The following is a 72,089-nucleotide window of genomic DNA, read 5'->3' as shown; positions in this document are numbered from 1 at the left end:
CCAAATGTGATATATTCTAAAAATAATTTAGGATTATAAAGAGCTTGTAATGAATTGTACAAAGAATTCTACAAGAGCAAAAAGATTAATCTAATGCAAGACAACTCAAAGTGGTGAAATAAGAAAAAGCCAAGATGAGGAGCATCATGCAGGCATGTTGAAATATATGGAGCATCTCAAAGAATAATACTTAAAGCTTAAAAAGAATTGTATAACACTTTTAAACTCAAATTCTTTTATTTATAAAAATTCTCCATTATGAGATAAAATTAAAATTTTAGAGGTTAATGTGCATAAGCAAATTGTTCTTAAAAAGAATTCATTTGAAAAAAAAACAAATCTCTTGATAAAGAGTTACATAATGCTAAGAATTTACTTGACAAATTTACTGTAAGGTTTGGATCGACTCCTTGGATCACAGAGGAAGTGAAAGAAGAAGAGAAAGGCTAGAATATGATACTAGAGAATCAAATATCTTTTCTCCAAAAGTGCAATGTAATATATATTCTTCTCCTTCTTTTATTAAATCATCTTCTTATTATATGAGTACTTCTTATATTGATTATAAGACAAATGTTAAGAAATATAATGAGAAGCGTAATGTGAATACTAAGACATATATGAATGGATCTAAGGATAAAATAATATTCCTACTTTTCATCATTGTGGAGTTAACGGATATATTATGTCACATTGTAAGTTTTTGCAAAAATCTAAATATGTTTTTCATTATGGTTGAAAACAAAATAAGTTTGGATTAAGAAAGAAGACCTTTTGGCACTCCTTTGGTGATGCTATTGAGTGATCCCCTAGGTGGGCTATGACTCAGCCTTGAGTGCTTGGAGTTAGGCTAGGTGCGACCCCCCAACTTGGCTTGAGTTGGGTGTTACCTAGCCCACCCCAGCTCAGGCTTGGGCAATTGTGCAGCCCAGCCCAATTGGCGGGTTGGGCTACATGTAGCCCAACCGGAGTTGTAGTGTGGTTGGGCTGGCTATTGTGGATTGTTTGGGTTTTGGGTCTAACCTTGGTGGGTTGGTTGTAGCCCAACCTATTGCTTTGGACTTTGAGTAGACCCAAATAGAATAATTATTTAAACCCTTTTATTTAGTTAATCTTCTCAAACATAAGCCTTAATTAATCATTTTAGATGATGACTTTGTTAGCTAAATTAATTTTAATGAATTAGACTGTGACCTGAAAGTGTCATTACTAATTGCTATTACTAGGTATTAACTCTAAGTGGAGTTTAGCATGGTCGATTATGATTTTGGTAAAGTTAATAATAATAAAGGAGTCAATGATCGGGGTGTATTTGTATTAATTGCTCCTAACAGAGAATCAATACAAATCATAGATAAATAGTTTTAAGCAAGTTGCGCTTAACGAAGTTGAGTAATTAAATATTGCCTATGTGTTCTACTGTAAATTAATAATAATGATATGAACAATAATTTGAGGTAAATATTATAATTACATTTAATAACGCATCAAGCCATGGTATAGTTTTACTAGCTCTACCTATTTATTAAAAGCATGAAATTCTTCAATGGACCTACCCAAGCCTTTACCTAACATTAGTAGGATTATTTAATTAATTAGTGATGAGAATGTGGTGCTCATGTTCTATTGTTTTCATTATTGAGGCGGATTTTGCACTCTACGAGGATGATCCTACTCGTTGTTTGGAAAGCGATATCAGACAAGTGAAACTTCTATAATCTAAGAGTAGTATAGAAAATATAGTGACTTACCTTATGGCACATTGCATTCATATCATGCATGTGCATATGTTTTCTTACTGATAGTAATGCATGTTGTGCATGTTAATTTTATTTTCCTGTTTATCAATATTATATGTATCATGATTTCGACATATTTGTTATGCATGATCATGTGTGATAGCTCATAATATATGATAATAATGTATATTCTATTATACTTATTATGCTGCATAATATCATGCCACTTGTAAACATGCACGATAATAAAGAAGGTGACTTTTATGTCTCAGCAATACTCGACACCTCCTCAACTAAGGTAGGGGCAGGAAATATTATTATATTTAGATATTAGAGCCCATACTTGAGGTTTTAGTCTATTGATCATAGATGATCAAGTAGCCATTCCGTTGAGCAATAGCAAACCCTTTAGGGTATTTAAGTTAGAAAATAAATGGTAGGATGATGTAGACCTAGTAGTACTTGATAACGAAAGGTGACGACGTCTGTGAATGATAGCATATGAATTTTTGCACGGTGGCACGTTGATGTAAAGCCACAGATTTGGTTGGTAGTATTGATATGTGATACTGACCTACGTGATAGGCTTATAATTGATATCCTTAGTCTACGGTGACGAACAATTAGTCATGTTGTTCGCCGGGTAATAAGCGAGCGAGTTACTACTAGGATCTACCCTCCCAAGCCACTAAAAGGGTCGGGAGGGATAGAACAGAACATGGTTACTATAGGTTCCTACAAAAATTAAGACTTTCATTTGGAAGCTGGCCTGAGGTAGTCTCCCTACCAAAGCATTCTCTCCTCTATTGGGCTTTCGACTTATGCTTCTTGCTTGGTCTGCTCGTTAGAGCCAAAGCCAATCTACCATCTATTTGTCCATTGTCGTGTTGCTACAACCCTTTGGAATTTTGTGAGGGACCACTTGTTCGTCGACCTCCGTTTTGGTGATAAATAGTTGGATGGTCCTTTGGCTGAAAGAAAGAGACAGGCTAGGCTGCCAACAAAAAATAAGGCTTGACTACGAACTTGTTTGGCAATCTTATGGTGGCACATATGAAAATATAGAAATCATATAAACTTGAATAATATTTGGGAAGATCTTGCGAAGGTATGTCCGTTCACTAGCTTTAGCAAATGAGTATCATAAACAGTTGTTCGTCGATCAAATGAAAACCACCCCATTTTCAATACCGGCTCATTGGGAGCCTGCCCCCTACGGGATGGGTCAATATAAATGTTGATGGCTTTTTTCTAGACTGGCCAGCTTAAGGAGGAGTGGGGTTCATCATCCGGTTGTCTAATGTTGTGGCCATTCTTACAGGTATAATATGTGGACAGCACAACTTTACCTTGATAGCAGAAGCAGTGGCAATTCAGGAGGCTGTTAGAAATTGAAACTTTGAAATATTGTGATTGAATTAGACTCACTTAGGCTAGTTAGAATACCGAAGGAAAATGAATGGGCACTATGGGTCATTGAGTCTATTATTGAAGACATTAATCACCTAACTAATAATTATCAAAACTGTAAAATTAATCACACTAATAGAGAAGCTAATTGAGCTGCAGATTGGCTCCTTGAGTGCTTCAGATCATTCCCGTAGTAGAACAACCACTCAAATATATGAGTGTAGCTTATCTCACAATAGATGGAAAATATGCCCCATGACAAAAGCTAGTGATTTTGATCTGAAGCTAATGATCTGAAGCACTCAAGGAGCAAAATTGTCCTATTGTCGTTGACACTTCTATGAATTTATTTATACTCATGTAATTGGTAAATTATGTTTTAAAACAAAATTTTATTAAGGAACGTGTCAATATTTTATGTATGAGCATATGCCTAAGTTATAAAAAATTATGAAATATCTACTTAAGAATATTGAAATAGAAGATTAATTTTAATATAAAGAAATATATATATATAGGTGATTTAAAAATTTTAATTGAAGATTTTCAACTTAGGGAAGATGTCAAGTCATTCAATAAAGGCACTACTATTTGAGAGCTCAAGTGTTCTTACGTGTCGGCAAAGTAGAAAACTATACAAGTCGACTTGTTCGAACTCTTGTTCGCTACATCCGATTGACATTGGGGATTTTTCACTGATTGAATTATTTTATGAAATCTTTTTGGAGATCTATTTACCGTATCTCTAAGAGGTATTTAAAGAGATTTTTAATCTAACCCTAGGATAATCTTGGAATGAATATTCTACCTCTAAGTGGTATTTAAGGGGTTTTAATATAACCCTACAAAAAGCAATCTATCATCTCTCTTTAGATAATCTTTTAGAGATTGTTGGAGATAAATTTAATAGTAGTACCTAGGACAATTCAATAGTAGTACTTGAACTCGTTTGAGGCTCCTCTCCTACTGGTCCTAACTGAAGAAGATAGGCCAAATTATACACACAAGATAGCCCCACCATAGACTGCATTGTAGGAATCGATGAAGACCGAATACTATTAAGCCGCACATTTTTATTTCCTTGTTTATATTTCATCCAAATGCTCTGAAAATCAAATGTGACAGGTCCCAAACTCTGTAACCACTGAGCACCAAGGATAATGTTCATTCCTCGCAACGCCAACGGATACAAGTCCGTAATAATGTCATGTCCTTGTACTCATATACTAACCCGGTGACACAAGCTCTCCGCCTTAAGCTTCATGCCGTCTCTAATAGCAACGCCAAATCCCGTGGTCGGTTCGGCATCCAAACCCAATCTCCTCACTAACCTCTCCTCTAGAAAGTTGTGTGTACTCCCCGAATCGATGAGGATGTGTACACAATGCTTTTTAACGAGTCCGTCTACCCGTAATATCCTCGGGGCAGAAGTATCCGAATATGCAAGCATCGATATTTCAACTTGGATATCTTCCTCCACACCCTCCTCAATGACCTTCTCATGGACCTCCTTTGAACATTCTCCATCATCAACAACCTCATCTTCCTCCTCTAGATCATTAATAAGCATCACACTTCCGATCGGTTTAGAACATCGATAATCAAGGGTGAAACGCTCATCACATCAAAAGCAAAGGCCCTTCGCTCTTCGCTCCTCCACCTGGGCAAGTGTGAGAGCTCGAACGGGGGGTCTTGTGCCTCCTCTAACATCGGAAGAAGGTCTCAAAGGTGGTTGTGGTCTTGTGCTCATAGCTGCTGTTTTTGAAACCGCAGAATTTTCAGCCAGCATTCTAAATGCAAACCACCCATCTCGATTGCCCTAATTGGTTTTCGCTGCCACCTTTAGAGCCCTATGCTTTTGTTCCATCCTCACGGCCTTCTCAAAAACCTCCTCAAGAGTAGTAGGACATAGAACACAAACATCCGCTTGTATCTCCTCATATAGCTCTGAAATAAATGCACTCATTAATGACTGTTCGGGCTACGGTGGCTTACAACGACTACTAACTCTTTCAAACTTAGCTTGGTACTCTAATATGGTCGTCCTCTGAACTATCTTGCTTAATGTGGTAGCAAAATCTTTATATATCGTTGTCCCAAATTTGCGTGTAATCCTCTTATAAAAATCAACCCATCTGGTAAATCCACCACCACGAATAACCGATCTATACCAATGCAATGTTGTTCCTTAGAGGTGAAAGCTTTCCATCTAGACTTTTGCATCTTCCATTGTACCTTGACAATCAAAATATTGTTCAACTTGAAACACCCAATCCATTGGATTACAGCCTTAGAATTTTGGAAAGTCCAAGCGTGTGGTTCTCCCCCGAATAGCGTTGTCGGGTTCGCGAAAGATCATTGGTTCAAGTCTTAACCATTGTGCATGTTGATCACCTTCTCTAAATCCTCGAGCACGTCCATCACCATCTCCATAGGGATCAACCTCATCCTCATAGTGCTAATCCTCCTTATCGACAAAGCGCACCGGTGCCGCATGCCTCTTGGGTTCCATCATCGCTAGTCTTGGGTTTTGTAATGGAGATGGGGGATGATGTGAAGGCATAGATAGGAGGGGATCATTGACACTCATATTGCGCACTTGGACCTGTAGGGGTATCGGTTCGATGAGGTCTCACCGCTGGTTCTTCTTGAAACTTTGATCATCGTTTAGGAGATGATGAACCTAATCGGTTCATGACATATTCCTTGAATTCGTTGTGATCCTTTTGCATGTTGTCAACTCTATGCAACAATGTTTGGAACATGCCCCTAAGTTCATCCATATTCGAATAGATGGACGTTGGTTGACTCAGTCCTGCTGTAGTCGCTCCGAAGAAATCGGCCTCACGGATAGCATCTATAGGTCTCTTTGTTGATGTCATCTTTCTTGTTTCAACCATTAATGGAGGTCTGAGATTCGCCTACTCTAATACCAATTTGATGAGCTCTGATACCAAATTGATGAGATCTGGAACCAAAAGATCGGCTATGGAACAATTCCTAATATCTGAATTTATTGCAGGATTCAGTCTGCGCAACTATGGGAAAATATTCGTCAGATATTCTCTAGTAGTTAGACAACTACGAAACTAATTGGGTTGGATCCATAACTTTATGATCTACAACTTTCGTATTTATGCCCTTTGCAGATTTCAACTGTAGTAGGGACGAAAATATGGAATAACATGGGTAATGGTGGTAGTGACGGATAGAGTGGATTTTAGGGTTATGGATGGGTATGGAGATGAAGGTGGATTATGGATGTGATTAAAGGAAGTAGACGAAGGGAACGAAGTGGTGAGATCCCAAAGAAGAGGGGTGACTCGACAGTCGAGGGATATTAGAAGTTAGGAGAAACCTAGCCAACGGTAGAGGTGGAAGGATGGTGAAGAGGGAGGAGGGAGAAGTCTGGAGAGAAGATAGGAGGCAAGAAATTAATAATCCAATAGCATAATGAAATTGGCTGCCATCCACATATTTATAGAGGCTAGCCAACAAGTCCTAAAATAATATGAAATCCTAATTCTAGAGGATTTTCATAGATCGCGTTTGAACGCACTTAAAAAGCTCCATCTTTGGATGTGCGACTGCGATACAGGCGTTCGAACTCGCCCAATCGTCTTCGAACGCACAATATGCATTCTCTGTATTTGTGAACCCGATGCAGGCGTTCACAAGAGCGTTCGAACTCAACCCCTCTTGTGTTTGAATGCGACCTACAGGAATTTTATTTTAATGAAAATAAATACCTAATGCAATAAGAAAAAATCATAACTAAGTGTATCATGCTATGATTTGGAAGTAGAATTAAAGTTCTAAGTTAGATTTACTCCTAGGAAAATAAACGGCTATGATTAATTTATTTCTACTAATATATTATTTTACTCTTACTCCTATGATAAATTCAAGGCTAAAATAATTTCTTAATGCTTGGATGCTTGAATTATTAAACAAAAAAGCTCAACTCCTCTATATATAGAGATCGGGTGCAATGAGTCCTACTCAGATCCCTAAAAGCTAACACAACTCGAACTAAGATTTACCTTATAGCCTTACTTTACTTAATTAGACTTATCTTATGGACTTACATATAACTTAATTGGATTTGCCTTAAAGGCTTACACGACTTAATTGGACTTGCTTTTTGAAACTTATGTGATTTAACTAGACTTGCCATAAAAACTTATATAAGAGATAAACATAAATCAATTAAAATATAAATAGATTCGATCCATCAAACCTAATGTCCTCATGTTATGATCCGACGTAACCTAGTTCGCATCTTATCGATATATTTCAGCTCTAAATATAGAGCAAATCATATTTCAGAGACGGTGCACTCTAATGCATCTGGTTCTATTTTAACTTTTTATTATTTATTAAAATTTTAAATTAACTCTAAATAAATTTAATACTAAACTTATTTTGAAGGCCTCGACAACACCTATCCAATAGTAGTATTTTTATTAAAAATTGATTATCGAAACTAAAAGTACACTAAGTTTAAATAATTTATGAATAAAAATAATATAGATAGAATTAAAAAAGATGTGTATATCTTTAGAGGGTACTTTTATAATTTAAAAATATAACAGTAGTTTGGAGCTGGTCTCCAAAAATCTTTCTAAAGTTCTCAATTTAGAGCTATACCATAGCAAGCTCCAAATTTGGTGCTTGATTTATAGCCCCCTTAAAAGCAAACTAAATTTTCAGTAATCTAATGTATAGAGTTATTGTTTCCTTTTTCTTTAATAAAAATGGTCGCGTGCAAAGCACATGACCAATTATTTTCACCGAGAGGAGCTACTATTTCAACTCAAGAAAATAACCATATTGCTATGACTGAATTGCCCTTCTTCTCCTTCACTCCTCCTGATGGGGGCGATGAGGAAAATGTGGCTTTGACTGCGGTGGAGGGAGGTGGTGAGTCACCACGGTAGGAAAGAGAAGAAGTGCGGGTAAACCGAGACATAGACTCATTTGCGAAGTCCAATGCATGAGCTCTATATATGGTTTAATTAATTAATGTCATCTGAGACAAATTAGTGCAGTTCTAGTGTTGGAAATTAAAAGAGGCTGTGATGACAATTGATGGGGAAGGTGATGGGTTGTGATAAGAGTAATGGTGATGAATATATAATTGGATTGGGTGAGGAGCCGAAGGTAATGAAAGAGGGCTACATGAGGAAGAACGCCTCATGATCCTCCTCTAAACCAAAGGCACATTAGTTAAAATAGGTTTATGCTCCCTAATGTTGGTCTCGAAATTTATATTATGAAGGGAAAAGGATTAGGGTAAACAATGGTAAGATTGCTTTACGATCGGACATCTTTTTATGGAGGAGATTAAGAGGTTTAAGGCCATCTAATGATGTGCCTATCACTAATTAACTTTTATCTTGTTTCTTAATTGAGGGAAGCATGTTTGGATTAGCCTGTCCTAGATTGGAGACAGCATTAAGTTACCTTGAATTCGGACTCCAAATTGTGAGCTCCCATTTTTGATCCTAGATGAGGTAGGTAGATACCAAATTTAAAGGAATTTATATCAAAACCTAGTAGACTTTTTTAAAGCTCTTGGGTATATATATATATATATGTACTTGCATCCTTGGAGTGTTCATGCTTATATATTTATATAACTCCTCTATATGTTGTTGATAGATTAGTCCAATCTTGTGCCTTCTTAAAGTATAAATTCATATGTCCAACAAGAAAGCAACCACAGTCAAATCTTTCAGCATCCTTGCAGCACAAGGACGATCGAAAAGTAACTTTATATCCTTAATGTAAAATGTGGCAGATTCATGTACAAAATCATAGCATACAAAAAGTTGAATTAGGTGAAAAATAATGTCTCTATGAAGTCATGATTTGAATCCAATAATTGCACCATCACCACGTGGTGATGTTCTTTTACACGTACTACGTACCTTCACAAGTGACAGCCGATCCAGTACTGGAATCACGGTAAGCATCAAGATGCATCGTGATCAGGAAAAGTCATGAATTCCAAAGTGAAAGTTTATCTGATCATGCATGGATGGATCTACCCGCATGCCTAAAACTTTCATGTGATGCGAATCCAACTCAGGTTGATGTAACATCTACAAAGAAGAAGAAGAAGAAGAAGAAAAGGAGGAGGAGAAGAAGAAGAAGAGAAGGAGGAGTAGAAGGAGAAGGAGAAGATCGACAGGAGTCCTTGCGCTGTCGCACCGACAAACTAAATGCGGGCACTTTCGGTTGTTTGTCGAGTTCTTGTGAGCAGTACTAATTGATCAGCTAAAGGGAATAGGCACACTAACCTTATCATGGAGGCAATATGTCATGTGGATTCATCTGATCAGTGAATAGTTATACCTGTAAGGTCAGGTGGGCATGCAGCATGTGAGAGGTGGAGCCGTCTGTCTGAGAAAGCCGTCATGGCCAATGCCGGACAACTTGGTGGTCCAGGAAGTGGCCCTTTAATTGTTCTTTTTTTAACTCCATTAGATTTAATTTTTAGGGCTTCCTATGTAACTCTTTTCAATTCTTAATTGATACTAAAATATTCAACTATGGTACATACATATCCAACTTGTAAGAACCTTCACGTATAACCATCCTTATACAGTCAAGACTGCAGACGATCAGCTGATTTTATATACCAGTTTAGCTTTTTCTTTTTTTTTAACGCAAACAGGTGCTGCCATGTAGGAAGAAAGTAGTGTAGCTTTACTCCTGCATGCATGGCTTGCAATGCCACTGTAATGAAAATTTATCAACGTTTAATTATATCTCTCATTGGCCAACTCAACGGGGAATACTGGCATTCAAATAGTTTCGAAAGTTTGGATCTCATTTTGTCATTTCCTTATGATTGACGATCCATTGCACAGGTTGGCTACCGACTGACCGCTGCCTGAAATTTTCTGTCATTTACTTATTATTGGTGCAGATCATGAACGTGAAGCTCTCAGAAAGGGTGGATGCATGCAGGACTTTATGTGGAAATAACCTCCTACCTGTCTTGCCAATTTGATGGTCGGGTTATATTAAAAATTTAATCTATAAATTAAACAGTAAGGCAAGCAGGCTTCATAATATATAAAGAAAGTAGAGTTCGGTGAATAATTTTCTCTTCAAATAACACGCTAAAAATTGTAGTAATTTTCTGATTCCCACCTGATATTACTTTAACTAACAAATAATCTTACTACATATTATAACAGTACGGTGCAAGAGGTACATGGTCCACATATTTTTTCAGGCTGTAGTGTAGAAACAATGAGCTAATGACAAAGATATATACCTCCTCCGATGCTATAAAGAGATCTCACTTTGCTTCCCCCTGGATAGGAGAAAGAAATGCATGAGCCTCTTCATCCCTTTCCACAGCTTTCTTGAACTGTGGTTGCATGTGTTCGCCGGGCGGGGGCGGCGACTGGAGCGACGAAGGCATACCCCCGGCCGGCCGACAATAGTGGCCGTAGATCTGAGTTCAGGATAGCTGTGGGAATGCATGGACAGGCTGTAAGAGAGTAGATGGCTTCATGAGGTCCTTGCCTTTGGTAATTCTCACGGAATATCTCTAGTAATTATTTTTCTTTTGGCACACATCAGCTATATTTTGGTGGTGTTGTGGAGAACTTTTCTTTCTTCTTTATTAAACAAAAGCCAAACAAGGCTCAGTTTTGTTATGAAACCAGAAAGCAAAAATTGCAGATCTCCTTCTCTCTTTTCTGGGTTTTTCTTGCAAAACCTCATCACTTGCTCGTGTGTCATTCACAAGTGGTTTTCATGATTTCTTTTTTAATTTTTTTGACCCAGCTGCTATTCTTGGCAAAACTTATTTGCCCTCTAGTATAGTTTTCAAACTATTTATCAAAATACTATGGCTTCTACAAAGTAAGCCACTGCACATAGATTTGTCTAAATAAGTAGCTTTGAAAGAGAGCAGTATGCATTCTCTCAATATATGTATAGATATTTACTATGAATTTAGAACAGCTTATATTTTAGCCCTTATAGTATTTTGATAAGTAATTTAAAAACTAGAATAAAATGGTCTTTTTTTTTTGTCACCATGTAATTTATCCTTTTTAATAAAAATGCCCTAGCATTATGTGGTCCCTTTGTGCACATAGGAAAAGAAGGGAGAAGAAGAGAATCTTTGTAGAAAGATAAAAGATACAAAGAATTTTATTTATAAAACAACACAAAATTAGATTTTAATTTTCAAACATACTTTTTAATTGAGATCCAATCAAATGATTTGCAAGACAATTTCATTTTATAATCACGTTAGTAAATACGGATCAAAATATATATTATTTACAAACAAGGGCTACTTTGATTTTACAATTAACGTATTTTATGCCTAATACGTACTTTACTTTAAAAATCAATTTTAGTAAGAGGAGCAACATGAATTGATCATAAGTTTGTGCCTTGTACATGTATATTAAGTACATGGATTGTATTGTAAGCGTTTTATAAATTTCGGGTTTCAATTAATATTGATATATGAATTTAGAAAAATCGGATTAAACAAATTGATCTTGAGACATGTAATTAAAGCATATTATTATGTAATATGTAATTGGGCTTATGAGTACTTGTTACAAGTCCATAATGACTAGTCCAATAGGCTTAATATAAATATGCTAGGTCTTCTCCAATCTTTAACCCTAATTTGATTATCTAACTGAGAACCCTAGTTGAAAGGGAGGAGAGAAATACTTATCTAACCTCTGCTATTGGATATCAACCGGATATCAAAGATGAACAATTTCTAAATTTTCTCTGTTTTAGATTTCATATACGTATCAATCCAGATAATATCTTACATGTGGTATCAGATTCTCTGTGTAAAAATTTAGAATTGTTTATGCTCTCATATTTTATCTTCGGCTATATCTCCTACATTGTTTTTGTTCCGATCATAAGGCAAAGAACTGAATTAATAAGTTTTATTTGGTGTTGATCTATTAAAACATAATTCATACAAAAAAATTATGTTTGTAATTACCTTTTGACATTCTCTTATAATACAGCGTAAGATTGTGAATAAGTTCTAAAACTTTTTAAAAAAAATTAGTGTTTCTTTATTTAATTTAGTCACTTTCTGCACCAGTACAATTCTTTGTTTTTTAATTTGGTCGCATTAATCTATTCAGCTTGAGTGTAGATAAGGACGACGAAGGACACTTTTTAGTCCATGGCGATTCAAGACTAAACATTATAATATGGTGTATCATGATTTGATTCACAGTCAAAAAGGAATATTAATATGTTGATTCTCAATACATCACCGTGCATTTTAAAGTAGATTTAATATGCTCACGGAGGATAAGACCATATTACTGTATTGATCTGGATATGGTTTAAAATATAAATTATGAATAACATATTTTATATAACTTATACAATCACATGTTATGTGCAAAAGTTATTTTTTCATGCAAAGTGTTTAAGGGTTAATTTTAAGTGCATTATGTATAGATGATCTAAAAGGTGCATATTGTTTAGTATCTTATTTTTATTTTATTGATTATGTGTATGATGTGATCCGGGCTCGATCGAATTACTTCACTAGAGGAACTAGGTTCTTTAGGTCGAACCTATTTATCATAATTATTTTTCTGTGCATTTGAACGGCTCAACTAGACATTCGAATGCCCAAAATTGAGAGCAAGCCTCATTGACAAGTTTCAACACTTGTCTAAGTTGTTCAAACACATGATATCGACATTAGTTTGATTAGGGTTATTTTGGATGTTTTGTTGAATTAAGCTAGCCTTTAAATATATCGAGAGCGGTCTAGTCTACGGCATAGAAGATTATTAAGTTTCTCTCTCTCTCTCTCTCTCTCTCTCTCTCTCTCTCTCTCTCTCTCTCTCTCTCTCTCTCTCTCTCTCTCTCTCTCTCTCTCTCTCTCTCCTTCAAGCTACAAATGATGCCATTCAGTAGGTAGGACAGTCAATCCTTCTAGTCTTGCAGGGTCAGCCCATTTCTCCTTCTTTTTCCCCTATAATATCCTACCTACTCATAACATCATTACTATTAATCCTTCCATCTCCACCTTCAAATCTCATCGTCCCTTCCGCGGCTACTATGTTACGATTCGACCACATGGGTTAAGTTAGTCGAGTTGATTGAGTCGAGTTAATTTATTTTTTATTGATTCAAAATTATCTCTTATCATGTAAGCCAGTAAGACAAGTTCAATTAGGTAATATAAGTCACTAAGGTAATGTTCAATTACGTCATATAAGCCTCTAAGGCAAGTCCTAGTTTGACTTATATAAGTTTTTAAGGGTAATTCGAGTAGCACTCATTATATCCAACCTCTATGTATAGAGAGGCTAGGCCTCTTTGTATAGGAATCTAGGCATCCAAACATTCAAAATTAATTGAGTTTAAAAAATTTCTTATTATCGCATTTATCATTTTATTTAGCCATTAGATTGTTTTTACCTTTCTAGGAGTAGATCATAGTGGTAGAACTCCAAAGCTTTCAAAATCTAGCCGCCACATTCCCTCAGCAGCCACTCTACTTATAACAGTCCACCACCACCTTTGGTCATCCGTCACCCTCCGATGACTCCCACGACGTTAGATATTTATAGTTCTATCCCGTTCTGACCTTGTTCCACTCTTTTATTTATATTTTTTCATTTCGACCTTCGATTTAGGTAAACCTAGAGCCATTAGAACCCAAACTCACAATTCTACCACCATTTAGATTTAATAATTTTATTACTTCAAAATTAATCCACATCTAGTTTGTAATATTAGTATAAAAGCCACCGTTCCTCAGATGTTGGTGAACATGCGGTCCAAGATAAATTTGAGGGAATCGCTGCCATGGAAGACCAAGAACACATCTCTAGACCGATTAGGTTTTATCCAATAGCATCACTATCATCGGCCTCACCCTAGCTTTCCACCGGCGGCTATCCAACTACTCCTCCCCCCCCCCCCCCCCCCCCCAACTCCCACAACTCCCACCCCCACCATGGGACCCTGCACTCAAGCCAGGCCATGGGCATCCATAGTAAAAGGTTGAAAGAGCGTCATCAACAACCCTCTTTTGTTGCAGCAAAACTGTGGGCCCGTGGCTACGGGTTTGGCATTCCAACGACCACGACACCTCAAACCAACTGTCATCCAATGGTGGCCATCGCAGCTACCAAAGATTGCTGCATGGCCGAACTTGACAACCACAATCATCAAAAAATTTCCCAAGCCACGTCGAGGGCGCTTCTCTAGGTATCACCGCCGCTACGGCTCCATGGCAGTGAGACTATGACCACCAATTGTACCCACTAGAGGCCGAGGGACTTGCCAATTACGTGCCATGCTCGTTGCTGCTGCAACCGGAGCCCGAACTTGGTTTTCATCTTCTTCCACCGCAAGGACCCACTAGACACTGACTACCACCGGCTAGCAACCTTGCTTAGTCACCACTGGTGCCCATACAACTCATAATGATGTCCCTAGGCCGAAAACTATTTTCAGCCCTAGGGTTAGATTTTTGTCTATTAAGTGAAAGAGATAAAGTGCACATGTAACAACCTATTCGTAAAAAAAAAATTATTATAAAATAGATCTTATCTATACTTATATCTTATTTATAATTATTTAGCTTTTATTTTATAATTATATATTTAGAATACTTTTAAATAAAAAGAAACAAACCTTTCTCCTTATGTTATAACTAGCATTTTATGATAATAGTATATTTATAGTGTTTGAATCATATCTATAATATAAATCTAATTATGTAATCAAAAATAAAAAGAAGTGTTTCTAAATCTAATAAACCTTTATATTTTACTTAAATTAATTATAATTAGATAAACGACTAACTTTATGCTACTTAAATATTTTTAAATCTCGAGCCTCTTATTTGAGACCCGTAGATCCTATCGATGAGTTGATGTTTGATTAATGGATGTGAGGGATACGTGGTTCGGGTCTTCTGATCAGATGTGAATAGTCTCATCCCATATACGTCTTTCTCACATTAGGATTTATTATATAATTATATATATGCATGTTTTGGCCTCCAGCATGATTATATGCCCTTATCTAGAGATGATTTTAATTGAGTATATTTTATCATGCATTTGATTAGACTATTTGGGATATGAGTATGCTGATGACATATAGAGATAATTGGAGATAATTAAACTGTTATGATTTTATGTCGAGATGATTTCTATTATGAGTATGCATGTGATAGACTAGTAGGGATATGTATATTTTAGATATATGGCTAAAGACTGCATTGCATTATTTTCCTCTTAACTTCCTTACCACCTAACTTCCTGATATGCATGACTTGTTATAATACTGATATATGTACGTGATCCGTCATATAGAAGGAAATGCATAAATCTCATTAATAGGAAAGTTAATAGAAAAAGCATGTGGGTACCCAAGTAGATGCTAGGGTTAAGGGTGCCTGTTGATGATGATGGTCACTGATATGCGATATCTCGTGGCCCATGTCCGAGGTCAGTTGAGTCCGTGCGCATAGACAATTGGACACTTGCCGTTCGCCAAGGCATGTGTGTGGCGAGTTACCCTCTTGTGATTTCTATTAACTAGTGGGGTACCCGATTTGGATGGATTTTGATATACTCTTAGCGTATGGCAGGGTATGATTATGACTAAAATACCCTTAGTGTATGGTAAGATATGCCTTGAGCCTACGGGCAGAATATTGAGATTAGATACTAAGTGTTGACTATGTATAGTGGTCTAGTATAACAATATACAGAGATGGCATTGATTATTGAGATGTTGAGAAATGCATATGATTTCATTATCATCAGACTAATTATCAAGTGGTTAATATACATCATATATGGTTACATTTAATATTATAGCATGGTCATGGTCGGCATGCATCATGTGTTATATTTAAGAGAGAGTTATGATGATAGTATGACATGGAGATTTGTTTATTCCTTGTCGAGGATTATATACTTTTATCAGTTATGACATGTTATCTACTTTTCATCTATGTATTATTGCGAACACATTTATATACTCATTCATGACATGATACTCTTTCTGATTCATATTATCCAGTACATGATTTACTCTCTGTTTGGTATCACTGATTCGAGGTAAGGTTTATTCACTGAGCCTCTTGCTTATAACTCTCTTTATTTCTTTTCTAACCCTCTCAAATATGTAGTATGTGATAGCGACTTAAAATATCCCAAGAAGATATTTTAGATTGATAAGGTGAGCTATAGGTGCGAGATGGTATAGATGATAGTTTATATAGAAATTGAGTTGTATTATTGTTTGTTATATTTGTACTTTATTATATCATACGATGATTTGTATACTACATGTCAAATTATAGTGTACTCATGTATCAGTTGTTTAGTTATATCTTGATGGTTTGTCGTGGCCTGTGTGGGTCTTGCCAGATTATGTAGTGGACTAGTGTATATTATTATGGATTTAGATATTCATATGTTAATAAGTTCATTTAGTTGATAATATGATTTATTTGGTGTTGGATTATATGAGCATGGATATATTAGTAGGTATTATTTGATGATGTCATGATTATATGTGCATAGGAGTGTATCTGTGCTTGACGGGCCCTGCCCGTCCTGTTGTGTGAGCCGCACGTGTCGTGTGGGCGAGTGGGTGTGCACGTGCCCATGCCGAGCGGGGGCGTTACAGCACATATCTCGAGGCATGCTAAATTTTAATGATTTGGCTCGACCACCTCGCGTTAACTAGTTTGAGACTTATATGTATGACCCTAAGCCTGAGTACAAGCATAAGGACAACTAGTGGAACGATCTGATGGACTCGAATTAGCCAATTAAACCAAACCTGCATGTAGACCTATAGGCCCACGAGCACGACATGAGCCAAAAGTACTAACTTATGTATTAGTGACCTTGAGGACAAGGTGTTAGAAGCATGGTGGATTATTACAATCTGAACACGTTGGTTAACTAGTCAAGTCGGTTGAGTCGAGTTAATTTATTTTTTAGGAAAATTTGCATATAATATCTTGCCTTTTAACGAAATTTGCATTTACATTATATATTTTTACTATTTACAAATCAAGCCTTATGATTTAACGAATAAGTGTAGAAAATACCCTACCGTTTGATCTGTTAGTTAAATTTAACCAAACCACAACTATACTAATAAGATTACAAAAATACCCTTAATCCAACCTAACTAAACCTAACCCAAATTTACTAACCAACTAAATCGAACTCAAACCAACTACCAACTAAACTCAACCCAACCCTTCTCCACCATCTGATCTAAACCCAATCTTCCTCCCTCCTCATCATCCCCACCTAACACTCCTCTCTCCTCTCTCCTCCCTCCTCCCGTGTCATTCTCTCATCCCTCCCCTTTCCTCCTCCCTCCTCATCATCTCCACCTAACACTCCTCTCTCCCACACTCAAGGACCACATAATATCAACTAGGTGTTTGAATGCACCAAAAAATGGTGTTCTTGGATTGCAACATCATGACGCTATTTGAACACCTGAGCCTAAGACTAGGTATTCCTCTAAAAATAGCTATGATAAATAGGTTTGACTCAATGAACCCTATGCCCGCTATGATGTGATCTAATCGAGTTCAAATCATATAATTCCACCATGCTACCGCTTAATCTTTTTCCTCAAAGTGGAGATGTTGTGGCCGTGGCAACTCTAGTGTGTCCTTCATTGTTCAGAATGGCTTAGGCAGCCTACCATATTCTACAAGGTTGCAACAGTTTGGCATTTGTCCACTTGAAGCTCATTCATATCTTCGTGAAATTGAAAGTGAATGGACCCAAATTGTAAACCCAGTAGGTGTTAAACACAATATCCGCTTCCTCGAGAGCTAATAGGTAAAAGTCTTATATCAACAAGTTCCCTTGGATTTTCAACATGACCCACAGAATGTGCTCTTTGCTCTCAAACTAGTGCTCTATCTAATCATCACATCAAAACTCGAGATCAACTTTGATGTCAGCCCAATCTTTCCGATCACCCGCTCATTCAAGAAATTATTAGTTCTTCCATTGTCGATGAGTATCCGCATAGTAGGCTTCTTCACAATGTCATCAACTAAGAGAGTCTCAATGCAATTGATCCAACATACACATGCATGAAAATCTTGGTATGACTTCCTTTCTATTCTCTAGTAGCTCTTGGGAAGAATGCTCCTCTTCTAAATCACCTCCCACTAGTATGCTATCTTCATCTTCCGTCCATCTCTACTAATAGTATCACCAAGGCTGTGTGCCAACCACATTTGTGTCCCCCCGCCCTTCCGTATAACATCAATTGTAATTGAAACACAACCCCTTAGCTTCTTTGTTCCTCCATCCAGGCTTGTGTTAGAAGATGCATAGGGACCTTCAAGGGTCCCGTAACTTGAAGAATAGGCCTTGGTATATACAGAGTCCCTACTATCCATGGTAGTCCAACCTCAATAGTTGGAATCGTAGGTGACCGAGATGGATACCTCACCTCAACATTAGTCCAGCAATCTCACAAGGTGATTCATAGCTCATTTATCTTCTATTCTATCATTTGGGCTATGGAGAAAGCCTCCAGCAAAGTTTGAGATCAGGAGACTTTCATCTTAGCTTGTATGTCTTAATAGAAGCCACTAATAAACATACTCTTCAATATTGAGTATGATCAGCCTCTAACCGGGTTACAAATAAGTTCGAATTCTTCTTGGTAGTCTTACATGATGGTATTTTGTGTCAATTTAGTAAGGATGGCTTGAAAGTCCTCATAATTGATTGGTCCAAACTGAGCGCACAATGCTTTCGCGAATTCATCCCACGACTAAAACAGACAAGTTTGTTGTGCTGCTTGGTACCACCATATGGTCGTCTCTCATAAGTAAAAGGAGTTTATGAGGACATTTTGAACCTCTTTGTGTGCTAGTATTCAAAGAACTTTTTAGCACGGTAGATCCATCAAATGCTAAAAAAAATGAAGCCACATTGTACCGTTTGATAGATAGATGTAACTTAACTCTAATTTTATTGTCATATTAGATTCTATTGATGTATCTTATGTTTCATATTTGATTGATAAGTATTATGATCTTGATTGACTCTGATGTTCTTCAAAAAAAATTTATTGATGCTTGATTTCGATAGATTTCATTGATCTACTTTATGGTTTGACATTTTTGTGACATTATGGATTACATTGACTTCCTCGGACTTACTTTCAGGTTTCTTTCACAAGCTAATTGATTTTACCCTAGTCGATATATTTGTGTAGACTTTCGTTTTGATGTTTTGTTTGATTGCATAATTTTTTTTTTATTGTTGCATTTATATGTCGTTTATTTTTATATAATTTTTCTAATTTTGTATTTGGTATTTTACAGTTCTACATTGATTTCAATGTGTATCTTTTTAGTGTTTTTATAGGTTTTTGTTAACTCTTAATTTTTATGTAAATAATAAAAATATAAAGTGTAAACTATAATTTCGTTATAATATAGAGTGTCATATGTAATTTTTTGTAGATTCTATTGGCATATTGTGTAATTCATATTTTATTGATACACATTATGACCTTAATGGACTTTATGTTCTTGATGGATTTTTATTGATGCTTAGTTTCCACGGTATCATTATTCTACCTTATGATTGGACATTTTTGTGACATTGATGGATCCTATTGACTTCTTGTATGGTTGGTTTTGATGGATCACGAGTTATTTGATTGATTTTGCCCTAGTCTGTGATATTTGTATTAGACTTTGGTTTCCATGTATATATTGATTACATGCTTTCTATATCATTGCATTTAAATGTCTTTTATTTTCATCAGATTTTTTTTAGATTTTTTTATTTGGTAATTTATCAGTTTTGTGTGAATTTCATTGTGTTTTTTTTAATGTTTTTCTATATATTTATTAAGACTTATATCTACATTTATAGTGGAACAAATTTATCCCTAGTTATTTCCTCTACGGTGACATCCCAATTTGACCAAGACACATCATAATTTTTGTTATTTATGAAACTCTATATTTGCTAAAGAAATCATATAACCTACCATTTCGATAGATTGATATAAGTTTACTTATTTCTAACTTTTATCTTGGATTTTTACGGACAATTTTACTTAGATCATACTAGATTTTTTTTTATAACATAGAAATTTCTTGAACTAGTAAAAATATCTAAACACCCATTTAATTATATTTTTATTATTTTTTTATTCATAAATAATTACGTATAAGTAACGTGAACAGCTAACTTATATGATATGTTTACACCTATATTTAAATAAATAGATACAGAAATTTTACTTTAGCCTTATGTAGAGGAGTATTTTAATAATTTTATCTTTTTCATCTATATAGGGAGATATTTTTAATATTTAGGAGTAGGGGTGTAAACGAGCCTCTAATCAAGCTTGGATTGAAATTAATTTCGAGTCTATCTTTGTGATCAAGCTTGAATTAAAATAATTTCAATCCGAGCCAATTTCAAACGTGAACCAATTTCGAACTTAAATAAGTTTAAACTATATGCTCAATTAACAATTTCAAACCATTTTTAAGCTTGAGTATGTTTGAATTAATTTAGGCTTGAATCAAGCTTAAAATAAAACCTAATTCAACTATAAAAATATAAATATTACCAAAATATAAATTACAAGCAATAAAGATGGATTAGAAAACTATAAACAACCAAAATATAAATTACAATTAACAAAGATAATTGTGTCAAAAAACTACAAGCAACCAAAATATAAATTACAAACAATAAAGATAATTGTGTCAGATAATAATGACTAAAATTCTAAATGGGTGAAAGAGTTTTGATCTAATGGTTCATATTAATTTGATATTACTTATATTATATATATATATATATATATATTCAAGTATTATCGAGCCGACGCGATCGAGCCGGCTGAGAATCAAGCTTGGCTCGAATTTAATTTTGAGCCTAACTTTAATGATCAAGTTCGGCTCAACCTATTTTTGAGCCGAGCTTGATCGAGCATTATCGAGTCGAACTCAAGCCGAGCTCGAGCTGGCTTGATTATTTTGACAGCCCTATTTAGGAGGTCTACGTGTAATAAAAAAAAGAGAGGTTAAAGTATGTGATAAAAGGATTATGGTTAGAGGGGTTCAGGTGAAATTATCCTTAAATTTTATTTACATATCTTATCATTTAGATTTGATTGATACATCTTATGACCTTCATTGATGCTTGACTTCGACAAAGTTTGGGTGGATCTCATTGTTTCTTATGATATGTTATGATTGCGTGATTTTTTTTGTCGTTATACTTATATGGCGTTTATTTTCTTTGGGTTTTCAAGAATTTCTAGATCTTTTATTAACTCTTATTTCTACGTTTATCGTGGAATAAATTGATACGTAACGTTTTCCTCTCCAGGTGACGTCCCAATAACGCTATAATAGTTATTGATTGTGACCGATCAATATACATCATACGTTTCATTGTTTTTCAATAGAAGTGTTAACATTCAATTTCCGATCACATGCATGTCATACGCCTAAATAAATCTTAAGAGAACACCAATACCAGCATCCGGACCAAGCTTACAACTATCATCAACCTAGCAAAGAGATAGGAGAAGGCTCTATTGGCATTAGTAGTGGAGGAGTAGAAAAGGCAGTGATGGATCTCTTAATATTCAGAACAATCTCCTCAGGTGTAGTAATCTCGCCCTTGAAACAAAAGTGATTCCTTTCTTTCCAAATGCACCACATTGAGATAAACAGAAAAGGGAGAGCTTCCATATTAACATGATTAAGCACTTCAATTAACCAACTGCTAAGACAGGGATAAGAAGGCTAGCTAAACCCCAAACTTAGGGCTTTCAACACCTCAGTCTAAAGTCCTTTGGAAGAACTAAGGCGCCAAGCCATCTTACAAATCGAAGCTTTGTTAACTGCAGCGAAAGAACGTACCCCTAGGCCGCCATTCTCCCTAGGTTGACAAATAAGATCCCATCTTCTTAATCAAAGCGAGCTCTCTTTATTAGGAAGCCACCAGAAGGCCCCGAGTATCACATCAAGTTCCGTTAGAAGACAATTAGGAAAAGAAGCTGTCAACATGTAGAATATGGGTACCGAGGAAAGCACAGATTTAATCAGCACCAGTAGGGCTTAGAAGTGAAGCCTTCCAAAGAGCTGATTTGTCCCAAAGCTCATCAATAGGAAATGAGAATGCTTGTTTTTTGGATCTAGGACAAAGAAGTAAAGATCCTAAATACTTATCATTCTCCGCCAAGAACTCGACACCAAGAATAGATATAATCGGCAATTGAGTTATTAGAGGAGTAAGTTGGCTAAAATATATCAAGGACTTGTCAAAATTTAGGGCTTGACCAGAGAATGAGCAATAACTATGCATAATACCCTTTAGTTGCCGAGATTCTTTCTCTTAGTGGCTAGGCCTACAAGAATAAGGTCGTCCGCAAATAACATAGGCATGAGATGTGGAGGTGCTCTAGCAAGATTGAGGCTGAAAATGAGTTTTGTGGAAACACCCTAGTCCAGAAAAATAGAAAGAAAATTAGCTCTCAAGATAAAAAGATATGAGGACAAAGGACAACCTTGTCGCAGTCGTTGAGAAGGATTGAAGAAGCCGCCATTGTCTCTATTAATATCCACCAATATTGAAGTTCTGGAAATGCACTTGTGGACAAGATTAATAAAAGGAGTCGGAAAGCCATGTAGAGTCAAACAATCACCTAAATGGGACCATTCCATATGATAGAATGCTTTTGACAAATTTGCCTTGATATGAAAAGATTCTAGCATACTTGTAGATGATTTCATATAAGAAAGAATTTCCTGTGCAAAAACTTGATTATCTAATATTTGCCGACCAGAGACAAAAGCATTCTAAGCGGTAGAAATAATTCCATTCAGAAACGATTTCAACCTGTTCGCAAGAATCTTAAATATAATCTTATAAATTGTATCGCACAGGCTTATAGGTATGTAATCACCCACAGATTTGGAAATTGGTTTCTATAGCAGCAAAATAATAAGGGTTTGATTAAGCTTCTGATCCATAAGTCTAAAGGTGAAGAACTAGCGCACATCATTACAGACAGCATTTTTGAAAATTGACTAGTGAACTTGCAGAAAGCAGGCATTTAGGCTGTCCAACCCAAGAGCTTTGTCAAGACCAAATAACATCAAGACTTCGGTGATTTCTTCATCTGAGGAAGGTAAAATAAGCTCATCAATCGCATGTGAAGGAATCGGAGAAAACTATCCTTGATAGAATCAAGAATACCAAGCATAGATGGTGGGTTCGAAGTAGTGAATATGGTTTTGAAGTGCTGAATAAAGGTGTCTCGTATCTCCTACATACACGAAGTGTCCGATCCATTAGCAAGTGGGAGAGAGAAAATAAAGTTACATCGACGTCCAATTGTCGCCGACATATCAAAATAAGAGGTGTTCCAGTCTCCTTCATGAAGCCAAATTTGCTTGTCATGTTGGTGCCAATAAACTTCTTGACGCCTAAGTAGTTCACAATGGATCAAACGAAGAGAGTTTCCAAAATTAAGTCCGCCTAAGTAGGAGAAGCCTTGGATTGCAAAACAACTAACTGAGTCTCAACCAGCTTGATCTTAGTTTGTATATTAGGAGAATTATGCCTAGTGCACTGTTTAACTTTATATGTAAATCTGCCAAGAGAGTTGACGAGGTGATCCCCTTCTTTGTAAGAACCCGCCCAAAAGGATTTATAGGTATCCTTAAAACCACTCAAGTTATGCCACCAATTTTCCACCCTGAACTTTCTTCTAATTTAAGTTTTAGGAGTTGGTTCAAGAAATAACGGATTATGATCACTCAAGATTGCTGGAATATGAAGTACTTTGGCAGATGGAAATGAGAGTACCAGCGTGGGTCTGCAAGACACCTGTCAAGTCTCTTGCGAACCCAGCTCGGGGCAGCTGTCAATTGGACCATGTATATGAATAGGGGTGTAAATGAGCCGAGCCTAAGCGAGCCACCTCAGGCTTAGGCTCGGCTCGAAATTACTTTCGAGCCTCGTAATTTTGCTCGGGCTCGATTTGGCTCAGCTTGAGCTCGGTCTTGATTAGAGGATAGGGCAGTGGCATGTGGGCGGTGGCGGCATGGACGGCGGTTTGCCGAAGGAATCGGAGACGAATGGAGGAGGAGGCGACGACGAAGAGATGGTGAATGGAGGAGGAGTAAGCTGACGGAGTGGATGTGGAGGAGGAAGCCAACGGAGGGGAGAAGGAGGAGGCCGATGGAGAGGAAGGCATGGCGCCGTGGTGGTGGCTTGCCGATGGAGGCCAACAAGGAGGAAGGAGGTGGCGACGTGTGGGGTGAGGTTATGAGTGGTGATTGGGTGGATGAGAGTGAGGGTGAGGGTGAAGGTGAGGGTGAGGGTGAAGGTGAGGGTGGGGTGGGTGAGGGTGAAGGTGAGGGTGAGGGTGAAGGTGAGGGTGGGGTGGGTGAGGGTGAAGGTGAGGGTGAGGGTGAAGGTGAGGGTGGGGTGGGTGAGGGAATTGAGGATAGACAAGGTGATGTGATAGGCAAGATGAAGTGATGGGTGAGGGTGGGGTAGGTGAAAGTGATGAATATTAAATGGGTTATGGGTGAGGATGGGTTAGTGAGGGACACGTGGCAATATTTCTTTATGCCATGTGTCCTTAGTTATAGCTAGTCAGGCTATCGAGCCTATCGAGCCGAGCTAGAGCGAGCCGGCTATAGCTCAGACTCGGCTCGATATTAATTTCGAGCCTGTTATGTTGGCCCGGGCTCTGCTCAGCTTTGACCGAGCCGAGCCTGAGCCCCCTATATATGATAGGCCCAAAAATCCAAGGTCAATCAATCCAACACTACGAATCCATGAAGCAAAACCCCGGTAACATGGCCTATTAAGTGGAGGGACACCTTGTTTTTCAGAGCATGTCGCCTCATTCAAATCACCACTGCACCACAAGTAACGTAGAATTGGATGTGATCAGTAAAGAAATTTAAGACCAAATGTGGACAGTGTTCTAGTGCACCGAGTCACCATAAATACTAATTATAAGTCATGAGAAAGAAGTAGCAACATTAGTAATTTTAGCTACAATAAAATTGGGTGAAGAGATAAGAATAATAACAAAAACCGAATCATCCCATAAAAAAGAAAATTTACAAGAGAACATTATATATATAATATATATAGCAATGCCTCACTATGTGGTGCCACTAATGAGATATAAGTTATTTATTTATATATAGGGCTGACAGGCTTGACGAGCAGCTCGGGCTTGGCTTGGGTGAAGCTCGAGTCCGGCTCAGCTCGATCAGAGCTGAGCCGAGTCGAGCTATCATAATAGGCTCGAAATTAATATCGAGCCGAGCCTGAGCTGGAGCCAGCTCGCTCAGGCTCGACTCAATAGGCTTGATAGCCTTACTAGCTATAACTAAGGAGACGTGGTATAAAGAAATATTGCCATGTGTCCCTCACTAACCCATCCTCACCCGTAACCCATTCAACCTTCATCACTCTCACCTACCCCACCCTCATCCATCACTTCACCTTGCCCATCAGGTCACCTTCCCCATCCTTAAATCCCTCACCCACCTACCCTCACCTTCACCCTCACCCTCACCCTCACCTTCACCTCATCCACTCGATCACCACTCCTAACCTCACCCCACGCGCCGCCACCTCCTCCCTCCCCGTCGGCCTCCATCGGCAACGATGGCAAGCCACCACCATGGCACCACGCCTTCCTCTCCATCAACCTCCTCCTCCTCCGCCACCGTTGGCCTCTTCCTCGTCCACTCCGTTGGCTTCCTCCTCCTCGTCATCCACTCCATCTACTCCGTCAGCTTCCTCCTCCTCCTTCATTCACTGTTTCCTCCTCGTCGCCTCCTTTTCCATCCGTCTTTGACTCCTTCGGTAAGCCGCTGTCCACGCCGCCACCGCCTCATCCTCTAATCAAGCTTGAGCTTTGCTCGGGCTCGGCTTGGGTTCAGTTAGGCTTAGTTGGAGCTGGACTCGAGTTGAGCTGAACCGAGCCTGAGCAACACTATGAGGCTCAAAATTAATTTCGAGCCGAGCCAGAGCCAGCTCACTCAGGTTTGGCTTGTTTACACCCCTATTTATATAAAAGGACGTGTCTATTATCATCACGAGCAACTCTTTTTCTTATAGTATATGCGGGGCATTTCTCACGGAATTGGGAAATCTCAAGGGTGTGTTTAGTTAATTTAACTCATTCCTTAATCATGATTTACTTATTTTTAAACTAAGCTAAGAAAATATAGTATTTAATTATGAATTAAATTTAATTATAATTATTATTTTTGATGTGATGTAAAATAGTGAAAAATATATTTGTTGTTGAGGGAAATAGATGATATATAAAACTAATAGACCAAAATATCTATTAACTTTGATGATAAAATTTTACAAAAATATTTTTATATAATCAATTAAAGGCTTGTGAGTTTACAACCATGCCTGAAATGTTATGTTTTTTTAATAATAACAAAAGGTTACAATTTTTTTATTAATATTTTATTTTTGGTTATAAGCCCAATTATGAGGCTATATTATTTTTTAAATGTTATTTAAGAAATTTTTTGTATTGCGGACAATATTAAAAAGAGGATTTTTACAAATTCACCCTATATTTTGCCTATTTTGTGATTTGCACCACTGTCTTTGGGGATTTTATAACGCAACCCCTCATTTTTCCTATAATGTTTATTTAACACTCTAACATTACTTTAGCTAAGTGACATTAACCATGTTATTTAGTTTATGTGACTCTAGTTCAAAGATTACTAAAATACCCTTAAAATTTTCTGACATAACCTAAATCCTTACAAAATTCTTTTTTCCCAAACTAAACCCTAACCCACAAAATCTAAATCATCTTATCTATAACTAAACCTTACCTCACAAAATTATATCAAAATCCACAACCCACAAGAATCCCCTAAAATCCCTACCACGTACAAGCCTTAGAAACTTCCCCCAACTTTTAATTTTTTTCCATCTCTCCAGCTTAAACCCTTTTTTTTTCTATCTTTTTCTAAATTTTCTTCGTCTCCCTTCCCATTTTTGAGGTTGCAAGCAATAAAATCGACTTTGCATTTGGGGAGCTATCTCCATGGCTTGAAGTTTGGAAGCTCTAAGATTGGCTTAGTATTTAGGTAATGTTCTTCATGTTTTGAGAAAAAACAACAAGTATGGATGTTAAGTTATGAATAAAATTAGAGATAAGTACAAGGACAATTTAGGAATGTTATAAATTACATAGTGTATTATAATAAAATATTCTTTTTCTAGTATCATTCACTTTGAATATAGTTAGGTTAAGTTAACACAAGGTGTTAAATGAACATTATAAGGAAAATGAGAAGTCGTGTTATAAAATCCCATAAAATATAGGATATGATTTATAAAAATTCCTAAAACAGAAAGTGAGTTATTGGCTACTTCTCACAGGCTTGCAATTACTCTATAATTCAAACCAAATAAGAGTCAATAAATCAAAAATTAATAACCGAGTCAATCTGATTAGGTTCAATAATCGTGAGATGTAGGCCAAATAAAGTGCACGCGGATTAGCTAGCAGAAAATCTGGTATACCATGCATCTACTAATAATAGAGTTTTGTATACATGAGTTTCTGAAAAAATATCTAGACAAATTTAGTGGGACCCACGTCTAAAACTAAATCAACATCGAACTATGCAACAATTGAAGGATTTGGCCGTAGTTGCGTCGTGCATCGGAAAGAGGTGGATTGAATATGGACAAGGGTTCCGTCTATGTTGACAAGTCCTCGTCGTTGAAGGAAAAATGCTCCACCTTATAGCAAAAAAACACGTGATTGGTAGAAATCCGATACAATATATATATACACCAACTATATTATTATTGCTTTTGTTATACTAGCGAGCTATTATGAAAAGGATGTCTATAATCTATACAAGAACGTTAAATACACGTGGCATACAATAGTAAAGCCCCAGCAATTTGGGTAATGTTGACAGGAATGCTAAAAGCAAACTTGAAAGAGAATCACTAAAGCCCCTTGGACGAACTAAATCGGGAGGGAGTAGGGCTGTCAAAATAATCAAGCTGCCTCTACCTCTGCTCGAGTTTGACTCGATAATGTTCGATTAAGCTTGGCTTAAAAATAGACTGAGTCAAGCTTGATTATTAAAGCTAGGCTCGAAATTAAATTCGAACCAAGCTTGCTCCTGAGCCGACTCGATCGCGTCGACTCGATAAGGCTCGAATATATATATATAATATAAATAATATCAAATTAATATGAACTATTTAGAATTTTAGTCATTATTTTCTGACACAATTATCTTCATTGTTTGTAATTTATATTTTGGTTGCTTTTAGTTTTTTGACACAATTATCTTTGTTATTTGTAATTTATATTTTAGTTGCTTGTAGTTTTCTAACCCATCTTTATTGCTTGTAATTTATATTTTGGTAATATTTATACTTTTATAGTTGAATTAGGTTTTATTTTAAGCTTGATTCGAGTCTAAATTAATTCAAACTTGCTTAAGCTTGAAAATGATTTGAAATTAATAAGACTTGAAATTCCTAATTGAGCAGCTCGTTTAAATTTGTTTAAATTCGAAATTGGCTCGCGTTTCAAATTGGTTCGGATTAAAATTATTTTAATTTAAGTTTGATCATAAAAATAGACTTGAAATTAATTTTAATCCATACAAGTTTGATTAGAGCCAAGCTCGGCTCTTTTACACCCCTAGGAGGGAGTACTGAGAAGGTGAGTAGATCCCATCTATTTAAAGAGCCTCAGCGGTGGATTCGACATAATATTATGACAATGCCTCCATTACTAGACCTTGAACTACTCGTCTCTCCCCAAGCATTTCTTTCCCTGGTCCTCCTCCCCCTCTTCTTCCTCTTCCTTTTTACCACCGTCAAGAGATCCTTCTCCTCCCACAAGCCCAAACCCCCTCTTCTTCCTTCCCCTCCCAAGCTTCCATTCATCGGGAACCTCCACCAAATCGGCCCTCTCCCTCACCTCTCTCTCCACTCTCTCTCTTCCACCTATGGCCCCCTCATGCATCTCCAGCTCGGCCAAGTCCCGACCCTTGTCGTCTCCTCCGCCGATATGGCGGCCGAGGTGTACAAGACCCACGACGCCATCTTCGCCTCTCGCCCTAAATTTAAGGTCGCCGAGATCCTATCCTACAATTTCGCAGCCTTGGTCTTCACCCCTTACGGAAAATTTTGGAGGCGCATGCGAAAGATCTGCGGCCAACACATCTTGAACCCCAAGAAGGAAGAGTCGTATATTCCCGTGAAGGAAGAAGAGGTGGCGGTCATGGCAGAGAAGATTCGCGCGGCTTCTTTGCAATCTAGTCCAGTGAACTTGAGCGATGTGTTGTTCGGGTTCGCAAATGATGTGATCTGCAGGATTGTTTCTGGAAAATTCTTTAGGAAGGAAGGGAGGAATGAGTTGTTCCGGATGCTTATTGACAACAACACGGCTTTGTTTTCTGGGTTCCATGCGGGGAATTGCTTCCCTAAACTGGGTTGGTTGGATGGGGTGATTGGGGTGATTCGGGCGGCTAAGAAGAATATTAACAGGTGGGATGATGTGCTTAATAAAGTGATTAAGGAGCATAGAGAAGGTAGTACAGAGGATGGTGGGGCAGAGGATTTTACTCATGTGTTGTTATCTTTGCAAGGGGATCCAAACTTGGGGCTTGAGTTGAAGGATGATCATGTCAAGTCTCTACTGGTGGTAAGATTTTTAATGTAACGTCTCTCCAAGCCTTAAAACACTTTACAAACATTCTGGCATTTTCTTTACCAGGTCAAGATGTTGCTCTTTTTCTTTTTCTTTTTCTCTCATAGGCTTTAATAAGAATTTATCCAACTTAATCCGCGAATAAATTCCATTCAAGCCCAAGCTCAAATTAACGGATTTCGCTGGATATATTGAAGTTCGAATAAATTGAATTTTACCGAATTCCAAATATTCGCGATTATTCTAATTCTTTACCTTTCTTGTTTCTTATCCTATTGTAGGATATGTTCGCCGCAGGGACCGATACATCATCCATAACCCTAGAATGGACTATGTCAGAGCTTGTTCGAAACTCGCATGTGATGAAGAAGCTAGTAGATGAGGTGAGGGGGATTGCCGGCGAAAATTCCAAGGTTAGAATGGAGGACCTGAACAAAATGAGCTACTTGAAAGCTGTGGTAAAGGAGACACTCAGGTTGCACCCTCCAATTCCACTGCTCCTCCCAAAGGAAACTACAGAAGACTGTCATATAAGAGGCTATTATATTCCTAAGGGGACAAGAGTCTTCGTCAATGCTTGGTCTATCGGTAGAGATCCCAAATACTGGGAGGCACCAAATGAGTTCAACCCAGAGAGGTTTATCAACAACCAAGTGGACTATAGGGGTAATCATTTCCAGTTCATCCCATTTGGAGCAGGCAGAAGGATTTGTCTTGGTTTACAGTTTGCCATCAACGCAATAGAGCTTGCAGTGTCAAATCTTGTTAACCAGTTTGACTGGGAGTTGCCTTATGGCATGACAAGTGAGGAGCTGGACATGGAAGAGGCCCCTGGATTGACAACCCATAGGAAGAGCAGGTTGAAACTTATACCCAAACCACGTGCCTTCTCAAAGTAGTAAAGAGATTATAGCCTCCTGCTCTTGTGAAATAAATTATCAATAAAAGCCTTCGATATATTTAGAGCTCGTCGTTGGGAATAAAAATGAGGAATTTATACTATATTATTGTAATCATAACTTCGTATATTTATCATTTGGAATAAGAAATGGAACCGAGAATATTTGTACTTTCAAATGTCATACATTTTTTTTTTCTTTTGTGAGAAAGTCCGTAGACATATTTTATTTATCAACTTTCATTACACCTAATCCGATTGTAGATCATTTCATTCATTACATGATTTTTTTCTGGCTAGCTAGACTGGCTACTAAGTGAGCAGTAAGATTGTTCTTCCTACTCAAAAAAATTACCTTTAAGGAGATAAAATATTGCATCCACCTATTGCATCTTGCATGAGAGAGTCTATGCGCCAGTTGACTTCAGCAGCATCCTCATTGAAGGCATTGACCACATTTAAACAATCATTAAAGACTATTATATTTGTGGTTTTTAGATTTTTAGTGTTCGTAAATATGTACAAAATAATCTAAGTATTTTTATACATATTTATGAGCATATTTACAAGTTTCGATATGATTCAAACTAAAAATGTTCAAATTTTAGAGAAGATAAGTCACTGCATTCACACCACGTTCACACAACGTTCGCACCGCGTTCAAATATGGACTCAAGCGTTTCCACATACATAGGTGGTGTTTTGACTGTTCAAACATACTTAGGCCGCGTTCAAACGTGCCCATATAACATACTATTACTAAAGTTATATGTGTTCTATTTTGATTTGGATTTGACTTTATCTTGTTAACTTATATACAGGTTAGGATGCCCTAACCCTACGGAGGGTTGTAACTACGTTTGAAATAAAATTTTTGGAATTACAAAGTTCTTGTATCAACAAGATCCATTTCTTTTTCAACGCACTAAGTTTTTATCTTAAGGGTCATCTAGACGAAGAATTAATCTCGAGAGCTATTGAGATTGAAGATTAATCATAGAAAGCAATGAATCACGAGTTCTAGCGAGCAAAACTGAGTGAAACAAAGTCGTGGCGGTCGATGGGTTATTTTGTAAGTCAGTTTTGTAACTGCTATAAGTTTAGTCATTAGTTTTGATCTGAGTTTGGATTCGTAATTTTTTTCCCATTTAGGTTTTTCCACGTAAAAATCTAGTGTTCATTTTTGCTTTACTTTTTAATATTTATTCTACATATTTACATAAGCAAGGGGTTAGAATCATTGTCTAGGGTTTAGATACATATCCATGTCTTAAGTTTTTTACAATTGGTATCTAAACAAGCTCTCTTATCTTAGAGAGAGATCCATTAGGTATGGATTTTTTAGAGATGGACAATCTTCTATTATATTTCTTATTCTTGATAGATCAAACTATGAATATTAAAAAGCTAGGATAAAAGACTTTATGAAATATATAGATGAGCGTGTTTGGCTTGCCATTGTGAACGGTTGGAGTGCACCGATGTATTTGGTAATTGATAAGTTAGTTGAAAAACCTCCTAGTTCTTAGGATAGGTCTGATTTTGAAAATGTTGGTGGAATAGCAAATCCATTAATGCTATTTTCAGTTGTGTTTCTTCGGATGAATTACAAAAAATTTCTACATTTGAGATTGCTAAAGATGCATAGACGATCTTTGAAAGACTGTCTTGTTTCTATAGGTATCCAAAAGAGAGATAACTTGAAACTAACTTTTGAACCTTCAAAGCAAACTTGAATGAACTTTACAAAGTCAAAGTTGAATCAACAACATGGTGAAATTTTAAAGGCAAAAAAGATAAACACAAAACACACTCTTCAAGGGAAGGTAAGTAGAATAAGGTTTATACCCACATATTATCATTGTGGTATTAAATGACATATTAGGCCATATTGTAAAGTTTTGTGAAAACCTAAACAAGTTTTCTATTATGAGATAAAAACTAATAAATTTGAGTTAGAAAATAAGACATCTTGGCACCCTTTTTGGGTGATGTTATTGAGTGATCTCTTAGTGAGATATGCTATCTAAAGGGAGTTTGATTGATTATTTATAGACCCTATAAGAACTAGAAAAATAAATAAATTAGGGGTTGAGAGAGGAGGGTGCACGTGCTCTGCACATGCAGCCCCTCCTCTCTCCCTCTCCGGCATGCAACGAAGCGCAACGGAAGATCTCACCGAATCCAATTCAGATTTGGGATCTTTAATCTATAAATTAAAACCCTAATCCCCTCTCTCTCTCTGCTTAACCACCCCAGCCCTCTTCTCTCTCTTCTTCCTCCCCTCTTTCGCTTTCTTCTTCCTCACCGTCAGAGTCACGCCGTGGAATCGGCCTGCCGGAGCGCCGGAGCCATCGGAGACCATCACGTGACTCCTTAGTAAGCCTTCTCCCACCCCTCAAATTTAATTAAAAATTAATAGGGTAAAGCGAAAATACCTAAATTTGGGTTTCTTGGCTTCATCGACAAATCAGACCGACCGGCGGTTTCGGATTGCAACCGCATCGTCACCTGAAGCTTCGTGCTCTAAGCTCGATGTCGGTAATATCTTCTAGGAGGCCCTCGTGGCTCGGGTTGTGGTTGGCCATGAGTGGGAAGTCTTCCACCGTTGGTCGCCGTGGTCAACCTTCCCCCCAATGTAGGTTGTTGAGGTCGCTAGGGGACCTTCAATGAGGTCATTAGGCTGCCGGCGACAATGGTCACCGGCGATGCCCTCTCTCTCCTTTCCCTTTTCTCCTCTTGACCCGACTCGACCTCTAGCCTAAGTCATGGGCTGCAGGCCGACTTGCAGCCTAGTTCTTTGTTGGCTTTGGGTTGGGCCTTGGCCCAGCCCAACTAGCATGAGGTGGAAGAATGGGCTGTGGGCCAGCTACAGCCCAATCCAATCCATTATCTTGGCTGGGCCTTGGCCCAGTCTGATTAGTTCTTTTTTTTTTTTTTGAATGGGCCAGGCCAGTAGTGCTTAGCCCAATCCAATGGGTAAATTAAACCCATTTTAGTTCTTTTTAGTTTTTTTAAATTTTAGAAATATTGATATTATATAAAATTAAAAATTTTATTATTATTTATTATTAAAGGTGGTGATTTTTAGTATGTGAGCTAGAGATTTGAGATTTCGGTTGTCTTGCCTAGACTCTGGTGAGTGGGTTCACTCACATATTTATTTATTTATTTATTATATTTCGTACCTTTATCAGACCATGTAAATAATTTGTGTGTAAATTATTTATTTCACCCTTATGTGCAAAAATTTAATTATTACATTTTCTGTGTACAAATTTATTTATTTCATCCGTACGTGTAAAAATTTAATTGTTACATTTTCTGTGTGCAAATTTATTTATTTCATCCGTACGTGAAAAAATTTAATTGTTACATTTTCTATATGCAAATTTATTTATTTCATCTGTGCGTGCAAAATTTAATTGTTATATTTCTGTATGCATTTAATCATTATACTCAGTGCATCACCATATTTTGTGCAAATATTGAAATTAGTGAAAAGAAAAATGAGACTAGTATTGGTATGACTTAGATAACAGTTCTGGTATGAATCGCTTGCGATTTTCCGTGGTGACTCAAGTCTATCAGGAAGTCCAAAGGAAAGTCCTAAATCAGATCACTGCGGTGACTTTCTTAGGTGACTCTAACTTTTCTCCACGATTAGTGGAAAAAACATAATGTGTTGATCACATGGTGATACCATCTGATGACCCTAACTGGATCAGCTATGAAGAAAAGTCCCGAGCGTCATCTCGAGGTGACTTCTAGTTGATGTGGATCCACATGGTTTAGACCCATTGAGATATATGACAGTATAAATATTGAAAAGATATTAATATGTTGAAACCGTGCAGGGTTACAAGTTGTGACTTTCTCTATTATTATCTTTGTTATTATTTAAAGAGCATGCCTATTGCATATTGATATGGATATTATTGCTTTTAGTTTAATTTTATTCAGCATTAATATGATTTAAAATTTAATTGGTTTTCGAGTGGATTTCGCTCACTGAGCTATAGTTGTTGGCTCATGGATTCTTTTTTTTATGTATTTATTTATCTATCTCAGGTATTTATTTATCTAAACGAGATGTACCCGGACTCCACCTCCACTTAGGATTCACCTATTTATTTTTTCGCTCTTTTGGATTTTGTGCTTTAGATTAGAAGTTTTATTTATTTCGTTTAGAGACTATAAAACATTAACATTGTTTTATGTTTATTGCAATTAGTTTTAAATTTAATAAAGTAGATCTTCATTTTATTTATTTATTTTACCATCGTACATGTAGAAAGTACTAATAAAGCTTCGTGTATCTCAAGCATATTTAGAATGTGTAATTTTAATTTTTTTGGGGAGTTTTTAAGTTTGAGTCATTTATCTTTTGGTTGGTTTGCAAATTTTTGACTTGTTTCCGTTTTAGTCTACATATGAGTTTTTCTTTAATGTTTAGAGTTTTTATAAAAAAAATTGGTGCACTTCTAGATTCAAAATATTTTCTTGATGTATATATCTATATATATATATATATATATATGACCTTCAATTGATTATAAGTGATTATAGTCAACTTTGTCGATCTTGAAGTATATTGTGTTATTTCTAATTTATTCACCCTCTTAACTTCTGTAATAATTAAATTTAATGCCTCATGACATATGTATTTTCTTGAGTGAGCATAATTTCATAAAATATTTTCTTGGGTAGCGAACTATTAATTGTGATTTGCATAGTTTGACCACATCCTTAGTCAAAAGTATTATATTAAAAAAAGATCAATGAAAATAAATACAATGAGTTAGAGTTAAAATTGTCTTATTTAGAGTCCAATTTGATTTAGTACTTTGCTTGAAAATTTGAAATAATATATTTAATATTGTTCATTATGTACTACAAGAAAAGAGCTTCCTACTCACCTACTCATGTGTGAAAGCTGTCACTGCACCTTTATGATATAAGCAATCAAAATAATACAAGAAAAGTTTATGTTAAGTTTGGAGAATAAGTCAAAAGGTACATCAATTGATGCTAAGTCGGTTTGATTACTATGATGTATTATTGTTTAATAGGAAAGCTTATTTAAGAAGATTATTTCATGTTGTCTATGCTCAACTTGAATATGCATTTTGTTACGATCAATCAAGATTAATTTTTAATTTATGTGTGATGCATTAGAGTTGAATATAATATGCTCTTGATGGCTTGATTGATTTATGTATAACTTATTTCATTTGATTGATCTACTTAAATCTTGAATTTATCTCTAAAATTTTAGAAGTGTATCTCCAAAAATATTTAAGACTTTCTCAAAAGAAAAATCTAACAAAAATTTAATAAAAAGTTCTAAATTTTTTTAGGATCAAACTTGTGGATTTCTTCACTTTTCCGCAAGGTATAATTTGTGTTTATTTTTTCATGTTAGAGTCTCAATTTTATGATCTTTTAAGCGATTGAACGTGATAGAATAATAATTGTGGCGTAGCTTCTTGATCTCATTTGATTTTTCTTGAACTAGAACTTTCCTCCAACACCTGGGTAGCCTTTGTCAATTTGAGCTAAAAAGGGGAGAGTCAAGTTGTCTAATGTAACGCCCCCGCCCGGCATGGACACGTGCACGCCCACACGCCTACATGGCATACGCAGCGGCACACGTGACAGGTTGGGCGGGGCCTGTGATGCACAGATACACTCCTATGCACATATAATTATCAAATAATACCTGTTAACATATTCATACTCACATAATCCAACACCAAATAGATCATATTATCAACCAAATAAATCTGTTAACATATGAATATTAAAGTCTACAATAATATATACTATACCACTACCTAATCTAGCAGGACCCACACAGGCCACTGATACGATCATGCCTCGGGATATGGTGCTCTGATACCAACTTGATACGATCTCTCCTTTTGGGCTAAGGATCGATCTCTTCCGATTCTCAGATCTGGACTGATCTTGCACGGAACTTTGAAATAAGATCCCAAAATATTCCGATGTCGGATCGATGTGAAATTTTGATATGTTGTAGCCCCGGAAAAGAGCTTTCCAACAAATCAAGTTTCAGGCAAATTGGAGTTGGGGATCTCGAGATATCATTTGTTTAGTGGACGAATGTTAGGATGGTCTGTTTTGGATCCGTGGATGGAGGCACGAGATCCTAGGTAATGGTGATTAGTGGAGGACCGGCGTTAATGGGGTGGCACCGGTGAAAAAGTGGTGATGGAAGGGTTATGATTGATGGAAGGGTTAGGGCAACTGTTGGATAGATTGGAAGAAGGGGGAGGAGAGGGCCACCCCTAAGGGACTAGGGTGATTGGCCGGTCGAGGGAGATTAGAAGCGGCGTCGCCGGGGATTGAGAGAACGGGAGCGAAGAAGACGAAGAAGGCAAGGCAAAATTCAATCTCAATATTCAATAATCAATAAAACTTTGGTTGCCCTACACATCCTTTTATAGGCTAACCAACAATTTAAATTAACCCTAAAACACAATTTTCGCCGACCGTGTTCGAACACACGATCGAACGCGCCTCTCGATATTTGCGAACGTGATGCAGGCATTCACAGTGCGTTCGAACGCACCGCGTTCGAACGCACAGTGCACTCTCTTCACCCACGTTCACAACCCCGTTCACAAACCGTGTTCGAACTCACTCCATCCACGTTCGAACGCGACTTACAGAAAACTTATTTTAATGGAAATTAAACACTAAAACATGAAATAAAAACACTCCTAAAGTGAATCCATGCTCGAGACGAGTCGGTGAAGTTCGAATCGTATCAGCCACAATAAACCATCAAAATATAACTAAACAACTGATACCCGAGTGCACTATAATCTTACATGTACTATACAAATCATCGTCTGATACAATAAAGTACAAATATAATAAACAACAATATAACTCTATTTCTATACAATTATCATCTATACCGTCTCGCACTTATAACTCACCTCATCCATCTAACATATCTTCTCAGGATATTTTTAGTCGCTATCACGTACCACAAATCTAAGAGGGCTAAAAAAGATAGATAATGTGTCATAACTGATAAAAGTATATACAATCCTCGACAATGAGTAAATAAATCTCCATGTCATACTATCATCATAACTTTCTCTCAAATATGACACATGATGCATGCCGACCATGACCATGCTATGATATCAAATGCAACCATATATGATATATATTGACCACTCGATAATCAGGTATGTCACATAATAATGAAATCATATGCATTTCTCAACATCACGATCATCACCGACATCTCGGTATAATATCATCATACTAGACCACTATGCATAGTCAACACCCGGTACCCGATCTTAATATCTTGCCCGTAGGCTCAAAGTATACTCTATCATATGCTAAGGGTATATCAAAATCCACATATGCCTTGGCGAACGGCATGTGTCTGATTGTCTATGCCCACAGACTCAACTAATCTCTGACATGGGCCACGAGATATCGCATATCAGCGACCATAATCATCACTCCATGCACCCCTAACCCTAGCGCCTACTCGGGTATCTTCACGCTTTCTATCAACTATCCTATCAATCATATTTCATGATTTCCTTCTAAATGCCAGATCATATGCATATATCTAGTACGATAACAAGTCAATGCATAATAAGAATTTAGGTGGTAGAGAAGCTAACAGAAAAATGACGTAATGCAGACTCCAACCATGTATCTAACACATGCATACTCCTGCTAGTCTATCACATGTACACTCATGCTAGATATCATCTCGGTATAAAATCATAACAGTATAGTCATCTCCAATCATCTCTATATATCACCAATGTATTCATATCCTAGATTAGCCTAATCGAATGCATGATTAAATATGCTTGACTGAAATCATCTCTATATAAAGTCATATAATCATGCTGTAGGCCAAAACATATATGTACATAATATATAATATATCCTTATTTGAGAAAGACGTTTAGGGGATAAGACTACTCACCGTCTGATCAGAAGACACAAACCACGTATCTCTCACGTTTGTCAGTTAACCGAGTGACACTTATCGCTAGCAAGGTCCATGGGTCTCAAATAAGGGGTTCGAGATCTGAAAATATTTAAGTAGTATGATGTTAGCCGTTTATCTAATTAGAATTAATTCAATTAAAATATAAAGGTTTATTAGGTTTAGAATCACTTCTCTTTATTTTTTTTATTATATAACTAGGTTATATTATAGATACGATTCAAATACTATAATTATATTATTATCATAAAATGTTAGCTATAACATAAGGAGAAGAGGTCTGTTTCCTTTTATATAAGAGTATTTCTAAATAAATAATTATAAAATAAAATAAAATAAAAGGCTAAATAACTATAAGTATTGACAAGGTCTAATGATAATTAATTTTATAATTCATACACTATCTTGATTAATTAGGGACAATGCAGTCTTTACTCGATAAAATAATAAATAAATAACTAAATAAGCCTAGTATTTTATTTGTTGCAGAATACTAATATATAATAAATTAATAAAATTACTTAAAATATATATCATAAGAATATTAGAATATAAATCTAATTATAATTTACAAATCTATCTATTAATCTAATATACATATAATGCTCGGGCAAGGCGTGCTCCAACTCGGTCACTCCTGCATTATTCAAGCTGGTTATCCATCAACCTTTTGAAAAAAGGCAACTACTATGCCTAGTAAATAAATAAATATAAGTATTACCTATATTTATGTGTAATAGTTTATAACCTAATTAATCATTAATTAATTGATTAATTATAATTACAATAATCATATTGATGAATATTTATTATTATTAAAATAAATAATGTCTAAATCTATTTGTATTAATTAAGACAGAAATACCTAAATAAATAAATAATACAATTAAAAAGAATAAGGGATTACTGGTACTAATGTTGGGCTTGGCCCAGCACTAGCCTGCTATAGTGCTGGGCCGAGCACAGCACTGTTGCAGAAAAACAAGAAGAGAAGAAGCAGCTGAGGAAGAAGAAGAAGAAAGGAAGAAGAAGAGGAGAGAAGAAGGGAAGGAAGAGGAAGGAGGTGTGGACCCGGGCCGGCGGGGAGGGCACCAGCCGCTATTGGCCAGCCAACGGCCGGCGGCTCGGCTCCGACGAGCCCAAGCTCGGGGCAAGAAAGAGAGAGGGAGAGAGAGAGAGAGAGAGAAGAAAAGGAAAGAGAGGGGGAAATAAAGGATCTCATCGGCAGCGGCGGCGGCTTCAGGGGAGGTGGCAGCACGCCGACGTCAGCAATGAGGAGAGGAAGCAGTGCGAAAGAGAGTAGAGAGAGAGTAGAGTGAGAGAGAGACCGAGAGAGATAGAGAGAGAGATTTAAAGAGAGAGAGGGAAGGCGGTGGAGGAGGGGTAGCGGCAGTGGGCACGTGGCGCCCCACCACGCAAGCTGCATGAACAGCTTGCATGGGCACGAGGCCGACCACAGTGTGGCTGGCCACATCGTGCCCAATTTTTTTTTTTTTTTTTTTTTTAAGGTTGGGTTGTTACATCTAAAGGGTTGTCTAGGGTTTTAGGAGTTTAGGGGGAGAGTTTTCATTTGCTGTCTATGCATTTTCTTTTAACTCTACTAGTTTTGGATATTCTGCTAACTTTTTGTGATTTGCTTAGATGCTAATTGAAGTTTAGATCATATTTGTTTATTGTTTACTGATTGTATGATCTTACTTTATATTACTTTCTATGATCACTTTAGTTTAAATTATTTTCACTTAATCTTGGATTGGTATGTTATTATTGCAGGCTTTAGGTGTTATATCTTTCAAACTTATGTTAAATGCTCATTTAGGATCCTTTGTTATTTTTGTAAAACTAGATATATTATCACAAATTGCCAGTGTAACGCCCCCGCCCGGCACGGGCACGTGCATTACAGCCAGGTTCTATAATTATATTTTTAGTGTTGGCAAATGTGTACAAAATAATTTAAGTGCTTTTATACATGTTCATGAACATATATACAAGTTTTGATAAGATTCGGCCTGAAAATTTCTAAGTTTTAGAGAAGATAATTTACCACAATTCCACTGTGTTCGAATGAGGACTCAGGCATTCACATATATAAATGTGGTGTTTTGGTTGCTCGAACACACTCAGGCCGTATTCAAACGCTCCCACATAACATGTAATTTCTAAAATTACGTGTGTTCTATTTTGACATATTTGGCCTTATCTTGTCAATCTATGTAAGGGTTGGGATGCCCTAACCTTAAGGAGGGTTGATAATTACTTTTGAAAGGAAATTATGGGAGTTACAAAGTTTTTTCGTCAACAAGGTCCATATCTTCTTCAATGCACCAAGTTTTGGTCTTAAACTCCCTCTTTATTGGGATCTCGGCCACTTCTCCCTCTTCATTCTTATCCACTAAACTCTACAAACTATCCACTCTCATCTCCATTATCATCCCTAATCTTATCATCACCTTCACTTGTCACTACCACTTGTCACCACCACCATCACCCCCATTTGTCACCACCACCATCACCCCCACTTTTGTATATTGTCATCCCAGTTGTAGTCCGAATTTACTAAGGGGGTAAATATCAAAAATGTAGATCAGAAAGTTACAGATCAACCACCCCTAGTTTCGTAATATTCTTACTACAGTAAAATATCTAGTGAATATTTTTCCTCGATTGCGTGGGCTGCTTTCCTCCAACCAATCTAGATTTGAAGAGGATGTTCCGTTCTTATCACGAATCTCCTCACGTCACGTCACCCTTCGGATCTCTTCACTCCTCACGCCGTAGTTGCCGTCAAATCTCCTCATGCCGACGCTTCCTCGCTTGTGGTCTAAGAAATCATCTTTTATTTTATATAAACCATCTTTCATTCTATAAAGATGATTTATTTTGTATCAATCATCTTTTATTTTGTATAAATCATCTTTTATTCTATATACATCATCTTTTATTCTGTAAATATGCATCTTTTATTCTGTATAAATCATCTTTTATTCTGTAAAAGATGATTTATTTTGTATAAATCATCTTTTATTCTGTAATATACAAACGAGTATAAAAGCTATAGCCTATCTTGACTTCCAATCCATCTATTTAGTTTAGTTTAGTGTCCAGTACTTTTATGGCATCTAGATCTATAGATAATGCATATATGAAATATGTCTAATATAAGAGTATAACAGGTTAGTTCTTTTTTTTGTTTTTGTACTCAAATTTCTTATACATCTACTGCTAATTAGATTTGTGTTGATTGTTATTATTGGTTTGGTGAACTTGTTTTTTGTTTTTGGGTATTTCTTTAGGAGTTCTTTTGAAATAAAATGGACAGCAAAATTAGTGGATGGAAGTTTTTGGGTATTTACATATAACAATCAGCATAGTTATGAAGTTGCTAGAGTAAGAAATAGGCAAGTTTTTCTTGTTGAAAATAGAAGAAAATCATGCAGCCTAATGTGATACTAATTTATGATGCCATTTTTAAGTGCATGCTTTCAGTTTTAATATACATAGATCTAGAAATAATTAGGGAGTCTTGTGCATAGTTATTTTGCAGTGACAGTTTTGAAACGATAGATGCTTTATGATTTGTTGAAGGAGCTTTATTTACCATGTATAATAGTTATTTTGCAGTGACAGTTTTGAAATGATAGATGCTTTATTTCTTATGTATAATAACTAGGGAAACATATATCCTAATTTCTTTGTTATTCTCTATTCCACTTGAGTTATCATGTATAACAGATGCTATATTTATCTCTCTATATTCTCTATCTTAGTTGACATTCTCTTTTGTTTTTGTTTTTTTTTTCTGACTGAGTCATGATCTTTGGATAATAAAATGAAGGGCCCAATTCTATTATTTGCTCTATTTTTAACTATTTACAATTTGTAATATATTATGAATTTGAAATTATGTTGTAATTGTTATGAGATTACAACTATTGGCAGTTTGTAATAGAAGATGTAACATTCTCTTTTTTCAACTATTTGTAGTTTGTAATATATTATGAACTTAAAATTATGCTATAATTGCTATGAGATTGTTAGATTTGTAAGTTGTAAGTTGAAATTAAAATTAGTACCTAAATTTATTTACTTAATATCGAATGTTGGTAGTTGAATTAGTATATAGATTTCTGTTGAATTGAATTTATGGTTGAATATTTAGAATTAAATTTTATATAGGGTTAATAATACTTTGTTATTTGTGTTATTGTGTTGTCATATCGTGTTAATACGACCCATTCATTAAACGAATTAGACAAGTCGCATTAACATGTCGTGTTAACACGACCCATTTCTTAAACGGGTTAGGCGGGTCATATTAAGACAATCCAAGCCATTTATTAATCGTGTCATGTTCGTGTTAGGATAAAGTTGACCTGAACCAAACTCGCTTAATCCGACTCAATTGTCACCCCTACTCACGGGTGGTAGTCTTCATGGAACCTCAAACAGGGCAGCAAAGTCAGTCAACAAAAGCTCTGAATCATCATGTATACCTGAGCTAGAAATGGCCTCAAGCTCAGTCAGTGCAATCTGGAGGAAGTATGATGACTTGCCAACTCAAGGAGCTCCAATCAATGGCTAAAGAGTAGGGCTCGGCTATGTTCGAACCTCGTCAAGTTGTATAACTCGTCCTTCTCGTTGAAATTTGAGCCGCATCTGTGAAAAGTGAAAGGTCAATGGGCCAAGGCTCTGTAGCCATTGGGTACCCAAGACCACGTCTGCTCCATAAAGAGCCAATAGATACAAGTCCACGATGAAGTTGTGGCCTTGCACCCGAATGGAGACATTCTTGCATATGCTGTCAACCCAGAGTTTGGTGCCATCGCCGATAATCACCTCGAAGCTGATAGTGGTTCCACCTCGAGTCTGATCCTCAACATGAGCTGCTCGTCCAAGAAATTATGCGCGCTCCCCGTGTCTATGAGAAGACAGACACACTGTTTCTTGACTAGCCTATCCACCCATAGGGTCATCAGGGTGCTCTTGCCTGAGTATGCATGCATGGAGATCTCAGCCGGTACCTCCTCCGTGTCCTCCTCATTGGGAATATTTGGATGGAAGGGAGAATAGAAGAAGGAGAAGTGGGCCTTCCCTAAGGATCTAGGGTGGTAAGCTAGTTGAGAAGGTTTAAGGCGGTGTAGTCGTGGTAGTAGAAAAATGAAAGGAGAGAAGAAGATTTGGGGAAGAAACTCAATTCATTCGATAACCATCATAAGATTCCTTCCACATATTTAGAGGTTAACATAATAAGCATAATAGTCAAAAGATAGCCCTAGAATCAATGCAGTTTCGCCGATCATGTTCGAAATGGGTTGAGCACGTTCAAACGTGCTAAATACATTATCTGTTTTTGCGAACGTACGCAGGCATTCGAACGGTGCGTTTAAATGCGACTTTCTTGTGTTCAAACGGGACTTTCCTTCAATCGAACTTGATAGTTAAAAAAAAATATATATTCTTTGAAAACAAAAGAGACTTAGCACAAGACAACTAGGCGCAGTCCCCAGTCATATCAACATGTATCCTTAATAATATATAAATATATAATAAGTATTTTTTTCATAAATAAGCACAGACATATATCATCAATAATATATATATATATAATAATCATACTATAACTTCATCAAATATATCAACATATGATGCATGCCAACAATGACTATGCCATGATAATTCCAAATGCAACCACATATGATGCATAACAATCACTCAACAATTATGTATATCAACATTCAAAAAAGTTAATATATTTCTTAATATTTTAATCATTAGTATCAATTCTAAATACATCGTCATACTAGACCACCGTGCACGACCCACACCCGGCACTTAATCTCACTTTCTTACCTGAAGGCGCAAAGCATACTCTGCTATATGCTAAGGACATCTCAGTCATAATCAAATCCTACCATACGATAAAGGTATATTAACATCCATCCAGATCGGTTACCTACTAACTGATAAAATTCACATATGTCCTAGCAAACGACATCTGTTTGATTGCTTGTGCACATCGTACTCAACTGACATCAGACGTGGGTCACGAGATATCACATATCAATGACCATAATCAACTCATTAGGCCCCCACTAACCCTAGCGCCTACTTGGGTTTCCTCATGCTTTTACTATCAACTTTAATATGACTTCATGAATTCCTTCTAAATAATATATCATGTGCACTTATCTAGTACTATAATAAATTATTCATATCAAGAATTCAGGTGGTAAGGAAGTCAAAGAAAATATGATACAATATAATTTTCAATCATATATCTATCACATATATACTCATGATGAGTTCAACTTGATAAATAAAATATGAATACTATTATATATCTCTAATCATTTCTATATCATTCGCACACCCATATCCTACGTCAACCTAACAAATGAATGATAAAAGTATGCTCATCTTTAATTATCTTTATATAGGATCATATAATCATGTTGGAAGCCAAAATGCAATAATATATAAATAAAAAATATATTCTAATTTAGGAACGCTACTTAGGAGGTAAGATTACTCAGATTTTGATGAGAACATACAAAACAAGTATCTCTCACATCCATAAACCAACTTCAACTCATCGCTGAGGTCTCAAATATAGGATTCGGGATCTAAAATTATTTCAATAATTCGAAGTTAGTCTTTTATTAAAGTAGAACTCATTTGTATAAAATATAATTATTTATTAGTTTTCTAATTACTTCTTTTAATTTTATTAAGTAACTAGATTTATACTATATATTTAATTCTGATAAAATGTCAATATGCTATTATTACAACTTATGTTTATTTATTCTGAATCCTAGTTTGCTGATTATAAAGTAAGCATATAATGGTTAATATCTTTCTATACCAATGCATAAAAGGGTATATATATATAATACAAATATAAGTATATAAAAAATCTATAATTGTTTTGTGATTCTTACTCTTGCTTAACTAATTTGGAACTAATATAAAATAGTCTTTAATTAATTATATAAAATAATAAATAAATAGATAAGCCTACTATCTCATTCTATACATAATAGTACATAATAAGCTGCTGGAATTATATATATATATGTATGTATATGTATCAATCTAATAATATATCTATATATAAGTAATAGATATATTTATGTATTTATGTGTAATTGTTTATAATATAACTAATCATTAATTGTACGAATTACATTTTGCTAATAATCATATTCATTAATATATGTGAAACTAAATAGCTATCTAAATAATATATTTTTCATTAACTAGAATACAATATATTAATAAAAGAAAAAGGAAATAAAATTCCATTGCTATAATGTTAGGCCCAACCCAACACTATTGCAGTAGGGAGGGGGAGAATGAGTAAGAAGAAGAAGAAGAAGAAGAAGAAGAAGAAGAAGAAGAAGAAGAAGAAGAGAAGAAGAAGAAGAGGAGGAGGAGGAGGAGGAAGAGAAGAGAAGATAGATAGGGGTAGGTAGGCCAGTGCAGAGGGGACCTATTGTTGCTAACCAGCTAGTGGTCGGCCTCTTGTTAGCGGCTCAATTCCGACAAACCTGAGGCGAAGAAGAAAGGAGAGGCATCGTGGCAGCCTGATGGGGCAGAGACGGGGTCGGCGGTCCGAGATGGTCATCATCAACAACTATGAGAGAGAGAAGAGCCGATGGGGGCGTCAGCACTATGGCTGTGGCGGGGGTACCGCGGCTAGCTGTCCTAGCTCGGTTGGCTAGGCCAATGGCTGAGGACACGTGTCACCCCTACGGGCTCCCTCAGCGACATGGCACGAGGCCAACCACACTTTGGCCAACCACGTCGTGCCACACAGATAATATTTTTAGGGTTTGGTTCTTACAAAAAAGGTGATACTCTGACCTTAGCTTCCTTCTAGCAGAGAAAAATAACCGACAACAGCCCTAGTTGGAAATAGCTTTCACTTTCCATTGGCTTCTTAACCTATGAACAAAGCCTATAGCTTTAATAGAATCTACCCTTGTTTCCTACAACAAGAATAAACAAGGATTGTATAGAATACTTAGCTCTCGACATCTGTTCAATATATCATGCTTTGTGAGTCCCTTGCAATTCCAGATGATCACTAATATATCTAGTTATTGGGGGTGGTACTCTAGTCTCTAGTTGTCCTTAGACACCAATCTAGCTTTTTACCACTTCAAATGTCGTCGACAAATTATTATACACCACCAGCCTCTAGCGGGAGGTGGATGCCTCTATATCTGCCTTCTCTCACTCATCCTTAGAGGCATCAATCAAATGCCTCATCTAATAAGGAAGACAGGGATCTAACCGAACTAGCTAAGGCTACCTAGGCCCTAGCAATTAGATCATAATGAGAATTAGGCAGGGGAGGGGACGGTTCCTCTTCCATGACGCATGGCTCAGCCAAAAGAGGGGAGCAACGGAATAGTCCTCTATCTCAATTGATGCTACAACTGATTTTAGGGCTATCCAAGGATAGACCCCACTCAACCACACGTGGAGTGAGAGGAGGAAGCATCCCTAAGGGCTCCAAGTTGAGAAGCACCAAAAGTGGAAACCCGACCCACAGGGGAGGTGATAGCAAGCTTAAGGGTGAGCCACCATGAAGGTGGTCTCCAATATGAACCTTAGAGGATAAGGAAGAGCCAGGGATAGGCGTGCAAAGAGTACCAAATCCACTAGCGGTGTCCAGAGGGTTGTCGACTGCACCTCCTCACTTTGGCCTAAGGTTGCCCAAGTCTTGAGTCACAACAGGAGATGATGTGATTCGAATTCAATTGGATCACCACAGAAGACATTTTGGCTTGCTAGATCAGGCCCATTTATCTTGATTAAGTCACCAGCTATTTTAAATTACTTGCTATTTTGATAGAACCCTACTTAATTATCTATTTGGCTCAATCACTTACTTATTGCAATACGAGTCTTAGTTCAAGCCAGAATTGGGTTAGTCTCTACATATATGTATATATAGAGAGCAACCCATTTTATGATTATCAAAATATTAAAGTTTATCTCTCTCTCCCTTCAGTTCCAACCCTAGTCGTCGAACACCCAAGGCCAACCACCCTACTCCCTCTTTCATCAGCTGATTCCCTTAGACTATAGGGCTGACCTCTCTCGAGCTGGCCTTTTCTCTCCCTTCTTCCCTTCTGATCCCTTGATCTATCTACTCACCATGCCCTAACCAACATTGACCCTAACCACACTAAGCCAACTACACCAAGCCATCTCTTATCCCACCACCACTAACCGCAGCCCTACTATCCCTAAACTGCACCAATCCCTTCCATCTTAGCCACACAAAACTAAGACATCAACCTAGACCAGATGTCGAACACGGCATCGCGACATCACAAGGGGGCACTTCCACCACCGCAGCCAAAGCAACGAGCTTGAGGTCGATGGAGAGAAGCAACACCATCTACCCCTCATGGACAACCAAAACTTGCTTAGATGATGGCCATGATGCAAGCATTACTGAAACGGATGCCATGTCCCTGTTCATTTTTCTATTTTGCATATACTTCATGTCTATATAACAAAAAACTTCGTTCTTTATGTTAACCACTTCATATCACTCAGCTATCTGCCAACCGCCATGAAACCTTGTGGCTGCCAAGCAACAACTGCTTGTGAAACATTAACACTTATCAGGCAGTCAAGCCATGCTTTCTTAAAGAAATCTGGTATACTAGGTTTGCTGACAAACCATGATGGATGCAGTGTTAGAGTGTATAATGCTTGCACCATCATAGTAGATAGAAATTTTTTTTTTCTGATTCAAAATCGAAGTACTTACCAATAGTTTTACAGATTAAATAGAACAAGGGATCCGAAATTCTAACTCACAATGGAAATAAACACATTTTAGATGAAAAATGAACTTTTGCCGCCATGGACAAGAGTATCAATAAGGTACTACCTCTGTATTTTATCAAACAAAGTCTCTCCATGCAATCTCAGCCCTTGTGGTCCCATCCTTATGGTTTGACCACATCCAAAGCATCAGAATGATCCATCGTAAAGCATATATCCGCATCAAGCTCGCATCCAAGTAACAAAGAGCTAGAAGTGTGCTTTTCGTTTCCGTGCTGTGTATTTTGTGTCCGGAGGTACAGCATTCCCTTTTCTTCTCATCTGCTCTTTCTTCTTCAATACCCATTCCCTTCCTTTTCCCTTCTTATTTACTTTAAACTTCTTCCTTGGCCGATTTCGCTCATACATGCCAACCTGCATTTGAAAATTAACTTCATCAAAGGATCAAGAAGATATCAATATGTACTATTTTATTCTCTGTTCCATAAATATAGAGTACTTTATTTTAATGTGAGGATTCTACAATGTGTAAATGTCCAATCGGAAAATAAGAGAAAGTGAATATGAGCAGCTCCAAGCAGAATCTTGAGGTCAGAGTATCAGTATCAGAGGACATTATAGCTTTCATGCAGAGAACATCATTAGATTTTAGCAAGTTGTTAGAACTTCTATTCAAAACAGTAAAATGTCGTTAGGCACATTAAAACTGAAATATGGTAGTAGCTGTCTTCTACTTTTCCAAAGGACAAAAAAAGGAAGAAGAATGGTGCAGTCGACTAATATCTATTGGAAAAGATTTAAACCATACAATAGTTAACAGGGCCATAATATCGATTGTCTCAAATCAAAAAGATGATATACAAGTGAATAGGGATAGTATTTAGAAACCACATATTTAAGGTCCAAGCAGTTCCCTGTTCACATTTGCTACTCTGGCTAGAGGAATAATCAGCAGATAGTAGTCCAACCAACTCAATACAAACCATGTCGTATGATTTTAGCCATATGTCACCACTGACAAATAAGCATGGGAAGGGGAAGTAGTCTTTTAACATCAAGGTACAGATAAGAGATAAATATAGAACAAACTAGAAGTATCATGCAGGAAGAGATAAAAGAAAATAACGCTTGGAGAGGGATTTGCGATGCAAATTTACCATTTGACCTTCATCATCGCCACTCCCATCATCATCACTGCACATCTCACCATCTTCACCTTTGCCCTTTGGAAGGCATGTTTGCATGGAAGGTGGACCACAAGTAAGAACAAGGTAAGCCTTCCTTGCTTTTGAACTAGCATCAAATAAAAATATCTGTATTATAACACCTATTACAGAGAAAAAAAGTTGTTCACATGCAATACAAATCAAGATTGGTATTCCTTGAAGGGAAATCACAAATAAAAGTAGCAAGTGACTGAAATTGTATAAGTAGTAAGGTTCATTGCAAGGAAAATCAGTACTTCCAGGAATGATCATATTAAAACATGAAAAATAATTGCATATTTGCGTACAAGAAATTAAAATCCTATTTAATAGACCTTTCTTGAAGTTGTTGCCAAGAGAAAAGCACCTAACATAAACTTCCCAAAATTGTAAACAGAATATGTAATCATTCAGTAAAATCACTATTTTCTGTAGGCATAATTAGATATAATCACTATCTAAATATGTTGATGCAAAATAGCATGTTAGAAGAAATAATTTATAATCACAAGTTCACAACTATATCGCAACAAAGGAAGAATGTTGGTAGTAGTTATATATCATCATGAAACATGTTCCACTAAAGTAAGCATGTTAGGAGAAATTTATTATCAGTATGATTTATTTGCCAATAAAGTTATGATTGCAAGAATTTAACTGTATAAAACAATCCACCATATGTTAATGAAAATATGCTGTGGTAGAGAACAAATTATAGCAAGGCATGACAATGCACCACAAAAGAACAATAACCACAATTAGTGAACCACTAAATCGCCCCACCTGTGAGGCCAATCAATGACCACACCACCAGCAAATCCTGCACGCATGGCATAAGTCATGATCATCTCACTTTGGTCCATATTTTCAGCATAAAGTTGCAGAACTGCTCTTGCACCCCTTGCTAAGCATCTATACAATGATCCAAAGAAGGCCCTGAAAAGTTTGCACATCATAGTAGCAATAAGATAAGAAACAAAAAGATCGAAGTCAAGTAACACAATATTAAAGAATCTGAACCGCATACTTTAGTCGCATTCTTGGGTCATGTGAGGACTTGTCAGCATAACATAACCACTGGAAAATCCGAAGTCAATAAGGTGAAAAATAATTCAGCATAGATATAGCAATCAACCAAGTCAAAAGCCAATATCATGATCATGACCATAAAAGAATACAGTTAGATCCACTTATGTCAATTTAAGAAAGGAAAGAAATACTAGGCATGAGTTGAATGACAACATGAAAATAAGTAGGTAAAAATACTTAACTCTAAACCAACAAAACATTAAATTCTACCGCAACAATGCCATTGCATTCCAATATGAGGCAAATATCATAATCCTACAACTCTACTAAGATACAAATAGATTAGTGCTGAATATGTAATGCTCAAAAAAATCCCAACCACCCTATTTAGTTTCTTCCAAGAAGGGAGATCATAAGATCACTGACCTGTTGCAATCTTCATCCAAATTGGTTTCACTATAAGGATTCCATGTGTCTTTTACTAAAGCTAGTACAAAATTATCAATGGTTGCTTAGTAGAAGACTAAAACGGTGTCAGTAGAAATTGCAACTTGCAAGTAATCATGATACAGAATTTCAAATTTAAAATGTTTAGCTTTATGAATACATGTAAATATTTTAGGAGTTTGCACAGATTAACTAACCAATAATTATAAAATCTTAAGTTGATAAAGAAAGGCAGTTTTATTCTTTTATATTCTAATATTCCCCTCACTTCGGGGCTCGAGACATTTTTATTCTTTTATTCTCTAACAGCAAGCTTTTAGAAAGTAGGAATTATTCCTACTATGATGCTGATTCTTCTATTTTGTCATACACAGGCACTCGTCATTCCATATGGAATATTCAAATAATCCACTATTGTTGAGAAAGAAAAGACGAGATTTATCAACCACTGAATATATTAAAAATCTTTAAGAATCAGCAATGTAGAATTTTATGGAAGATAAATAACGGGGAAATTCCATGAAGAAGCAAACTCTTACTCAGACAAATACTATATTTCTAGGAAAAAGCTAATATCTAGATCAACAAGAAAGCTTCCGTCCAGAAGATGCCTTGGAAATGAAGAAGATAATTAAGGACATTAAGACTCATAGTTATACACATGCACGATCCAGTCTCTGATTATTATAAGACTCAGAAACTAAGAATCTGGAAAGTGCACTGATATCTATAGAAAATAGTTATTCAAGAAATAATGCATATTGAACAGTATCGGCATCAATTAGATTTGTTCTTCAGCCAAAAAGAAAGAACATATGTAAGAAAAAGAGAAATTACATTGAAGTAGGAAACACAAATTTAAACTAAGCTAAAAGTCACCAGATGGCATTAGCAAGTCACAGGGAAAATTTACTTCTAAAGTAACTGCAAATAGAAAATAAGAACCATTGTGCATTAATAATTATTTCCACCAAATAAAAGTCAAAAAATTGGACTATTTGTAAATTAGCAAGGGGCAATTATCTTACCTGAACAGCTGAGATACTGATTGCACCATCAATAACTCCAGGTCGTAATCCTAATCCCTGAGTTAAAATTACTATTAGAAATCAATCATCAATAGAAGATATTATAGCATTCAATAGAAGCCATGATTATCAAAAACAAAGAGAACAGATGGCAAGAAACTTTTAAGAACTATCTAAAATGAAAACAAATGCAAGGATTATCAGTCCACATACATTCCAAACATCAACATTGCAGCAGGAACTCAACAACTAGGATACCATATCTATCAAAGTGTCAATTTCTAATAGCATTCCTACCTAACAAGAGAATAAAGTAGAAGACAAGTATGCACCTTTAAGAGAACTCTTAAAGACATCCATATAAATCGGACTAAATTCATCACCTACTCTTTCCATTATCACCCTGCCACTGGATTTAATTGAGGAAGAAATATTGGAAGGATTACTCAGCACCCAACCAATTATTTGTAGCAAACCTACGAGAACCGGCAGTACTAGGTAATGGATCAGTCTTATGACTGCAAATAGAGACAGTCCAAAACAACAACCAATATGCTCCAGAATAGGAGACTCCAAAATGCAGGCCAGTTCAAATCTCAGCTAACACTATCTCATAGAAATATAAATTATATGATCGCAAATTACACTACTTATGGGAATTCTTTGTTTCTACACACTTCAAGAAGTGTATTCTCAAAACGTGTAAGATACAAAAAGTACAGAGGATTGGTTATTGAGATTATTTATATACAAATTTCAGATAACCTGGAGTTCCAGATTGTCGTTAGTAACATAATTCATAAGCTGTTACGGATGCTCTAAATGATGTGAAATGACCGTTTTCTTCTTGTGCTCAAACTTATAAGGTTCACACTCCTGTCATGCTAAGCATTAATGGTGCCCTAAGGAGTAGTGTATTCATTCTAACTGATATTTACTTTCTTGAGCTGTATCGTTCAATTTTAAGGAATTAAATTCTTTTAAATCAATCGGTAACAGGGCATTGTTTGCCTTCGACTGATGGTGAAGAATACCACACAAAGTGGGATGCAACTTATTGTTTTTTATTCATTCCACTGCAGTGGCTAGTGTGCTACTATACTAGAAAACACAGAAAATTTCCAGCTCATACCATAGGTTCAATAATGAATTGGGAAAATAAGATACATGTAAAGATGAAAATAAAAGTTTCCTAGACAAGACTTCTTAGTTATAAATAAATCAACCCTTAGTTCATAGTTGTTAAGGTGAAGCAAAAAATGTCGGAAAACTTTAGTATCTGAAATAGCATCAATGAAAGACCACTATTCCTGGTATTCAAGTGTATCCAATTCAGAAGTCGTCCAATAGCAGACACAGATTAAGTTGACAATATTTTATAATAGAACCACCAATCAATTCAACTAGAAGGAAGTTTCCAACCACACCCACAAAGAACAAAAGGAGAAAAAGGAAGAACTCCAAAGCAACCTACATCCTACCTGGCCCATATCAGCAAGTAAAAGATCACCCTCAGCTTCACGCTCCAATGCAACATCTAATATGATAAATTTCATGATAAAGAAGATGAAAACATAAATATAAATCAACAACAGATTAACAAATTCATAAGAAAAATAACAAATACCAAGCATTGATTGTGAAATATCATAGCCAATCCAATGGTGCCCATTCTCAGACAAGGTCTCACCACTAAGTCCAGATCCACAACCTATTAATGAAGTAAAACAATGGAAACATAAAAAAAAAATCAGCAAGGTAGAAGAAGAAACTAGAAATACTGAAACTACAGAACGAATAAATTTAAACCCTAATTATTGGTGAAATCCAATAAAAAAAAGCTATGGACGTATACGTAGAATAATTAACCTATGTCGAGTAGGAGTTTTGGAACTCCATCATCTGGAAGATCAAGAAGCTCTAATGCTCTCTCAGATATCCGTGCCTGTACTATTCAATCAATCAAAACCAATTAGAGTACATAAATCCCACAGGTATCAAGAAGACGTAAAGAAATCGATAACTGACTTGGATTTCGATTATGCGAGATGATGTAGTGTACTTGCGGGACTCCGCCTCATTGTAGAATATCTCCGGAGGAGCCTGGAGCTCCGGACGCGGCATCGTGGCGGCTGCAAGCAGGAGAGGAGTAGGGTCTTTTAGGATTTTAAATTTACTTACCTAGACAAAGACAAAAATAACAACCTAACTAAAACTCTGTTATTATTATAAGTTTGAGCCGAGCTCGAGACCGAGCCCGAGTCCGAACCTGATTGGAGGCGGCGGCTTGCGAGGAGGTTGATGGAGTAGTAGGATGAAAGAGGAGGAAAAGGCGGCGGCTTGCCGAAGGAGGAGGACACGAAGGCGGCTTGCCGAAGGAGGAGGACACGAAGGCGGCTTGCCGAAGGAGGAGGACACGAAGGCGGCTTGCCTAAGGAGGAGGACACGAAGGCGACTTGCCGAAGGAGGAGGCGGCGAAGGCGACTTGCCGAAGGAGGAGGAGGCGGCGAAGGCGGCTTGCCGAAGGAGGAGGAGGAGGCGGCGGCTTGCTGAAGGAGGAGGAGGAGGCGGCGGCTTGCCTAAGGAGGAGGAGGAGGAGGAGGCGGCGGCGGCAGCTTGTCGAACGAGAAGGGGAGGCCGGATGAGGAGGCGGACGGAGGAGCCGGAGGAGATTTTGTTCGACCAAAGGAAAGGAGCTGCTTTTAATAAATATTCGGACTAGGGCTATCAAAATAAACGAGCGGCTCGGGCTCGGCTCGACTGAAGCTCGAGCTCGGACAGGCTAGAGCTGAGCCGAGCCCGAGACGGATTAGAAGGCTCAAAATCAATTTTGAGCCGAGCCTGAGTTGGAGCTGGCTCGCTCAGGCTCGGCTTAAATATAATATTTATTAAATTAGCCATTAAATCTGCTGAGTAGCATTAGATTTTACCTGCTGAGTTGCATTAATCTTTGAAATTAGCCGTTAAATCTTTATTCAATAGCTACCGTTAGATCTTTAAATTAGCCATTAGATCTTTATCCAATGGCTATAGACTGTCAAAATAAATAAGCGGCTCGGGCAGAGCTGAGCCAAGCCTTAGCCGGGTTAAAAGGGTCAAAAATAATTTCGAGCCGAGCCTGAGCTGGAGCCGGCTCGCTTAGGCTCGGCTCGATAGGCTCAGTGTAAAACGAATTTCTCAAGTCAAAACCCTAGGTCCCAACTTCCCATCCCAAATTTCACAGCCGCTCAAACCCTCAAACCCTTAGCTGAGCTCTCTTTCGGCAAACCAGCTCCTCCTCAAGCTGCTACACCGTGCTCGTCTTCCTCCTAAAGCCGCCGCGTCGTCGTCGTCCTCTTGCACTGCGGACCATCGCCCCGTGCTGCTTAAACCGCGGCCTCGTCGTGGTACCCACCTGAACTATGCTAGGAGTCACTCTAGAACGCAAACCAGCATTTAAATCTCTTCTTGTTTTTGAATCCATATTAATGTGTTGTCACTTCATGAATTAATACACTCTCTGTAAACTGGAATTATTACTTCCTACAAAGACGAAGCTAGGGCTACCTAGCTAGCTAGTTAGGCAGCTATCGATATTGCTAACACTTTTTTTTTAAGAATATTACTAACACTTAAAATGAGACCTGAGAATCCGTAGAAATCTTATAAAACCTAGCTATATATATATATATATATATATATATATATATATATATATATAATTTGTACTTGCTTGATAATTTTTTATTATTTATTGTTCCATGTGAAGAACTGAAAACTTTCGTAGATGCTTGGATCAGAGAATCATCAAAACAAAAAAAAAGATTAACTCCCTTCATGTATTTGTATTATTCTTCTCATCATATATTTTTCTCATTTTATATTTTTATAAATTATTGTTAACTCTATTTTTATAATTTTATTTTTTTAGGTTATTTGTACTTCTACTTTAAAGTTTTTACTTTATCGATCGGTCTCTCACCGAAATTTCGTATATGATTCTCTCTAAAGGTATTCTTCATCGCCGATTAGCAAACAAGATCTTTCGTTCCATTTTTTGACTAGTAGCATTAAGGTTATTATTTAAAAAAAAAATTTTAAATTATTGTCGGAGTTCTTTGTTTTTGTTTGTATTCTATAGTGAAGATTTTTCCAATTTGTAACGATTTGTAAGGCAATTTCGTGGGATCACCATTTTTTAGTGAATATGAAAAGATATGAATAATTGTGATGTAATATTGATGTTGCTTTCTTAATTAAATTAGCAAAATTTATTTACAAAATTCGTTCTTGTTATTTTCATTTCGTAATTTATTTATAAAAGTTAATTAGGTTTCGCAGTTTATTAACAAAATTCGTCCTTGTTGTTATATTGGTTTCACAGTTTATTAATAAAATTTGTTGTTTTTGTTATTTAGATTTCGTAGTATTGACAAAATTCGTCTTTGTTATTTTGGTTTAATAGTTTATTAACAAAATTTATCCTTGTTGTTAATTAGGTTTCGTAGTTTATTAACAAAATTCGTCATTGTTATTTAGGTTTCATAGTTTATTGACAAAATTCATCCTTATTATTATTTAAGTTTCACAATTTATTGACGAAATTCATCTTTATTGTTATTTAGGTTTTGCAGTTTAATGATGAAATTCGTTATTGTTGTTATTTAGGTTTCGTAGTTTATTGGCAAAATTCGTACTTGTTTTTATTTAGGTTTTGTAATTTATTGACAATATACCTCATTGTTATTTCTAGTTCTCACAATTTATTGATAATATTCATCCTTATTATTTTGGTTTCAAAGTTGTTATTTTGGTTTCATCGTTTATTGACAACATTTATATATGTTATTTAGATATTAATTAGCAAAATTAGATGTATATTTTCTATGTTGTACACTTAAATACCTGCTGGATGTTTGAAATATTATATTCCTACGATTTCTGTAGATAATTTGAATAAATATAATGGTAAAGACTAAGGAGAGAATTCACTAATCGCGGTGAATTGAAAGGACTTCAATTAAGTCAAACACTTCTTTATTTGACTTTTCTAATGTCGCATAAGACACACCACTCTTTTGAGGGGTAATTAATAGATGGAGGAATAGATCAACATTTATTTTTGAGCAATGTAAGCTTTCAGTCGAAGGAAGTGGAAACTACCGTAATTCTTGAATTACCTTTAAATGGTGAAAATGTAGTCTCCAAAATGAGTAATCCGGAAGGTGGAAAAGTGAATAAAGAATTGTACAACATTCCTTTTGTAAATAGATATTTTATTCGTGGAATGACAATAATGATAAAATAAATGGAGATTGTGTTAGAGAAGTTGTCACCTTTGAACGATGAGAGTGTCATTGATTTTGTTAAAGTGTACATTTTGTTAATTTTCAATACTATTTTATTTTAACTATCTTTACTTTCCTCATTTTGTTAAAGTAATTATACTTGCCCCTTAGAGCTTATCCCTTATATTAAAAATCTTCAATATATTTGTAAATATAATTGGAGATTGGCTATCCATAACTTTCTCTTCCATTCCCTCCAATTTACGGTTGAGAAGGTCAACTCCAAAATGGCGATAAGGAGTTTGGCCAATGGAGTGTTCATGAGTGGATATACCGTTGTATTGACGATAATCATGATTATGTTGATAATTGTAAACTTATTTATTTTAGATTTTTTTTTAACTATCTTTATTTTTCTCATCACAGGTTTGGTTCCTAGAGTATTGGCAAATTTTGAAACTCAATTTCCCTAACTCTTAGAATATTTCGATGGGCTGGTGTTATCAAGTTCCGGAAAGACACTCTCGTAACTCTTATATCTCAATTTAGTGCTGAGAAGGTAGGTCTAATTAGAAAGTTATTTTTTACAGAGTTATTTAATTATGTACATGACATACTTATGTAAACTCAATTATATATGCAGATGAGACGGGTCAACAGATGATGCGTACTTTTGCACTACAAATATATGGTATTTTGCTTGGAAGCCAATTGCTCGAAATAGGCTGAATCGTAAGTCTATTTAGTAAATATGATGTAAATTATTTTTGAATTTGTAACTAATTCATATTGCATTCTTCTGTAGGGTTGATTATGCGATATTTGTAATTTTATATATAGCTCATCAAGGAAGGGAAAGGTAGGAGAAGAATAGGGTGCAAGCTCAGTAGTATCGGGTTGGCGCGATAGTGTATCCGCCACTCTATTTTTTGTTTCCTTCTTGTATTGGATTTCATAATCATACCCCAGCAATTTTGTGACCCATCTTTGCTATGCTGGAGTGTGCATACGCTGTCCTATAAAGTAATGAAACGTCTTCCGATCAAATAAGGTCTCCACTTTGTCACCGCATGCAGAATTATCAACATCTCTCTCATAAATCGATAATTATTGAGATTTTTGTGACAAAGCCTTACTAAGAAAAGCTATGGGACGTCTTCCTAACATTAGCATAGCTCCTATGCAAACACCCGACACATCACATTCTATAATGAATTCTTTGTTGAAGTCCGGTAGCGCTAAAACGAGTGTCGTCATTGTATGACAAAGCCTTACTAAGAAAAGCTATGGGATGTCATTCTTGTATTAGTACAGCTCTTATGCCAACACCCGATGTATCACATTTCACAATGAACTCTTTATTGAAGTTCGGTAGCGCTAAAACGGGTGCCGTTGTCATTGCTGTTTTTAGTTTTTCAAAGGCTATAATGGCTTTATCCATCCATCTAAAGAAGTCCTTCAATAAAGAAGTGAGAGGAGCAGCGATCTTGCCATATCCGGCAATGAATCGGTGATAATATCCGGTTAGTCCCAAAAATCCTCTCAATCTGATGATAGTAGTAGGAATAGGCTAAGCAGTCATACATGCAACCTTTTGAGGATTCGCCGCTACACCATCCGCTGAAATGATGTGACCTAAATATTTCACTTGTGGTACTCCCCATAGGCACTAAGACTTTTTGATCTTTAATTGGTTTTGCTTCAACAAATTTAGTACATCCTCCAAATGTCGCCAATGCTCCAATTCAGTCCTACTATACACCAAAATATCGTCAAAAAATATCAAGACATACCTTCGCAAGAGAGACCAAACTATATCATTCATGAGGTCTTGAAAGGTAGCTAGAGTATTGGTGAGACCAAAAGGCATCACTCGGAACTTGTAATGCCCATCCGGAGTCCGAAATATAGTTTTGTGCACATCTGCCGGGTGAACTCTAATTTGATGATACTTGGCCCTCAAGTCAAGCTTACTAAATATAGTCGTAGGACAAGCTCGTCCAACAACTCCTCGATAAGTGGAATGAGATACCAGTCATTAACAATAATAGTATTTAATGCTCGATAGTCGACACAAAACGCCGTGTTCCGTCCTTTTTTCGCACCAAAAACACGGGGGATGAGTATGAGCTATGACTTGGTTGTATGAGGCCTTGCTCTAACATCTCGGCTACCATCTTTGAGATAACTTTTTTTTGCACATGTGGATACCGATATGGCCTCACGTTCGCCGATGCAGCCCCGGGTATAGTCTCTATATAATGGTCCGCCGCTCTTCTCGATAGCAACTCTGGTAGCTTCTCAAATAGTCTAAAAAAGTTATCTAATAAATTAGACAATTCAATGATAGTACCTAAACTCTTTTGAGATCACCTCCCGCTGGTCCTAACTGAAGATAGGCCAAATGGTACGCATAAGGCAGCCTCATCATAGGCTGCATCACAGGAATCGACGAAGACCGAACACAATCAAGCCGCACATCTTTGTTTCCTTGTTTATATTCTTCGAAAATTAAATATAACGGGTCCCAAACTTTATAACCACTAAGCACCAAGGACAATGTCCGCTCCTCGCAGCACCAACGGATATAAGTCCACAATAATATCGTGTCCTTGCACCCGTATACTGACCCCGCGATACAAGCTCTCTTCCTTAAGCTTCGTGCCGTCTTCAATAGCAACGTCAAATCCCATGGTTGGTTGGGCATCCAAACCCAATCTCCTCACTAACGTCTCGTCTAGAAAGTTGTGTGTACTCTCCGAATCGATGAGGATGTGCACATAATACCTTCTAACGAGTCCATCTACTCGTAACGTCCTCAGCGTGGAAATACTCGAATATGCATGCGTCGATATTTTAGCTTGGATATCTTCCTCCACGCCCTCCTCAACGGTCTCCTCATGGACCTCCTTTGGACACTCTCCATCATCAACAACCTCATCATCCTTCTCAAGACCGTTGATAAGCATCACACTCCCGATCAGTTTAGAATACATATGACCAGGGGTGAAACGCTCATCAGATCGAAAGCAAAAGCCCTTCGTTCTTTGCTCCTCCACCTAGGCAGGTGTGAGAGTTCAAACAGGGGGTCTTGTGCCTCCTCTAGCATCAGAAGAAGATCTCAAAGGTGGTCATGGTCTAGTACTCGTAGCCGCTATTTTTGAAACCGTAGAATTTCCAACCGATGTTCTAGGTGCAAACCGCCCATCTCGGTTGCCCCAATTGTTTTCTGCTGCCGTTCTTAGAGCCCTATATTTTTGTTCCATCCTTATGGCCTTCTCAAAGACCTCCTTAAGATTAGTAGGACATAGAGCACAAACATCTGCTTGTATCTCCTCTCGTAGCCTCGAAATAAATGTGATCATCAATGTCTATTTGGGCCAAGGAGGCTCACAACGACTACTAACTCTTTTAAACTCAGCTTGGTACTCCAATACGGTCATCCTCTGAACCATTTTGCTTAATGTGGCAGTAAAATCTTCATATGCCACTGTCCTAAATCTTCGTGTAATCCTCCTACAAAAATCAGTCCATCCGGTAAATCCATCATCATGAATAACCGATCTATACCAATATAATACCGTCCTTGGAGGTGAAAGCTTGCCATCTGGACTTTTGCATCTTCTATTGTACTTTGACAATCAAAATATTGTTCAACTTGAAACACCCAATCCATTGGATCACCGCCTTGGAATTTTGGAAAGTCCAAGTGTGCAGTTCTCCCTCGAATAGCATTGTCGGGTTTGCGAAAGATTCTTGAATCAGGTCTAAACCTTTGTGCATGTTGATCATCTTCTCTAAATCCTTGAGCATGTCTATCACCATCTTCATAGGGATCGACCTCATTCTCATAGTGCTAATCCTCCTCATCGATGAAGCGCACCAGTGTCGCACGCCTCTCGGGTTCCACCACCTCCGGTCTTGGGTTTTGTAACGGAGATAGGGGATGATGTGAAGGCATAAGTAGAAGGGGATCATTGACACTCATATGACGCACCTAGACCTAGAGGGTATCGGTTCGATGAGGTCCCACCGCTGGTCCTTCTTGAAACTTCGTTTATCGTCAAGGAGATGACGAACCTAATCAATTCACGACATATTTCTTGAATTCATTGTGATCCTTTTGCATGTTGTCAACTCTATGCAACAATATTTAGAGTATGCCCCTAAGTTCATCCATATTCAAACCCATGGACGTTGGTTGTCTCAGTCATGCCGTGGTCGCTCCAAAGGAATCGCCCTCACGGTTAGAATCATCATGTATCGAGTCCTCTCTTGTCGGTGTGCTCTCCATAGGTCTCCTTGTTAATGTCATATTCTTTGTTTCAACCATCAATGGAGGTCTAAGATTCACCTGCTCTGATACCACATGATAAGATCTAGAACCAAAGATAGGCTACGCTATGATTCCTTCAAGATCTGAATATATTATAGGAATCAGTCCGTGCAACTATGGGAAAATATTTGTCAGATATCTAGTTAGAAAATTACGAAACCAATTGGGTTGGATCCATAACTTCCTGATCTACAATTTTTCGTATTTACACCCTCTGCAGATTCAAACTGTAACAGGGACGAAAACATGGAATAACGTGGGTGATGGTGGTGGTGACGGGTAGAGTGGATGTTAGGGTTATTGATGGTTATGGAGATGAAGGTGGATAGTGGATGTGACTAAGAGAAGTAGACGAAGGGAACGAAGTGGTCGTGATCCCAAAGAAGAGGGATAGCTCGATAGTCGAGGGAGATTAAAAGTTAGAAAAAACTTTGCCAACTGTAGATGTAACGCCCCCCGCCCGGCACGGACATGTGCACGCCCACACGCCCACGCGCCCACACGGCACGCGCGGCGCACGCGACAGGTCAGGCGGGGCCCGTCACGCACAGATACACTCCTGTGCACATACAATCATGACATCATCAAATAACACCTGCTAACATATCCATGATCACATAATCCATCACCAAATAAATCATACTCTTAACCAAATAAACCTGTTAACATATGAATATCAAAATACACAATAATACACACTAGACCGCTACATAATCTGGCAGGACCCACACAGGCCACAACAAACCATCAAGATACAACTAAACAACTGATACAAGAGTACACTATGATTCGACCTATATTATACAAATCATCGTCTAATACAAAAGAGTACAAATATCAAATACTGGTACAACTCAATTTCTATATAAACTATCATCTATGCCATCTCGCATCTATAGCTCACCTCATCATCACTCTAAAATATCTTCTCAAGTCGCTATCACGTACCACATATCTGAGGGGTTAGAAAAGAAATAAAGAGAGTCATGAGCAAAAGGCTCAGTGAATAGACCTTACCCCGAATTAGTGATGCCAAACAGAGAGTAAATCATGTACTGGATAATATGAATCAGAAAGCACCATCATGTCATGAATGAGTATATAAATGTATCCTCAATAATATATAAATAAAAAGTAGATAACATGTCATACTGATAAAAATATACAATCCTCGACAATGAATAAATAAATCTCCATGTCATATAATCATCATAACTCTCTATCAAATATGACACATGATGCATGCCGATCATGACCATGTTAAGATATCAAATGCAATCATATGTGATGTATATTGACCACTCGATAATCAGGTAATCAGATGATAATGAAATTATATGCATTTCTCAACATCTCAATCATCAATGTCATCTCTATATGTCATCATCATACTAGACCACTGTGCACAGTCAACACCCGGTACCCGATCTCAACATCATGCCCGAAGGCTCAGAGCATACTCTGCCATCCGCAAGGAGTATCTCAAATATAATCATACCCTGCCATCCGCTAAGGGTATCAACATCCATCCAGACCGGGCACCCTTTTAGCTGATAGAAATCTCGTGAGGATAACTCGCCACATATGCCCTGGCGAACGGCATGTGTCCGAATGTCTGCTGCGCACACAGACTAACGACCTCGGACGTAAGGCCAACAGGATCGCGACCATGTCGAGCGATCAATCATCCACCAAGCGCATCCTAACCCTCGCGCCCACTCGGGTATCCTCACGTTTTCTATCAACTATCCTATCAATCACATTTCATGCTTTCCTTTTTAAATGACAAATCATATGCATATATCCAGTACAATAACAAGTCAATGCATAACCGGAATTTAGGTGGAATAGGAATCAAGAGCAAAATGATGTAATGCAAACTCCAACCATGTATCTAACACATGCATACTTATGCTAATCTACCACATGCATACTCATGATAGAAATCATCCCGACATAAAATCATAACAGCATAATCATCTCCAATCATCTCTATATATCACCAATGTACTCATATCCCAGATCAGTCTAATCAAATGCATGATAAAATATGCTTGACTGAAATCATCTCTATATAAAGTCATATAATCATGCTAGAAGCCAAAATTATGCATGTACATAATATGTAATATATCCTAATTTGAGAAAGGGATCTAGGGGATAAGACTACTCACATCTTATCAGAAGACTCAACACACGTATCCCTCGGGTCCATCAATCAACTGCCACTCGACGCTGGTGAGATCCTCAGGGTCTCAAATAACAGGGGTTCAGAGTCGGAAAATGTTTAAGTAACATAAAGTTAGTTGTTTATCTAATTATAATTCGTTCGAGTAAAATATGATATTTTATTAGGTTTAATATTGATTAGATTTATAGGATAAATTTAATTATGGCAATATTAATATGCTATTTATATTTATTTAATAAAATCCTAATTTGGTAATTATAGAAAATAAGTATATAGTAATTTATCTCCTTTTTATAAATAACCAAGACGTCTATATATATGATTTAATAAAAAAATAATTATAGAATAATATTATTACTAGTTATTTTGTAATACTTACTCTTATTTAACTAATCCTAGATTATACATAAAATAATCATTATCCTATTATACAAAAATAATCTGCAATTCTAATATTCCATTTTATACAAACTATTAGACAATACTAATATACTAAAAATAGACATATATAATATAAGTTAAATATAAATATAAGACTACATATATTCACTAATAAATAATAACTAAAACTCTAAATAAATTTATAGGCAATATTTATAATTGTAATTAATAAATTATTATACTAAAATGCTTAGTAAAATTATATTAGTTATAAATTATCAAAATAATTAATTATCTAAATAGACTATGTTACTTATCATTAGGAAGTAATTATATAAAAAAATAATAATAATAGTCCTCTTCCAACACTGTCTGCTACACAACAAGAGGAGGAGGAGGCCAAGAATGGAGAAGAAGAAGAGAGGAAGGAGAAGAGAAAGAAAGAAAGAAGAAAGAAGAAGAAGAAGAAGAAGAAGGAGGAGAAGGAAGGGAGGCTCACCTAGGCTGCGGCGGTGGCAACGGCGACAGCGACAGCGGCGGCTGGCGTTGATAAGAGAAGGGAAAGAGCTCAAGAGAGAGAGAGAGAGAGAGAGAGAGAGAGAGAGAGAGAGGAGGGTAAGAGAGAGAGAAGGTGGTGCGGCGGCGACGACGGCGACAACGAGAAGCCGTCGGCGAGGAGAGAAAGAGAGCGGTGCTAGAGAGAGAGAAAGAGAGAAGGGTAGAGAGAGAACGAGGAGTTAGAGAAGGAGAAGGTGGTGCGGCGGCGACGACGGCGACGGCGGCGGTAGGCTGGCGTCGGCAAGGGAAGGAGAGAAAGAGAGGGTTCGAGAGAGAAAGAGATCAAAAGAGAGAGAGAGAGAGAGGCGGTGAGGGTGGTGCTGCGGCGGCGACGGCAGCGACAACGGTGGTAGACCGGCGTCGGCAAGAAAATATGTGAAAAAAGAGAGAGAGAGAGAGAGAGAGAGGGAGAGAGAGAGAATATGTGAGAGAGAAAGAGAGAGAGAGATATATATAAAGAGAGAGAGGGAAGGCGGTGGAGGAGGGGGAAAGGCGGCGGCGGGGCCCGCCGCAGCTAGCTGGTCCGGCCCGGTTGGCCGGGCCGGCGGTTGTGGGCGCACGTGGCGCCCCCAACACGCGCCCACGTTGCATGGCACGAGCTCGTGCCATGCAACGCTAATATTTTTTATTTTATTTTATTTCTTTCTTTTTGTCTCTTTTATTTATTTTTATTATTATTTTTTTTTCAATTTATATATTATTATTATTATTCTTTTCTTTTCTTTTCTTTTTTTTTTTTGGGTTATTACAGTAGAGGTGGAAGGATGGTGAAAAGGGAGAAGGGAGAAGTCTAGAGAGAAGATAGGAGGTAAGAAATCAATAATCCAATAGCATAATGAAGTTGGCTGCCATCCACATATTTATAGAGGCTATCCAACAAGTCCTAAAACAATATAAAACCCTAATTCTTGAGGATTTCTGTCAATTGCGTTCGAACACGCTTGATCGCGTTCGAAAAAGATCCATCTCTGTCTATGCGAACGCGATGCAGGCGTTCGAACTCGGGTGTTCGAACTCGTCCGACCGTATTTGAACGCACAATATGCATTCTCTATTTTTGTGAACCCGATGTAGACGTTCGCAAAGGCGTCCGAACGTGACCCCTCCAGCATTCGGTTGCGACCTACAGAAATTTTATTTTAATGAAAATAAACACCTAATACAATAAAAAAAGATCCTAACTAAGTAAATCAGTGTAGCCTCCATTAAGGGCCAGCACAACCCACAAAGGGCACCACTAAAATGACAAGGACAAGGGAAAGCAAATGGGGCTAGCACGACGAAGCATGAGACTGCTGGCTGGGCAAATCACCGACGAGACCGCGAGGGGGAAACTTCAGAGAAAATCCCAAATCACTAACACAAATTTTAAATTAAACTTACCTGTTGAGGGAGGGAGCTTTGGCGCTTCGATCCCCACGGTTGGCGAGCTCGGTAGTGCTTTGGCTCGATGGTATCCTCTAAGGGGAAAAAAGGAGCTAGCGGGGAGAAGGAAGAAAAGAAGGAAGAAAGAAGAAGAGAGAGGGAGAGAAAGAGAAAAGGGGCGCACGTGCTCCGCACATGCTCGCCCTTAAATTTAGGGCACATGACGAGCACGTGTGCACCCTTTTTTTTTGGGTCTTACAACACTCCCACCAAAAGAAAAATTTTGTCCTCGCAATTGAAATATAACTCACAACTAGAGCAAGATTGAATGACAGATCCAAAAATAAAAGCCTTAAAAGTTAACATCCCGAGTTAAAGGTCTTAACCAACTTACCAAGATTAATCATCGATTAGGAGGAACATTGATGACAAAATTAAATATACTAAGAACTTACTCTTATACTATAGGCGACTACAAAGATACAGCACATAATAAAACTAATACGATTCGGGCATCACCAATGTCGTCTCGAGCATGGGTTCACTTTAGAAGTGTCTTTGTTTCTTGTTTTAGTGTTTAATTTTTATGAAAATAAGTTTTCTGTAAGTCGCGTTCGAACGCGGGTGGAGTGAGTTCGAACGCGGTTGTGAATGTGGTTGTGAACGTGGGTGAAGAGGTTGCATTGAGCGTTCGAAAGCCCCGTTCAAACGCACTGTGAACGCCTGCATCGCATTCGCAAATCCAGCGAAGTGGGAAACAGGCGTGTTCGATCGCATGTTCGAATGTCTGCATCGCGTTTGCAATTCCAGAGAAGAGCGAACTCGGTGCGTTCAAATGCGGTCGGGTACGTTCGAATGCGGTTAGCGAAATTGTATTGTTTAGGATTAATTTTGAGTTGTTGGTTAGCCTCTAAAAGGATGTGGATGGCAACAAAAGGTCATTATTGATTATTGAAGAATTGAGTTTTGCCTTGCCTCCTTCAACTTTTTCACTCTCGTTCTCTCAATCCCCGGCAACGCCGCTTCTAACCTCCCTTGACCGGCCAATCACCCTAGATCCTTAGGGGCAACCCTCTCCTCCCCTTTTTTCCAATCTATCCAACACCTAAACCCTAACCCTTCCATCAACCATAACCTTTCCATCACCACTTTTCAACGGTGCCACCCCATAATCGCCAGTCTGCCTCCAACCACCATCACCTACGATCTCGTGCCTCCATCTACGGATCCTAAACAGACCACCCTGACATTTGTCCACTAATTGGACGATATCTCGAGATCCCCACATCCGATTCGCCTAAAACTTGATTTATTCGAAAGCTCTTTTCTAGGGTTACAACATATCCAAATTTCACGTCGATTCGGCGGCGGTATATTTCAGGATTTTATTACAAAGTTCCGTGCCAGATCTAGTCCAAATCAGAGAATTAGAAGAGATCGAACCTTAGCCTAGGGGGAGATCGTATCAAGCTTGGTATCAGAGCCACCGTTCGTCAGACACGCACTTCCTATGACGACAACCAGATCCATGGCTGCATGGCGAGATGAAAAGGAAGAGATTCTCCCAATAGAGGAGGGGGAAACGGTTGCAGGGACTTCCACCCGCGGAACCGCCCGATCTAATCATGATACGGAAGAACCTAGTGTTCAAGCCGTGTTAGGGTCTCTTTCCGAACAAATGACCATAAATAACCAGATGATGATGGAGATGATGCGGGAATTATGGGCGACGAGGGAAGCTATGGCGAACGGAAACGCACCATCGACCCCACGACGTGAGTCTACTTCCATGAACCCACCGCCGCCGGTTCAGAATTTGCAATCACAAGAGCCGCTGCTGCCACCACCCCATGGGTAGAGGTAGGCAAGGATGGTTCCACAAGGCCCAGTTGCAGGTGAACCCATCCGACGAGCAAACCACTATAGAGATCAAGATCCGTGGGCGAGTCAATATGATCCGAAACCACGGCGAGTTAATCAAAACTGAAGGAGGGATCATCAACCCCTTCATGGTGCATCTTCCCCTGGTTAGACAAGGACTTGGACATGATCCGGAACGAAACAACGACATCCATGGACAAATCGTGCATCTTGAATTCCCCAAGTTCAAAGCTGGCGATTTGATCGATTAGTTGTAAAGGGCGGAGCAACTCTTCGCATACCAAGGTACAGCGAAAGAATACAAGGTGACGCTTGCAAGCTTCTATCTTGAGGATGCGGTGCTTCATTGGTTTCGAGCAGCCAATGCCATTGAGGCTATCGAAACTTAGGCTAACTTTTGCGCTGATATCACACAGCGATTTGGAGCGTCGAGGTATAAAGACTTTGATGCTCTCCTCTCAAAGACGATGCAAAAGACCACGGTTGGGGCATACCAAGAAGAATTTGAGAGGATAAGTAGCCGATGTCATCCACCATGGATGGATCAGCAACTTCGTAGCACCTTCATCTCTGGGCTACGGGGAGACATACAAGCCGATGTGAGGGCTTTAAGGCCTAGAACCTTAAAGAAGGCATTCGAAGATGCGGTGCTTATGGAAGACAAACATAGGGCCATGAAGTTACACCTAAAACAGAGTTGGACGAGCCAAGGGAGCTGCAATCAAGCTCAACTAACCATAGTGCCGGAAAATATTACTGGAGTACCGAGAACCGCTGCTGCGATGGTGCCTCCTCAAGTACCCTTGAAGCCATCCCAAGATGTGAAGTATGCACTTAGAGGCCCGGGACAAGCACTCACACCTACTCAAGTGGAGGAATGAAGAGCCAAAGGCCTATGCTTTCGTTGTGATGAGAAGTTTGTGCCCGAGCATCGCTGTGCTAAACCGCTGGGATCGGTGATGCTAATCGACGGATTAGAGGAGGCTGATGATGAGTTTGCAACGAAGATGAAGGTGTGGCTGGACATCAAGAAGAAGTAGCTAAGGAGCAACCCGTGGAGGACATGATAGCTGAAAATCTCCCTCCACGCCTATTCGGGCACAGTTGCGGCAAAGAGTTTGCGGGTGAACGGTGTAGTCAAGAAAATCACAGTGAGAATCTTGATTGACACCGGGTCCACCCATAACTTTATTGACAAGAGGCTCCTTAGGAAGATTGGAGATGGCACCACATTGCGAGCAGATTTTATTTGTGAAGGTGTGGAATTGAAGGTGCAAGGCAAACTTTCACATTGGATCTTTATCCGTTGGCCTTGCGAGGTGCTGACATTGTTTTGGGGGACTTAATAGCTTCAAAGCTTGGGGCCCGTAACATTTGATTTCTCAAACCTCACTCTGACATTTCAGAGGAATGGTCGAAAGGTGCTGCTGGATGGAAATCAACAACGACAAGGGCTGACATTGCAACCACTTGTGAGCTTTCCTTGTGCAGGGACCGAGCTCTACTATTGCAAATGGCTGTTGCTGAACCAGAACATCCACCACCAAGGAAAGTAGCCACTGACATGCAAAAGCTGTTGCAGGAGTTCCAGGATCTCTTCGAAGAACCCTGAGGTCTATCGTTGACTCGTCGGCACAACCATCGCATCCAAATCATTCCAAAGGTTGAACCAGTAAATGTCCGACCCTATCGGTATCCGTATGTCCAGAAGGAAGAGATCAGTAAATTGGTGGTGGAAATGCTCGAGCAAGTGATTATTCAACCGAGTAGAAGTGCCTACTCGTTGCCGGTGCTGCTGGTTCGGAAGAAAGACGGGAGTTGGCAGTTTTGCATTGACTACCGAGCCTTGAATGCAATTACCGTAAAAAATCGGTATCCAATACCGGTGATCGAGGAGTTACTGGATGAACTCACAGGGTTAGCTTACTTCAGCAAACTTGACTTAAGAGCGGGGTATCATCAAATCCGCGTCGACCCGGAAGATGTGCGCAAAACGGCGTTCCGAACTCACGATGGCCACTATGAGTTCCAAGTCATGCCGTTTGGGCTCACCAATGCACCGGCCACCTTCCAAGGGCTGATGAATGACCTTTTCGGCCCGCTCTTGTGTCGGTACGTGCTCGTCTTCTTTGACGATATTCTAGTGTATAGTAGGAATTAGAGCGAGCACTTGTGGCATGTGCGGGAGGTATTAAATATCTTGCGATAAAACCAGTAAAAGTTCAAGATGAGTAAGTGTCTTTGGGGAGAGCCATGAGTGGATTACTTGGGGCATATAATCTCGGCAAAAGGAGTGGAAACCGATCCAAGCAAGATCAAGAATATGGTGGACTGGTCGATTCCTACTAATCAACGGGAATTGAGGGGATTCCTTGAGTTGACGGGGTACTACCGGCGATTCGTTGCCAACTACGACAAAATTGCTACCTCGCAGCTATGTCTACCGCTTCGGTTCTAGCACTACCAAATTTCAGCAAAGCCTTTGTGGTGGAATGCGACGCTTCGGGTGAGGGCATTGGAGCAGTTTTGATGCAAGAGGGCAGACCCGTGGCATATATGAGCAAAGCATTGTCAAATCAGTCACGATAACTATCCACCTACGAGCGCGAAATGCTAGCGATTCTATACACCGTCACCAAATGGCGACCCTATTTGATTGGCCAACGGTTTACTATCCGCACGGACCAACGTAGCCTACCCTACTTCATGGAACAACATGTGCACACCCCAACCCAACAACGGTGGGTCACGAAACTCCTTGGGTATGACTATTAATTAGTCTACAAAAAGGGGATCGAGAATCGAGCGGCCGATGCCCTTTCGCGCCAACCGGACACAAGTGAGCTTACCTCTTTTTCAGCACCAACATTTCCTCTATTTTTAGATATGTGGGGAACCAATGCAGAAGATCATACCATGGAGGAGTTGGAGTCAGAGTTCAAAGATCGCTTCCCAAAATTCAAACCTTGAGGACAAGGTTGCAGAAGCATGGTGGATTGATACGATTCAGACTTCACCGATGTTGTCTCGAGCATGGGTTCACTTTAGGAGTGTGTTTGTTTCTTGTTTTAGTGTTTAATTTCCATGAAAATAAGTTTTCTGTAAATTGCGTTCGAACGCGGGTGGAGTGAGTTCGAACGTAGTTATGAACGTGGGTGAAGAGTGTACATTGAGCGTTCGAACGCCCCATTCGAACGCATTGTGAATGCCTGCATCGCGTTCGCAAATCCAGAGAAGTGGGAAACAGGTGCGTTCGATCGCGCATTCGAACACCTGCATCGCGTTTGCAATTCTAGAGAAGAGCGAACTCGGTGCGTTCGAACGCGGTCGGGTGAGTTCGAACGCGGTCTACGAAATTGTATTATTTAGGGTTAATTTTGAGTTGTTGGTTAGCCTTTAAAAGGATGTGGATGGCAACCAGAGGTCATTATTGGTTATTGAAGAATTGAGTTTTGTCTTGCCTTCTTCGTCTTCTTCGCTCTCGTTCTCTCAATTCCCAGCAACGCTGTTTCTAACCTCCCTTGACGGACCAATCACCCTAGACCCTTAGGGGCGGCCCTCTCCTCCCCCTTCTTCCAATCTATCCAACACTTGCCCTAACCCTTCCATCAACCATAACCTTTCCATCACCACTTCTCACTGGTGCCACCCCATAATCGCCGGTCACCAACCACCATCACCTACGATCTCGTGCCTCCATCTACGGATCCTAAATAGACCAC

At 37.8% G+C, this 72,089-nt stretch overlaps 2 protein-coding genes and 1 long non-coding RNA gene across 3 annotated transcripts; 2 read left to right on the top strand and 1 right to left on the bottom strand.

Annotated features, from left to right (window-relative positions):
* Window positions 1-25,774: 25,774 nt before the first annotated feature.
* On the top strand, window positions 25,775-31,028 carry LOC140759958 (cytochrome P450 71A9-like). Its single transcript, XM_073096683.1, has 2 exons — window positions 25,775-29,945; window positions 30,233-31,028. Exons 1-2 carry the CDS (start codon window positions 29,013-29,015, stop codon window positions 30,848-30,850), a joined length of 1,551 nt encoding a protein of 516 aa, XP_072952784.1. The 5' UTR covers window positions 25,775-29,012; the 3' UTR covers window positions 30,851-31,028.
* A 17,590-nt stretch (window positions 31,029-48,618) lies between these two features.
* Window positions 48,619-54,984, bottom strand: LOC140760134 (18S rRNA (guanine-N(7))-methyltransferase RID2). The gene is made up of 10 exons (XM_073096961.1): window positions 54,658-54,984; window positions 54,417-54,520; window positions 54,258-54,333; window positions 54,016-54,099; window positions 53,870-53,925; window positions 52,389-52,445; window positions 50,912-50,961; window positions 50,668-50,820; window positions 49,837-49,972; window positions 48,619-49,093 (listed from the first exon to the last, which is right to left on the bottom strand). Exons 2-10 carry the CDS (start codon window positions 54,510-54,512, stop codon window positions 48,929-48,931), a joined length of 873 nt encoding a protein of 290 aa, XP_072953062.1. The 5' UTR covers window positions 54,513-54,520; window positions 54,658-54,984; the 3' UTR covers window positions 48,619-48,928.
* Window positions 54,985-55,238: 254 nt separating this feature from the next.
* On the top strand, window positions 55,239-58,695 carry LOC140760135 (uncharacterized). The gene is made up of 4 exons (XR_012104335.1): window positions 55,239-55,774; window positions 58,082-58,214; window positions 58,299-58,387; window positions 58,461-58,695. It is a non-coding gene; the product is annotated as an uncharacterized lncRNA (long non-coding RNA).
* Window positions 58,696-72,089: the final 13,394 nt, after the last annotated feature.

This window comes from Typha angustifolia, chromosome 5 (genome assembly GCF_048772165.1).
Source record: "Typha angustifolia cultivar Huaian chromosome 5, ASM4877216v1, whole genome shotgun sequence".
NCBI lineage: Eukaryota > Viridiplantae > Streptophyta > Magnoliopsida > Poales > Typhaceae > Typha > Typha angustifolia.
Note: the sequence above shows the minus strand (reverse complement) of the source record. Positions and strands in the feature narration are given on the sequence as shown.

Bases quoted from the DNA above. Each gene is read 5' to 3' on its own strand.
- LOC140759958 (XM_073096683.1), top strand. From the start codon at position 29,013: ATGACAATGCCTCCATTACTAGACCTTGAACTACTCGTCTCTCCCCAA. The intron at 29,946-30,232 runs GTAAGATTTTTA...ATCCTATTGTAG, and splicing joins ATGTCAAGTCTCTACTGGTG to GATATGTTCGCCGCAGGGAC.
- LOC140760134 (XM_073096961.1), bottom strand. From the start codon at position 54,512: ATGCCGCGTCCGGAGCTCCAGGCTCCTCCGGAGATATTCTACAATGAG. The intron at 52,446-53,869 runs GTAGGATGTAGG...ATTTTAACTCAG, and splicing joins TACTTGCTGATATGGGCCAG to GGATTAGGATTACGACCTGG. The intron at 50,821-50,911 runs GTATGCGGTTCA...CAAACTTTTCAG, and splicing joins GACCCAAGAATGCGACTAAA to GGCCTTCTTTGGATCATTGT.